Source organism: Mya arenaria, chromosome 9 (genome assembly GCF_026914265.1).
Source record: "Mya arenaria isolate MELC-2E11 chromosome 9, ASM2691426v1".
NCBI classification, from domain to species: domain Eukaryota; kingdom Metazoa; phylum Mollusca; class Bivalvia; order Myida; family Myidae; genus Mya; species Mya arenaria.
The window spans coordinates 24,650,795-24,722,883 of record NC_069130.1 but is presented as its reverse complement, the minus strand read 5'-3'; the positions used below and the strand labels follow the sequence as shown (position 1 = coordinate 24,722,883).

The 72,089-nt window shown below is 34.3% G+C and overlaps 1 protein-coding gene and 1 long non-coding RNA gene across 4 annotated transcripts; both read left to right on the top strand.

Annotated features, from left to right (window-relative positions):
• Window positions 1-18,956: 18,956 nt before the first annotated feature.
• Window positions 18,957-32,836, top strand: LOC128203752 (GTPase IMAP family member 9-like). 2 transcript variants are annotated; one of them, XM_052905291.1, is made up of 8 exons: window positions 18,957-18,988; window positions 25,594-25,642; window positions 26,605-26,621; window positions 27,718-27,772; window positions 30,266-30,288; window positions 30,722-30,748; window positions 31,333-31,475; window positions 31,950-32,836. In XM_052905291.1, the coding sequence occupies exons 1-8, from the start codon at window positions 18,970-18,972 to the stop codon at window positions 32,655-32,657; spliced, it is 1,041 nt and encodes a 346-aa protein (XP_052761251.1). In that variant the 5' UTR covers window positions 18,957-18,969; the 3' UTR covers window positions 32,658-32,836. The 2 variants fall into 2 exon arrangements, with proteins under 2 accessions (XP_052761251.1, XP_052761252.1); XM_052905292.1 differs by lacking the exon at window positions 18,957-18,988 and adding an exon at window positions 23,354-23,442.
• Window positions 32,837-52,360: 19,524 nt separating this feature from the next.
• On the top strand, window positions 52,361-70,134 carry LOC128245655 (uncharacterized). 2 transcript variants are annotated; one of them, XR_008263206.1, is made up of 10 exons: window positions 52,361-52,518; window positions 53,052-53,127; window positions 54,370-54,430; window positions 54,967-55,060; window positions 59,919-60,005; window positions 60,761-60,904; window positions 64,820-64,930; window positions 65,946-66,023; window positions 67,024-67,126; window positions 68,015-70,134. It is a non-coding gene; the product is annotated as an uncharacterized LOC128245655 (long non-coding RNA). The 2 variants fall into 2 exon arrangements; XR_008263207.1 differs by lacking the exon at window positions 52,361-52,518 and adding an exon at window positions 52,680-52,795.
• Window positions 70,135-72,089: the final 1,955 nt, after the last annotated feature.

The following is a 72,089-nucleotide window of genomic DNA, read 5'->3' as shown; positions in this document are numbered from 1 at the left end:
AATCCAAATTAAACGTGCATTTTTAAAGGTTGTAAGAATGTACTTGCAAAATAAATGGTTTTATACGACACAGTTGCATAAGCATTGGTTTGTGTGATAAAATACACAAAATCTTAAATTTTTAATAGTTTTCATTTGATTTTTGATTTTTATAGGTCAACCATTGTAAATATGTATGGGTTTCCTGATTTGATAATAAAAAACTGTTGATTAAGCGATGTATTGGAAAACGTGCGGTAAACGGCCTTCTCACTGGACAAAATAAAATGCTGACCACAAACATCGAAAAGCCGACAGTCTAAATAAATAATCGGTAACCTTAAATTAAAATAGTTTGAAATTTACTTTATATGCTTCTAAAATATAGACCCAGCAATACAGATTTTTATTTCAGTCATTAAACTCATGAACCTCAGATTAATATGTTATCAACTGTAAGAGAAAAAAAACAACATATATCATTAAAATACGAAAATGACATTTAATAGATCATGAATGTGATATAATCATACTCTATATAGTTTCATTTTCCCTTATTTCTGTATTAATGTAATTGAATCAGCACTATACGGACACTTTATTAACCTGTCGTATAAATAAACATTGAAAGTTTGTCTCTATATGTGAAACTTCCTTTTTGTATGAAAAATATCAGACTTTTACGAGTATAGTAAATCGAAAAAAGTCACGTGTTCCAAGCTGATGTTGACGATACCATTCATGTGTTTATATTTAATACATTGTACTTGGGTGGCCATATACAATGTTTGCGGAGGATGTTTCACACTGTGGAGGGGGCAGTTATATTAGATATATGAAGTATAGGATATCAAAATGGGAGCGGATTCGGAGTACGTACATCGGAGTGCAGAAAGGAGAATTAACAACTCGATTATTTGGAGTATAAACGCTTGATCGTTTGGATTCTTAAACCTATGTCATTAAAAACATTAGCGTTTAAAGTTAATAACTGTTATGATTGTTTTTCAATAGCTAATTGGCTACAAATTACTCAGTTCAAAAAGCGCCAAAATAACGCTAATACATTTTCATCTGTACATGCGTATTTATGCGCCTTAAATTGAAATTATTTTTATTTTATCTTACATCCTGAATATTTATATTTTCCGATAGATTAATATCTTTAATTGATTTATATCTATATTTAAGATGACCATTTTCAATTTAACAAGAACTATTTTAACTGCATGATTTTCCTTTGCAAAAACCTTGTATTTTACTTTTTATGAATATCAGGACTAGAAGTTTATAAGTAATCTCATATCGTTTAATGACAATTTATGAGTAGGCGTTGTTAGTTTTGAAGTAATATATATATATATATATATATATATATGGTTAGCATGAGTGGTTAAACAGAATTCCAAACACGTGGATAAAGCGTATGCCATTCCTACTACAAATACTATATTTATTTTAGTTCCCAGAACAGTCGATATCTGCGGTTAAACAGCGTGAAATTTGATCACAAGAAGTCTAGAATTAATGTTTTTGTACTGGTTAATTCTTCGATACTAAAAACAGTAATAAATTAGTTGCATTGTTTTTTTTATCAACCGCTCCAGAAAAGTGATTGAAATATGAGAGATATTGTCAATCTCATCTGTTAACTACGATAAGGACCAAACTGTTTGCCTTTACGACAAAAATACAAACAAAACACTGAGTGCGATTTATATATTTGGTACTTAAAAAACCATCTTATTATCGGATCTCTTTGTTAATTTTATTACTGGCGAAGGATCAATTCGCACAAATGTGTATGTATACCAATTTAAAAACGTATGACACTAAGATAATTTCAATTTGCAGCTAAGATCGTCTAAAATTTTGATTGAAGCGGCCGACAGGTTCTAGGTTTGTAACCAAGATTCATCCCTTAAATGCAGGGGAATATCCAAGAATCGACGTTAAAGAGACGTAGCTTAGGGTCACAACCATTTGGCATAGGCCCCTTACTCTGAACGAAATTTTGATTTACCAGTGTTTGTAAAAGAATAGGGATTAAGCATAATGGAACGGTATTCATAGAGCAGATACGGTTATAACTGACTTTGGTAATTTTAGTTTAGTATCGCAGTGGTCACATGAAATATTTAATTATTTAAAAATTACTTTATATTTTGCAAAAAAATGCGATATGCATACTTTATATATATAATTTAAAACACCTGTGTCGTTAATTCAATTGTCCTATTATTGAGTATATAGGAAATCGACTTGGGTTAAGACATAACTTTAATATTGTGTATGGATACCGGCCTAGCTCATACCCATTTTTAAATACAGAGAAGTAAGAAAGACCCTTAAGCAATATTCACTACTTGTCTATATAAGTTTGGCTATTGATATCAATCGCATAGAATCACTGAAATAACTTCCTGACTGTGTTGACTAATTGCACAAACAGTTTCTATTTTAACTTTGATGTCACTGCTGTATAATTATGTATATAACTGTGTATAAAACATTCCTATGATTCTCAATGTTGTCAAGGTGAAATATATGGCTGTATTTTGTGGCTAAGATTTTCATTTAATTTATCTATGTCTATTATATATGCAAATTAAGCTGACTATGATGTACCGCATCAACCTTGTAGACATTCCTGCTGCACCATACTTACACACAGCTACTACTTCATATAGAGGTCATGAGGTCCGTTACATCGTCCCCATGTAACAAATGGACTACCTACAGGACGCCTTCCTCTCGTCTTCAATATGTCAATGGCACCAGCTATTAGACCAAATGAAAACAGCAGACTCCCTGGAATCTTTAAAAACTGGGGCTGTGCAGACTTTTCCATAAATACCTGTCAATTTCTAAATAATGTTTGCACTGGTCACGCCTCACTTAAACCTTGTCCAGTCACTTTGAACGACAATGCTAACGTGTGGGCCCTGTACAATGATGGAAGAGAAAGAGAATACAACATACCGCGACAAATGCACCTTTATGCATTTTGACATATTAAAATCAGTGTATTAATCGAAACAAGTGCATTGAATTAAGAACAGAGTGTTTGTTTCTTATTTCATTTTTGACAGTTTGCATATTACTGTGCTTTCCATTAGCTTCCGTATTGTTTTCGAAAAGGACCATGAATAACGGAGTTGGCGCAGTTGGGAAGAAAAGGTGGGCGTGATATTGTTTACTTAAGGTGTTGTTACAAACACCAGCCCTGCAGGACCATTATTGTCATACTTAAAATGAGTTTTGGGAGACCATTTTGCGACATAATGGCAATACGGTGAATGTGATCTGAATTAGAATGGAAAAAGAGTGTACAATTTCAACAGTATGGTAGCAGTGTTCTGAGCTAGTTATTATCATTTCATGCCTAATCGCCCGGGATTTTGACCGGAAGTAAATTTCCGCTGCAGCTTTCTCATAGGGACATTTTAGAGGAAAGTGATTTGCAAATGTCACTCGGCAGAAAATCCCCTGTCTTTCATTTATCCCGGTTTCACTCCTTTTTTGACAAACAAATTGTTTTCCAGTCTAACTCTGCCCTAGAATTTTCCAGAAAACGAGCCGCACAAAAGACATAAACAATATTACTTTAGAATGATATGCAAAGTATTTGAGCTGCTGTTATTCTGTAGTGTTTAGTTTAAATAATAAACTTTTCAATTTGAAATACAGTCAGTTATTGATATACTTCGTTTTTGATCCGCATACATTTTTAGTTTTATTTACTTGTATTATTTCATTTTTTAATGATATCTTAACAAATATTCATTTACCTGACTAAAGAAGCGAAACAAATAACAAACACTAACGAGTAACATATAACAAAAACGTTCTCCTTCCTCATGTAACCAAAATGCACGAGAAACAAAAGACAAGTTTTTTTCAATCCGAATCATCTGACACACGTTCACCAACAAACATCTGGCCAACAACAAACACTTTTGACATCATGTGTGTACCTCTAATCTTCTTCTGAAAGAGTGATACAAGACTAGACATATATACGTACATAGATACAAACACTGTTCTCCATCGCTGAAAGTTGCCTGCGTCTCGCATACATCATTCAAGTATGTAGGTATAAGGTCGAAAGAATGCCTTTACTTTTTTTAAATTTATGTATATCAAAGAGCTTCCTGTCCATTCGAAAACTTAAGGTGATCCATATGATATATACATTTCTTGCTTCGGTAAAATTTTAGTTTAAAATTACAAACTGTATTTTATTACAAAATGCAATTGAACATTTTTATATTCTTTGAACGGATGGCTTACCATAACTTACGGTGACTAATTAACAGTTTTGTTAAAATGTTTTAAGGCATTCGATGTACAATTATGTGTGTTTTTGATGTTTGGTGACCTCATATCATTTTTGCAACATTTGAAAGGTTTCCATGTGTATAGAAATATATTATACATGATTTCCAGGAAATAATATTTAAATCAAGCTAATCTTGCCTACGGTCGAACGATTTTAAACTTGGTAATTCCTGGACCGGCTATATAAGCTGAATGAAAGAACTTAACTATTAACTGAAATAGTTGTGTCATGTTAGATCAGTGATTGATTTTAAATCTTATAAAGCAGCCAGCAATATCCTTTGAAATGTTTCGAAATTGTATATGGCTCAAAATTACTGTTGCCAACGGCTCGATACATTTAATTGATTAATTGTGACCTGTTATATAATGATATTAACATCACGTTCAATTTTTATACATTTAGTCGTCCGAGAGTTGATTACTTGTTTATCAATTTTCTTACCTGCTCGATGTTATATCAGTTTCTGAAGGAACATTTGTTTTGTTTCCGTGGGTAACAGTATGTATAACTAGTTAAATCGTGCAGATAATACCTATCGTATAATTATTATCAGGCATGCCATAACTCAGCTTCTGCCGTCATAAAATGTCGTACATATGATTTGAATCTAGCCGGTTGTATTTCATTCTCGCCCGATCGCGTGCACAAATTTATAATTACAGTGACATAAGTATTTTGTGCTGTAAGTGCGGGAGAAAAATGACGCGTTTATGTTGTTTTTATATCAGCAGAAGATATCATAAAGAAGAAGATATTGAACTGCATTCTGTTAATTACCAGTTGTTGCTTTTGTCGTTGTTGTCTTTTTGAAATACAACATTAATATCATAGAAGTCGACGTCGCATTCAATCAAAATAGATAACAAACAATACATTAATATATTCATTGTCCACGGATAACAGGTGTTACTTTTACAACACCGATGCGAATTGACACCTACATTTGGATCGGAAAGTTCATGATATATATATATATATATATATATATTCAGTAAAGTAAAATATTTGGCGTTACATAAGTAGTATCGTAAATAAAAATGACAAAAAGTACGACTTCGTTAATGTCAGCTGTCCTCCTATGATTTCATAATAACTTAACATTACCCTACTTAAATTTATAATGCTCAGTTCTAAAAAGTGAGCTTGCCTTAAAGGGCTTCTATATAAAGTTCATTAATACTTCCATACGTTTAACTTTTTTGCATATGTCACTCAACCTTTGTATAAAGCATAATGATCAGGCAAGCAAAGACAACAAAGCAATTACCTCAACATTTTTACACTGCTTAACAGTAGGTGTTTGGGTTACCGCCTTGGAGCAGTCATGAGCGTCAGAACTTCTCTGCGGAGGGGGAAGAAAGGTTGGCAAGTCATGGACATCATACTTTTCCCAGCATTGATAATTATTTTGAAAACACAGTCTGCAAAAATCAAACCAAGTTTAATTGAGTAATTAAATCTACTTAACTGATGCTCAGTCATTGATCATGTTATACCATAAGGTAAAATATGTGATCGATTGTTGTCAGTCAAAACGTACCATCAACTTTGTAACTGATCGAGTCAACTATAGTTCCTCGCTAAGACCATTATATTTCCGAAAGAAGATATAATACTGTAGTTTGTTGTTAAAGACACAACCAAACTACTACACGGTTAACTTTCTACAAAATCGAGCTAAAATAAAATGGTATAAACTAAATCATCTGTCTTACACTTAGACAATTGTAAAAGTATACAAGAAACGCCATTTGTTACCCTTTTATGAACAGTGTTCTATTTGTTTTCCTCGCTCGAAACATCCAAATGTCAGGTGACATTTCACATTTACACACACAAACTAAAACAACATTTTTTTTATTGATTTTCATGTTTTCAATCTATTTTCTCACCAATGGAACCTTCTGTATTTACTTATTAAATCAGGTCAATTGTTATAAAAGCTGGCAGCTAATGAAATAACGCTCGATTCCGTTTCCTATTTCGTATCCAGTAAAGGTGTACATTTAAACGAGGACATAAGAATGTACCCTAGGTATAGATCAAACCAACAGCCTATTGGGTAATGGGTTGGGTAAACGTAACTCGGATGACGTTTGTAAATGTTGTTTAAGTTGTTTTCTGAAATAAAAAGCAGTTTTCGTACAGTTGAAAGTTTATTTTATATTTACACAAAAATGTAAACTAATATTATATACATTATAACATACACATACATATAATGCTCAAATTGTGCTCCAAAACGATGCCAGTACAATTTTATACTACTCATGTAGAATAATGAGTTCATCGGTAAAATGATATAGACATCATAAGTAATGCACTATATAAGTGGGTGTATATTGAAAACTACATGTATAACAATCATGATCAAAAATCTAATTATTCTTCTCATTTCAAAAGAATATTTTGGAAGAAAATGTTCCAAATAGAAAAGGAAAAAATATCAAATAACTATAATATTTGCAAAGAAAAATGTTACGTAGAAGATAATTGTATTGTTACTATTCTTGTACTAGAATTTAGCGGACCAATGTCATTTAGATATGAAGGAAAATCATGGCCAAACATTTACCCGTCTACTTATGAAAATAAAACAAAAAGATTTTTAACCCCAAAAACTGAAGTGATTATTGATTGTACATGCTTAATTAAATATTCGTTCTCAAGCAACTCTGACATTTCACCTGCAAAATTACATGCCAGTGAGAATATGTTCATTCTAAGACGTTTGATACAAATATCAAATTATAAATAGTTGCTTAGGAATTTATAAGTCCATAAGAAATTTATAGTTTGCCATGGATGCGTGAAAGAGATAAGGAAGCTTATGGTATATAAGTAAGTAAGAGGTCGCACGGGCAGTTGGCTGGAACTCAACTGGAGTCTACTTTGGGCTTGAACTAGATTATATGTGCATAACCCCTTACAAATTACAACATTACAGATCAATACAAGATTACTGATAAAGGCCTGATCATCGCGGGCATTCACTTGAAAAAATTAAAAATAAATATCAAGTAAAAAATCGCCATATGGACTGAACTTTACTTCAGCTGCCTCTTTTATACTGCCCCAGGAATTAAGAATAATTTAGTTGCAGAATGTGCTTCATCTTGGAATCAAAGTCAAGTTTCTATGACAAAAATCGTTTTCATTTTAGAAAAACATGTAGAGAAATTTAATTACGAAATTGAATTTTAAACCATTTATAATTATGATGAACCTTTTATTTTATTACTGTCTCATTTTTTTCTGTTATTTTATAACTAAATCATCATCCTTTGGAGGAGTTTATACCCCATTTAAAAACACAATACAAACATATTAACTTGATATATGAACTTCTTACTCATCTACCTATGGCATTTAAGAGTATAATAAAACGAAAACAAAGTCACGCGTTCCAAACTGATGTTGATATTTATATCCAATACACCTAACTTTAATAAGGATATTTTGGTCTTCAGATTGAGAATCATTTTTTATACTTAATAAGTTGTTTTTTTTTGAGTAGCGTTATACAATTCAGGCGGATGTTATTAAAAACTATATAGGGAGAAGAGTTTGTGTAGTTATTATTGAAATAGTATTCGCGTGTATGTGGTATATTTCTAGACATATATGCAGTTACATAGAAATAATTTGTTCTATTTGAAAATATGTACTAATCTTACCATTTATATTCAAACATAATATTTTTTCAAATTCATTAAGGATTTTTTTAACTGCCTGGTATTTATTCGTCAAAAACAATCGTTTCTATTGCATGTGTCCGTTCATTTCGATATCAGAACTTTTGATGTGATAAAAAACCTGTGTGTGAGGACATTTCGTTTTAAAGAGCATTTACCATCAGTCTGTATATGAATGTAATGCTTGTTTTGAAAGACTTTATGATTTCCATTTAAAGATTAACCACATTCTAGACACGTGTACAAAGCGTACGTTATTCCCACGTCAAATACTATCATGTTTATATTAAGTTCTCTGAACAATCCTCATCTGCGGTTAAACACTTTAATATGGACAAGCAATAATCTGGAATTAATAATCATAAAATTCGTTTGGTCTTTACAGAAATAGAACATTAACTCATAGACAAACTGCACAGTTATATTGATAACCGCTTCGGAAATGTGGGTTGAAATCTGAGAGATAATATCAAAGATATTTGGTTTAAACAACTTAAGCTAGGTTGCAAATATATGGTTTACGTATAAAAAAGTACAAGGCAAAACCATACGGTACCTGTTTCAATAAAGGATTTTTGTCGTTTTACTTTTTTTAATTCAATCTTTATGAACGACACACATGTCTAAGAGTTAAAAATTGTAATTCCAAAGGAATATAACTACTTGGAGTTCATTTTTTACAAATATGTATAAAAATAGCGACAATATGAAACTAAGATTATTTTAATTTATAGCTAATACTGACATAGCAGGCCTACTTTTTTTTTAGTTTGTAGCCATTTTCCAACATGATGTTCCCTTATGTATCATGAAATTCATCTCTACATAAGAAGACAATTATTGATGCCAACCTTTAAATCGAACCCCGACCAAGACGAAAGTGAATAACAACCGCCTCTATAATTACTTGCTAATTTCATTATTGGCTTGTTGGCTAGTTACCGTAGATTCCGTTGGCTTCGTAAAATCTTGAGACCTTGAATGCTGAGGTTAGAGTGGTGGGCGTTGATAGTGTTCACTTAAAATTTATTATGAATACTGGCCCCTCAGGACTGTTATTTTAATACTTAAAATTTGTTGTGTGGTATCCTTTTGTCGGAAATTACTTCCACCGCAAAACGGTGTATCTAATTAAAATTAGAAATACAGGCAACTGTAATAAATTCAACAATTTTCAGTGCTGGAAATTATCTGACCATGCTATAGGGAGATCGACGGAAGTAAATTTCCTCTGTAGCTTTTTCCTTATAGTAATTTAGGAAGAAAGTGATATTAAAATGTCACTCAACATTAAACCTCCCTGTCTCTCATCCATCCCTGTATGACTCCTGTTTGACAATCAAATTGTTTTCTAGGCTTAGTCTGACCTACATTTTAACAGAAAACAAGCCGCAAAAAGGACGCATACAATATTAAAACGCTTTAAAAACGATAGCAAAGTACTTGAATTATTGTCTTTAGACAAAGTGAAACACCCAGTTGACATATATAATATTGGAACGGTTAAGCAACGGAGTATTTTGCTTTTGTCCAAAACGTTTTGATCGTTAAACAAGAGTGCCACGGAGTGTATACCGACGCTCGTCTGTTTTACATATACAAAATTGAAACGGTTAAGGAACGGAGCGGCAAGTATTTTGCTTTTGTCCCAAACGTTGTGATCGTTAAGCAAGAGTGCCACGGAGCGAATACCAACGCTCATGCTGTTTTACAAGTCAAACAACTCGACAATTATATGAGCCAGAGTTATTGTTCTTTATCAAGAACAGCATGCTGTCTCTCACAACATATAACGCGAACTCTGCTTCGACTGTTGTCTTTAAAGTGTTTGCGTTTATGATAGGGTGATTTAAGTAGTTTTTGACTGTGCAGTTGAGTCATTTAATTTCGTATTAAAGATGTATTGACACCTGGCAACGTGAACCAGACCTATATTATATACCTATATCACATTAAAAAGTAATTGCTGTCTCATTATGGAAATTAAATCCTTCATAAGTGCGTTATTGACTGTAAATTTGTCTCTTCCTTTCAATTACTTATTTTTTAAAGACAATACAAACCTGTTGTAGTAACTTAAAGATAAGTTTATTGAACATTTATTTACAACGATTGTGAAACAAGATTTTACAACATTATATTTATCATTCCCGTTGCCACGATGTTATGTGAGAGTGTGGTCTTCTGTCGTGTTGGAATCCTGATACCCTGGTTGTCCGTTTTTGTGACCACTCATAAAAGATAAGTTAACGTCATGATACAGACTGATCGTCATCATCATAACCATCATCACAACCATAATCATGATCATCATCATCAGCAGCAGCATCTTCATCATCATCATTCTCACTACCACCACCACCACCACCACCACCACCATCATCATCATCATCATCATAATCATCATAATCATCATCATCCTCCTCCTCCTCCTCCTCCTCCTCCTCCTCCTCCTCCTCATCATCATCATCATCATCATCATCATCATCATCATCATCATCACCATCAACATCATCATGATGTTTATGCCAAACATGATCAGCAAAACCTTGTGAATTTCTAAACTCTGAAAGACTATATATACAATGATTAAACGCCCCTGTATTTTGTCGGCCCTTTATCGATAAACAGCATTTAAATTCTTTATTTTGACATTAATGCCATATAACATATCTCTTTTGGGTAGTCTTTTTGGCGATGGTCTTTGATTCGTATGCAATAAAAGAGGATAACATGCCGGTTTGGGTGCTTGGCCTGTCCCTGTAGTATGTATTGCATGATTAATGTTTGAACAATTATGGACAATGTCTAATAAAAGATCATCTGACTGACGGTTTTTTGGAAATAAATCGTATAATATTGGCAACATCAAAGCTGTTTTCCTATGCACGTGTTATGTATGACAATGTTGCGGATCTGTTATTAGAAATGAGCATGCTAGTAAAAAACAACAATGAACCGTAAAGTTTTCCCTTGAAGCGTAACCTTTAATTGGACAAAAGGATATAAAAGTTCATAAATAACAACATTTGAAACATATAAACGGACCTTCAATTATAAACGAATCAACATAATGATAAACACAAACAAATACCTATTCAAATGCAATATCCAATTAAATTGTGTATGCAATTTGTGTTCCAGCTATGAGTGAACAATAAACCACATGTTCGTGGTTATGTTATATCGTACAAGACTTTTGGAATAACTTAAAGTGCTTTCTCCAGTCAAAGAGTATATTAACACAATGTCTTGTCCATTCGCATATTTAGATAATGATTAGTAAATTCATTGAAATTAATTAAGCCCTTTTTTTCCAAGGCATCCAATGAATAATGATTTTGGTGTTGACGCTTTGTGACCCATTAACGTCGAAAACGTTTAAAAAGTTTCTTTTTGTAAAAAATATGTTTAAGATATTTAGAAAAAAATACCACAATCAAGCTGTTTTGTCTTGATCGATGTTAGACTTAATCATTCCATGTCCGACGATATTAGTTGATTTAAGAAACAAAACTTCACTTCTCTTAAAGCAGGATGCAATACCGTTTCGAATGTTTCCATATTTATAGGGTCACATAGGCTCAAAATTGGGATTCCCAACAATAACTCTATATAATAAATTGACTATCATGCTTACTTTTAAATTGGAAACTTGTATTTGCACTGTTTATTTATGACATAAGGAACACGTTCATTTGTTATTCATTTCTTCGTTCTTGAACTGAACACTTCTTCATCAATGTTCTACCAAGCCTCAAGGAAGTATCAATTAGTTGTAGGAAGGCTTGTTTTGTTTCCTTAAGCTACCAATCGTACATTTCAAAGATATCATGACTTGTTTTTTTTAAACAAACAAAACAAAAAACAACAACATTTTTTTCTTATTTTAATATTATGTTTGATAATTAGATAAATCGTGCAGGAAATATGTATTTGTTATAATTATCATAAGACATGCCATAACACTGCTTAAGTCGTCGTAAAAAAAGCCGTACAAATGATTTGAAATTTGACGCTTAGTTTTCTTTCTCGCCAGTTGCGTGCACAATGTAATTCTTACAACGTCAGTAGTTTTATTTCTCTGTAAATGCAGCAGAAACATGACGCATTTATGTTGTTGTGTCTATACAAACACGAGGCATCATAAAGTCACAGATTACGCACTTCCTTTGGATAATTACCAGTTGTTCTCTTCTTTAAATACAACATAAATTATATGTCATTCGGCCTAAATGAATACCAAACAATGATTGATATCCTTCATTGTTTACGGATGGCATGCAATCTCGATTAACTAAGACAACAACTGCCAACGAACACGAATTTGTCCCATGCAGATGTTTTCAAATTATTAACTTTGTATGATAAGTGCATTGTTTCTTTCATTATTCATTCATGGACAGAACAAATGTATATGATGGTTGGGCATGCTAAATAGTGTATGCCTTGCAATTCATTGTCTTGTGTTCATGGAACTATGTTGTCAACGACGCTTTTGATTTCCACAACTAGTGCCTTTGGTAATACAACATCATATACTTCAAGGTGTTGTTAAACAAGACAACGAAAGAATTAGCATTTATGTGTGTTGGTTTGAACAAGAAGTTCATTCAGCAAAAACATACATTACACATCTCGCTTTTCTTTCTTGAACCGTATCCATCAAACTTTTCGAAATCTTTAAGGACAAACGACAAATAGGTGGCACGTTTACAACTCCTATGTGAATTGACACTTACTTTTATATTGGAAAATTTATTTCGTAATATGATCAATATATATTAAGTAAGGTTCATATTTGGCGTAACTTAAGGACTATTGTAAATAAATAATGAAAACAGTACGGCATATTATGAAAACGATATATTATAGTCACTGATTTTCATGATGCCTGAAATTTTCTTGTTTGAGCTTAACAATCCTTTCACGCATTTAGCTCAGAAATGTTAACTTTCTTTTAAGTGGTTCTTAACAAAAGTCCTTTCGCATTTACAAACGTTTAACACTTAAACTGATTTTGAACTAGGTTACATACATCCCAACGACGACAGCGACACCAGGGCTACGACAATATTTTATGTTTTTTTATCGATCAACAGTCGAGTAGAATCTCATATAAATGGGAGTCAAGCAGAGTCGATATATGAAGCATAACCATGATTTGGTACACAGACAAGATAGTAAATGGTTATTTCCCTTTCTTCTTGATTATTTAAGTTATTTGAGTTATTCACAATACAATAGGAAGCGCTAAAATACAGTTCTGTTCTAAAAGCTGTTTATATTCGTATTTCACTCCGAAGGCATAACTTCAGACGAATGTGAAAGCGAAGAATATTCAAACAAAATATTGACCATAATACTGTACTGTACCTAAATTCGGGCTGCAATATATGCATATGCTATATGTTTACGTATACTCACATATAAACACATATGTTCCAAAAGAAGTACAAGAGTTGGGATCTCTAATCATAGAAGTACTTGGGGTTTACCTATAAGTTTACTATTATTTGTTTTATTGTTAAGTTTCCTCAATTTAATGCATACTTAATGATAAGATTTAATTTTTGCGTCTAATCTTTATTTAGGATTGTTGGGATAAGAGTGAGGTTTGTGCACTTAAACTGTTTTAAAGTCCCCCAGTAAATTAACATTTTTACTAACCGTTCCAAGGCGGTTCCTAACAATCCTTGATAAACATACCTAGTTTTTTATATATAGTATTAATGCACTGTGCTGCTTGAGGAGTTTTGTGCTGTTCTTCCATGTTTCTTGTTTGTGATTTTATGTTCCATGTCTTTGGCGTTTACCCAGTGCCATTAATCCGGGGTTATGTTTAAACTTTTGAAACCGAGTTTGTTTCGGTAGCTTTTCGCATAAATATTAAAAATACACACACAAATGTTTTAAACGTTCAATCAACATTACATACATATATCAATATTTCCATGACCGTTTTTGGTTGTTATCTTCAATTGTTTAATTTAGCGTTTCGAAACAACTAATATGGCGTAGGCCGGTTTCAAATGGACTTCCAATTCAATAGTTAAGTATGCAGCCTAAATTATAAAATAATTCGTGTTAAAAAGAATATGGCTAAGTGGTCCTGTGTACATGTGCGAATCTTATTTACCTCATTTTATAAAACAATGGGAATTTAGTTGTTGTTTTCGTCGATCCTATTGGCGAAGGAATAAATGTGAAATAAAGCGTACAGACGCCGGCTGATTGACGCAAATTAAATGCCAGTTTTTTCAAGTATACAACAACTACATGAGCATTGTTAAGAAAATAAATTATACTTGAAAGTCTATAGAGATTATAGTTTGAACATCGCAGAATCGGAATTTATACAGGATAAATCTTGTTCCATATGGTATATAGTTTATGCAATTTTTACCAAATCATCACTTATATAATAACTTATTTCTGATTGTGTAGCGATTTCATAGATTTCACATGTGTTTAATTGAGGATAGTATCGATTAAAACCTAATAGAAACCTCAGATTATGCGAAATGATTGTTCAATGTTCAAAACATCAGGACTGACATATTCGGACAGTTATCACGACAGGTTTTAAACAGAGGTGACCGGTAAGGTTCAGTAAAATACAGTCTTGATTGTGTTATCGATGATCAACTTAAATAAGTTATTTCCTTCTAAAATTTAATTGTAAGTATTAACTTTAAGTGAATGCAGTTTAGCAAAGTTGTATGTATTAGAAGTAATGTTTATAACAAACACGCCAAACAACATGCAAACATATCACTATATGTAAATACGAGGTGTTAAACACGTTTATGGTTGGTCTTGCTTGCTATTATGCGAGTGTGGACAAATTCGGGAGTTTATCGCATTACACCGAACAGCAAACAATAAATAAACTCTTAAAACAAATCAGTTCATAGCTTTACAATTACAACGAGTGAAAACAGTAATTTGATAGTTTCACTATATGGAAAACATGGCAAATTATGTTTTCGAAATCAAATGTCTCCGTACGTGGTTGCAAAAAGTAATGACTTTACCTGCAATTACTTAGAGGCTATGGATGAACACGGTTTTCCAAAGAATACGACATGTCTAATTGACATTTAAATGTATTCAAATGCATAAAGGTATTTTGCTTTGTTATAGTGGAAGATCCCAACGATCACACATTTCAATGCATGAGTAGTTTCCCTTACGCAATTGTTACCTTCCCTTACAGCTTTCGACATCTCAAAGTGGGGCATTTGAGGTGTTTACAAGTATATTACAGTTTCGCATTAGATGCATTCACTTGGCGCAAGCATTAGTCACAGTCGAGTGTTCGAACAGTTGCAGTAACAAACCAACCAGAGACACATTAACTTGAAGCTTACTGTTCATTTACTGTGATATTTTAGCTGCGTTTGATCCTATTCATTCTTGTGTTTTGGGCATTCGCTTACCTAACAGCAAATCTCTAGTGTTACTCGATGTCTTCGGTTGCCTTTCAGTGGCGCGTTAGTGGCCGTCGGTTCTCTTACAATAAATGCGGTGGATCAAGGTAGTCTTAGATTTGAAGAAAAAAAACGTTTTACAATAAAGTTTTAAAATGTATACTTTATTGCGCCGAAATTTATATAAGTACTTGGATCTTATTTGATCTTAACTCAATTTTGAAATCCTCATTGCACATGTTTGAAACAAAACAAATGCATTTGATATCCCTTTCTGAATTTATGCCAGATATAAAAACTCATAAGAAGATACCGAAACTTTATCGATGAATACATGCCTAAACAAAAATGAAATTAAACTAAATAATTAGTTTCCCATATACCCCAAATTCCTTATAAAGAAATAAAACAAAAATGTCACTTAATCTAGTCAGCATATGAACAGATATAATTTGATTAAAACTCATTTAAACAACCAATAAAAATATTCATCGATAATTTAAACAAATTTCGATAATATCGAATTTATTTTTTAAAAAAGACCATATAAAAAAGTGAAACAATGTTTCACAGATTTTATTTTCATCTCATATCATTTACAACTATTACGGTTAATTTTCTGAGTGACAGCCTGTCAAGTTTTAGTTTTCATCATGTTAAGGAAAGGGTTTGGCACTATAGAAGATGCGATATCTTCCCAGTTGTCGATTTTGAACATTGCCTCTAAAACATGTCCGAAATCTTAGTTGAAACTTTGAAAGATTGCACGAGAATTTTTGCTTACGATATATGTTTTTATTTTCCCCACAGTCCAAAACGCAAGTATTGTAGAAAAAACATCCATGTATATTGTTATTAATTCATAGCTTACCCGAGCTATTATGTGTGTCGCCTTGGACAGCTTTTCTTAGTGTTTTTCAGCAAGGGTACCATAGAGAATGGTTAGTTTATATTGAACGTACATCATCGTTTTGGTATTTTAAGTATTGATTCAATTCATCGTGCGTAAATGCAGTATGAACGTTCGGTGGCGATATTTCATATCTTTGAACAGCACTTGAATTTCTTTCATACTGCATAACCTCAGGATAAATTGAATCAATACAGGAATTCGAACACTCGAACACTGTAGAAAAACAAAGAAAATAAATGTTTTACTTTTTTTCAACGGCCAAACATACACAACACTTAAGGTATGTGCGGCTTCCTCAAGGTACTCCAGATCAAACTATTGGAACTATTACGTTTTTCATTTTGATATATCCGCACCAAAATTCAACAAACCTTATTGCTAATACACATACCCTTTATATCTGTATTCATGCCTTGTGAGACATGCCTTTCTTTATGTTTTTATATGCATTTTAATGAATGAAGAAAACATAGTTGTTTGTGACATTCAATGCTGCCTTGAAATTTGCCTCGAAGCAAATTCAGTTTTTGACTGATTTTTATTGACAATATACGCTGTTATATTAATTTATTAATGAAAATGTTGTTCTGATTAAATTGTCTATAAGAAAAGCATGCACATCCGGTACGAGAAAAACCAACAATGTGACGTCGTCATCAAAACAATGTCAAAAGTGATACTTTCATTATACATTTGAAGTATCTACAAGTATGACACTCCACATAAATCATGGTAGGCATGGGGTATTGTAAGTTATACAATTGGCATTTTGTTTAACATTTTACTTCATTGAAAAAAATAAATATTGGTCACAGATGTCTGAACAATCACAATATCATAATGTTGGTAAGATTAAATATGCATTAGGTCATGTTGCAACAACGACATGTAACGGTTAAACGTCTAGCGGTATCCATCAAGCACGTGATAGGTTCAGTTTCTACTTGCAACGATTCGATTACTATCAAAGACAATGTCCACTATATATTGAACATTAAATGACCGATAATTTATCATCGATACATATTGTGTTAGTATAGTTTATATCATAGTTTTCCTATCAATGCAACCAGCTCCATTTTAAAGTCCATAAAACAACGCTTTAGGTTCTGTTACCATTAAGCTGTTTTTGAATAAACCGATGTAAAAAAAAGATGAGATCAGCTGAACTATATGTATTTTTGAAGTCAAACGGAGCTTTAAGGAGATCAGCATACCCCTTAGCTTATTAGGTATGTTTTCCGGTTATAAATAATATCAATGTAATACAATTGTTCAAACAATTAAACCAAATAATGTCTCTATACTCTTTGTTTTGACGGATATTCCTTCTGACATATAAAAATAGTGTGCCGACCCCAAACCAAAACATTAAAATAAAAATAATAAAATAAGATAAAATTCCCATAACACAAATGGTTTTGACATAAACGACTACGCGAGTTGAGAAAGACTTGTAACACTTGCTAGGAAATACTTGTATAATCATTATATATGGAGCAACTATTTCACAGTTTACTATTCGCCTTTAATTTGTATTAACATAATGTATCAATATAGTAAAGCATTTGGAAGTAGGTGAAGACAATGTCAGAATTTATATCAAAGTTTTCTTCAAACTACATGCTATCATTCTCAAGCACCTCTGACATCAGCCCTTCGAAATGAACTTGAAACCCCGTCACAAGGGAAAAAAATCAGCTTTAAATTTAAGTATTTTGCAAACATTCCCCCTTTGTATGCCTACGCATTCAATCGTCTGTTTACTATGCTGAGGGTAGATAAGCAGTTTAAACTGGTATTTATCAAATGCATTAGGCCACAACAAGTCGATCATTTGTTTGTCTGATTTGCCGCACCTTAAAATCGAAAAAAGGAATTCACACCTTCACATACTTTTTTTGCTAAACCCAATTTATTTGGTTAACTTCCTAATTTCCACTTTTCTTTTACCTGGAATTTAAACCTGCGAAATTGACCTGCAGAAAGTTATCTGTGTTATTAACAATTTCAATATTCTGTCATGTCCAAGTCTCAACAATTTTATCATGTGCTTTAAGTGGTTCAAATTTAGATCTGCTAAATAATTTAAAGGGCTTAAATGTTGAATAACTTGCTTATTTAGTTAGATTAGAATGGTATGAACACAATAGTTGTTCTTTTGATCTTCGAATAAGTAGCTGCACGTCACTGTTAGGAACGCTATCTTTACAATATAATCATGTTTTAATTGCAGTAGCAATGAACCTAAAAGGCGAAGCAGTGGATTATATTGCCATTCGTTTGATATTGAGACATATTTTCATGTTATACAATCAAAACCTTTTCAATTATAACTGAGAACCTTTTTGTTAATAAAAAGCTTTGCACTTTCACTCGCCAGAGATTTGAAAAAAATTAAAAAATAAAACATTAAAATATCCCTCGATTCTACTTTTTTCTTGCAAAATCCGTAAAACAAAATATCAAAATATTGTGGCCTTGTCTTTTAAAGTAGGTTATCTTGGCAATTGACAAGTTATAAAATTGATAAAGAAAGTTAAATTTACTGCCATTGCATGAGAAGCACAGTAAGGATTTCATTTTGTGAATCCTAATGTCGGAATGTCACTCCAATTGACAGGTATGTGTTTCTTTAAGTCAGAAGTAGTGAACTATTAGTATTAGTATTTTTTCCTGACAATGTATATTATAACTCAAACCTCTACGATATTCACGCTATTTAAACACTATAAATGTTATCAAAACATTAAGTTAAATAACTCGTTACCGAAATTAAGGACTCGTGCATTATCCAAATACCTGGGATTTTGGGTGGTGGAACTGTAACTTATATTTTATCCTGAATTATTAAGTAATTAGTGTTGTCATAATAGTGTATAATTGTAAGTCTTTATGAGCCGTATAATTCAAAAATACATTAAAGTAACTTGAATTGAAATCGTAGAGCTATTGATAAATAAATGACTTCTTCAATACTTTTGACTCATCCTTTCTTGTTATCCCTTAAGGTGTGTTCATAAGTGTTTTCATATGTATGTAAGCGACATTGCTTTATGTAGATTACTGGTAAGAGACGATATGATCTAGAGTGTTAAACCTTTAACCTTACATGATTAAAATCTACACTTGACATACTTCTATTTACAAAAATATTTCTATTATTTAATAGATATTCGTGTCTTTGAATCTAAATCATGTACTGCACTTCTGTTATAAATGTATTTGCTTGTATTATTTCAATGTAATCATACTACATTGCATATATTATTGGAATTGGTAATTCAATCTGAAATTTGTTGAAATGCCTGGATCGTTACAACCATCGTTATCTTCTTATGAGTTTTGCTATTTGACATAAACAAGGATAAGACTGTCAAAGGCGTTGTTTGATTAAACAAACATGTGCATTTATGATTTCAAAATTAAAGTATAAAATTAAATTCATCCATACGAATTGTATAATAATACAAGATCAGGCGCTGCCTCCGCGAACTGAAACAGATAAACGTTCACTCATTTATACATTAAATCACCCAAACACACGAGCATTAATATTAAATCGTAAGTTTCTGGTAAAAGGTTTCAAAACCATCTAAGAATATACATTTAGACTCCTCGTGTTGTAGTCTAGATTGAGTAAGAGACAGTTTAAATATATATCATTGCGAGGGGAGTACTAGGATACTAGAAACAAAGGCTTCTTAACCACAACCATAAGGAACATATGGCAACTCACGCGCCACTGAACAGGAGAGGGCATAAAATGCACCCATGTTACTCCAAAATTCGAAAACAGAACCGATGACAGCTAACGCGCAACTGTAACCTAGACGACGGCAACAAACACAACAGTGTAAGATATAAACCACCTCTGCAAGGATTCATCAACGAGAAATTACTGCCAATAACGAATAACTGTAAAGAACCGATAGCAATTAACCCGCCAACATGAGGGAACCGACGGCCACTCTTTCGCCAGTGTACGCGGACCGACGGCATTGAACGCGCCACTGTAATTGTACTATCGGCCACTATCGCACCACTGTCGGTGAGCCGATGACCACTCACGAGCCACTGTGACAGTAAAGACGGCGACGTAGGCGCCACTGTAAGAACATCTTCGTTTACTTACGCGCCAATGCAATGTTACTGACGGTCTTTAACAAGCCTATGGAGTTTTGTGCTGTTCTTCCATGTTTCTTGTTTGTGATTATATGTTCTATGTCTTTGGCGTTTACCAAGGGCCAATAAACCGGGTTTATGTTTAAACGTTTTGCTACTGAACTTGTTTCTGTATTTTCGCATAAATATTCACTGTATTACTTAAAGAATAAAACACCAAGTTTATGAGTATATCATCATTCATAACCAAGATTTTATTAAGTAAGTAATACATTTTCAAGTTCTTGGTTTAGTTTTAACTGTAGGATTCGATTTAGTCAGATTTAATATTTATTAAATTTATAAAAATTCACCAATTACTCTTTGTTTAAACAAAGGAATAAAAACATCAACATCAACATTGACAACATTTTCATAGACTTCTAAAAATCCATACCTTGATAACATTTGCTTTACGTAAGCAAACAAGTTTGGTTTATTAGTTTCAACACTCAAATGGTCATTTGATAACATAGCCTTTAAAATAATGTTGTCCGTTTGATACAACTTTAACCAAAACTTAATTATTTTAATATATCCATATAGATACAGTGGAAAACGCCCTAGCCTAGTATACAGGAACGTTGCTAATGGATTGTCTTACACCAAGTAATGTTTTACAAAATTTAAGATGAATATTTTCCAACAGTTTAGACTTACTAAAGCCCCAAACTTTACACCCATATGACACAATTGGGGAAACAAACGCATCGAATAACTGTAACGCTACCTTTGGCATAGTCTCGTATTGCTTACGCTTGCTTAACAACGTATTCATTGCTTTCAATGCCTTTCCACGCAAAGCCTGTATATAAAGATTAAAATTACCAGTATAATGTAACGTGACCCCTAGATAATTAAAATCGTTTACGACGTCGACGGTTTCAGTACCATATGTCCATAACTCTTTTTAAGGCACCTCTTTTTCTAAATACTACTATTTTCGTCTTAGCAACGTTTACTTCTTAGCCCCAGTTTGTACAATATTCAAAAAGTCTATCTAACGAGGTTTGTTGATCTTGTGGTGTCGCGCCTAGTATACACATATCGTCTGCAAACAATAACAGTATAAGGCATAAATCATTAATATCTATGCCACAATTTATCCTATTGTGTATATAAAGCTCTAGGTCTTTGATGTTCAAGACATCGGAGAAATTATCCCCCCTGCCTTAAGCCAAAGTATTCTGAGTATTTATCACATCTTTTGACATATGATTTGACATATTGATACATATTGCGTATGATTGTCATTATTTTATCATTAAGGTCAAAGTTATTTAGCTTAAGCCACAAAGCATTTCTATTTATCGAGTCAAAACAGCGTTTCAAATTAATAAAACAACAACACAAACGTTTATTTGCATTTAAATAGTTTTTGATAAGTGAATGGAGAATAAAAACAGCCTCGACAGTGGACCTTCCTTTCCTAAATCCCAACTGCGCATCGGATATGGTATTATTCTCCTCGCACAAGGCAGTTATCCTCCGGTTTAGAACACAAGTAAATATGTTCCCAAAGTTACTCAACAAAGTAATCCTTCTATAATTAGCTATATAATTTTTATCTTCTTTTTTGTGTATAACGATTAGCGACGGCCACGCAGCTGTAAGGAAACCGACAAGAACAATGGCCAATAACGCGCCAATGTAAGAAATCCACCGGCTACTTACTGGCCACTATTCGAAAACCGACGGCCAATAATGCGACACTTTAATGGAACCGACGGACAGCCACTAGAGCGTCAATGTATGCAACCCAAGGACAATAAGCCAAGACCTAACGCGTTACTGAATAAGAACAAAGTAATGCCTCTCTTAAAGGGAGCGGCGACCTTTAATGCATATTGCAAGAGATCTGACGATCATTAAGGACAGCCATAACAACACCAACTTGGCAACTTTCAGCCACTAACGAACATCTGTAAGAGAACCGATCACCAGAAACACACCTCTGTAAGAGAACCGCCAGCCACCTACTGGCCACTGAAATGATTCTGTTTTAGACCAGACGTTATCGTATGCGGCACGAGAAGAGAACAGACGGCAACTCACGCGCCACTGCATTAAAAAAAAACAGTTTCTCAAGGATCCGCTGTGTACCACAACCATGATTTAGGAGCATTCCATCAAAAGCCTAGAAATATTGATGAAGAAACATTATATCTTTAATTATCTATTTATACATACGAAAGGTATTTTATAAATATAACTGGTATATGTCATGGAGATATCAAATGAAGTATGACGTTTGCAACAAGTTTAAATGCAACGTGGAAATGGCGGGCTTTAACAGCATCATTCCGTATACCTAGTCTAATTTAATGTAGTGTACTCTATTTCCTAACAAAAAACATATTTTTAGCATGTGATGCGAATGTAACTTCTGGCAAGAATCTCTTGAATTTTAACTATATCTTGTTTTACACTCCAATATCTACTGTACATTCAAGACAGACGTTGTAAAAACGAGCTTCTGTGGGTACAAAATAATCCAAATGATTAAAAGTCCAAATGTTAAGGCTTCTTAAAAAGAGCATTAAAAATATTACTGCACGTTTAATTTTGATATGCATACCCTGCCTTATATTTATAGAATATATTAATGCCTTAGAAATGTTCACCAACATTGTCATTCTTGCTGAGGAAAGATGTTTCTCTCAGGCCAAAAATGCTGCCTTGCTTTTTTCAAATGTTAAACGTTTTGTTTGTCCCAGGATTACTGATTATTTGATCAAGGGACTGAATTGAGGGTGCCTAGTTCGGCACGCATCATGGCGATTACTTCCCTCGCCTAACGAGGTCATGTAATCCAATATATCACTGAAGTTTAAAGTTGGCTGTAAACAAGTTAAGATAACTAAGTGATCATTTTTAGTCTTAAATATTCATTGCGTTGGAAATGGCTTGAAGGTTTGCGACACATTTTATTTAAATTATTTATTCCAAGCAATATACGTGCACTTTTGAAAACATGTAACTAAAAAAAAACAGTTTAAATTCATGGTTATTTTGAGAAATATATCAGTTTCGTTTTAGAATAGTAAGAACAATTCATGAAGATGAATAATTACTATTTGGTTTAATATATTTTACATTTAAAATATGCTGGTATAAAACCAGCTGGATTTGAATGTGCCAAACTGTTTCTTACTATGTAACACAACAAGTTTTATTTTGACTTTTTACGTCATGATCTGATATAAAAAGATTCGCAAATACACGTATTTTACTTAAATATGGTATTTTATTTATTACTAATTTATGGTATATTTCATTAGTTATGTATCTTCTCGTACGTCATAGTTAAGAAAGAGTTATAAATCATATTTATTTATATTTCTACAATATCTCGATCGATAAGTTTTTAAAGGTTTAGTTTATGGAATTAAGGAACATTGAAATTGGCTGAGCCGAGGCGTTTAAGGCTGTGCATATGAATACAATAAGTTTAAAGCATATCTCGATGCGATATCTCAAACTATGCACACTTTAAAATTCCTTTCTGGTCTTTAATATAGTAATTCATATGGTTCATAATCTGAATAGTCAGCAGCTACGCATTGAAAACAGCAGTTTGCGTGATGATTTTTTATTCTGTTTTTGTTTTCTGTTGGTTAAAATGAAAAGTTTTGAAACGCAAAATTCTCAGGAGAACAAAATAAGCCATTTGTATATATATATATACAAATGGCTTATTTTGTTCTCCTGAGAATTTTGCGTTTCAAAACTTTTCATTTTAACCAACAGAAAACATATATATATATATATATATGGTTATGCTAAAACAGAACTAGTCATCCGCTCGTATAATGCAAAAATAAATATAATCAGCAACTAAACTGAATCTCAGTAAATATCTGATTGTAACGAAATTGCTATCTAGCTAATTACATATTTTAAAATATATTCATAATTTGATTATATCAGAACATTTACAACATTCACAACCTAGGCATTCATTAACGGAATAATTGTAAATATTTCCCTTTAATTCAAGTATGCTTCAATATATTTCGTTGATAAGGCTTTGTTTATTCTTATATTACAATTAAGTATCAGAATATTCAATACCTGCGATACGAAAGAGCACATGTAGTTATTGTTTGTAGTTTTTATTCCTTTACTATAGGTTTGGCTTTCAAGCTTTAAAGGGACTGTACACCAGATTTGCACCAACAAAGTTTTTTCAGTAACGAATCTCAGGACAATTATTTAATAGAATGTGTTTCGCTTTGATATCATAACTGTAAAAAAGGACCAAAATGTAAAAAAACAAAACAATTATGTCGGAGACCGGGTTCGAATCCGTGTCGCCAAAATTGCAGTCCAGCGTCGTATCCACTGAGCTACGACGGCCTACTCTAAACGGGTGACATAATTAAGCTATACACCTAACTCGTTAATATCACGTGATAACACCGACTAGCAAATCACGCATAAGGAATGAATTCTACTAGGAAGACATACCAAGTAATCTTTTTCAATAGAAAAATACGAAATAACTGCTAAATTTTCTTAAATTGTAAACTATGCTGTACTTAAGATAGTAAGTATCAATGCATTGTACACATAAATACCAAGTTTATGACAGTTTTCGACAATTTTCTTTTTTTCTTGCAAATTGATCATCTGGTGCAGAGTTGCTTTAACGCTCATCTAACAACCGGTATTGATTTCAAAATCAAATCTCAGCAGTTACGTCTCTACATGGGGGGGGGAGTCGTTTATATGCAGTAGCATTTGCATATTCTGTTGTTTAACAATAATTAATAAAAAAAGGTGGTTGCAAGATGATTATATGTCTGCCTGCAATCGAAACACTGTCCAAAATATTAACAAAACGTTTTCAAAAGAATTCTAAATCGGATAATTATATCCTCTGTTATGGGCACCGTTGAAAAAGGCAACCCGGGTTTTGTTATGCAGCGAAGAAATATCAGTTTTTACGATGTTCATGTACTATTACTCTACTTACATTTACATATTTCTAGCATTTCATTATTTTTGCTTTTATTTGCGTTTCAAAATGAGCTAAACAAAGTATCTGGTTTTTGGATTCAGATGACGAGTACTTTACTGCAAGTGAAGATGAAACGTTTGAGGTGCCTGGGTAGGTATTTCTATGTTAATATTCTCTGCATGAATCCTCTATGTCTCGCACAACCCATCTTAATGTCCGTACATTATTGATCAAAGTCACAGATCTTCTTTCCTTAATCATTATATGGTATTACTTTTTGTTTTCCTGATCGAGCTGGTATTCAATAACGTTTAAAGTCAACTTGAGACATTGTTTTCAGTATTTTCCTTACACTCAGAATATCAATCGTTATTCTGGTACGCTATGCAATCTTTGTTTACATTGGACATGTTGATTCATTTGACACAGACCATTTCTAAAATGCATGTTTTTCAGCTTACATTGCTGTTTATTATTATCTAATGTTCTTTAAATATCATGACCAGGTTTAATAAATAACAATATGTTCCTTTAAATTTAACCAGGTTTTTTTTTCGCCTATCGTTCTATCAATAATTTATCTAATTGATAATTCTAAAAAAAATTGTAATGTAAAATATCTAAAAAACAATATTTCATTTTCCATCATTTTACGCTATTTATAATTCTTGATAATTTTCAACATGGTTTAGCCCAACATATTAAGTTAAGGATCTCCTTCAAAACTAGTAAGAAATTTATTATTGAAATAAATTGATATTTCACTGTTTTAAACAGTGAAATAATTAAGCTAATATTTTTCACTTTTTTCAAATTTTCACCCGCCCTCCATTTAAAATCGAACGAGGCGTTACGCTCGCATACAATTCGGCGCACTTTTCTGAAACACTAAAATAAATATCATGCAAACTGATGTGTTTGTCATTTCACATAGATTCAAGGCATATCATAAAAAGAAAAAAAAAATATTGGTTTAAGTCAAAGATCACAATATAAATATCATCTAGTGATCACCAAAATTAAATTGCCAGGCTTTGACTTAAACGACGAAACCCTGTTTGTGAAGAAGAATGTAAAAGAAGTCATGTTTGATGTATTTTATTATATTTTAGGCGCAGACTTCAACAAGGTAAATTGCTTAGTGTTTGTATTTTTCAAACGTTTAGAAAGCATGTACTAAAATTTATCTTATCTAAGCACAATGTTATTCATGTAAATTCTTTCAGTATACCGACGGCCGTCTTCGAGGTTAAGTCGTCGTAAACAATGCTTAATATGACGAAACATCCTTATCCATTTGGTAAATCATTCAAGCGCATCTTTTATTTTAGTGTTTAGGATCATTCGGTATCACAATGCGTGGCTTCTGATGTCGTTCCAGTTCCTTATTTACTTTTTAAATACCTAATCTTACTTATTAAGTACTGTGTATATAATTGGTGCAAATGAAATCAAAAACGAAAATATAATATAGCTTATTTCAATATATATATTTCATGTTTCTATCTAGGTGATCTTAAAGGACATTATTTAACCAGAGTGATTATAAGAATGTTTAACTTTTAAACGGAAACCTGCACATCCAATTGCAGGAACTGTTCTTGCACTACTTATCTTTTTGGACCATAAACAATGAAATTCTAATCAGTTGTTTTCTTACAAATATTTAAAAACGCAGAAAGTTCTTGAATGTGAATTGCGTACTAACTTACTTTTTACTAACTTAGTTAATAACAAGAAGGTCAAGAGTGAGGTTTGTGCACATAAACTGGTTCACAACCCCAGTAAATTTACATTTAACTGACCGTTCCAAGGCGGTACCTAACAATTCTTGATAAACATACCAATTATATTTATGTATATATACTATGTATGCACTGTGCTGTTTGTAGAGATTTGTGCTGTTCTGTGTTTCTTGTTTGTGATTTTGTGTTCTATGTCTTTGGCGTTTGTCCAGTGCCACTATACCGGGTTTATGTTTAAACTTTTTGCTACTTAGCTTGTTTTAAGCAAAGACTCAGACCAGTGAATCCAATAAATTTAAGATAAATCGTGTTATCGTATTTTTATTTTATAAACAATTGTAACAAGTGAGAATGATAAAAGTCGAGCCATTTGCTTATGACTGTACTTGTGAATGTACTCGATAGTTATTAGTATCAATATATTGCTGTTATTTCAATCAGGCTTTAATAAATATGTATAATCTTAAATTTGTTTTCCAGCTTCTGATGAAAAATACATTTATCAAAGAGAAGACGAGAAAATGGAAGTGTCTGGGTAGGTAGCTGAATTAAAAATATATTCTCATGCCATTAACAACGGGAATATCCGTGCATTAATGCTCAAAAATACAAAAACGTAGTATTTGCCATCAATTTAACATCATATTTCTTTCGTGTGTTTGTTGTGAAAATTGTTCAGAGGAGAGAAGCGTTTGATTTATTAATTTGTTTACCACAGAACGACATTTCGGTGCATACAGCGCCTAGAAGATAATAAAGTCTTATAAATAATCTTATTTTTGCACAGTGAGCATTTTCCTGTCTGCTTCAATTGTAATTTAAAAAACACCATATAATAGATAAGCAATGTGTCATGATATGTCTAAGACATGTTAAGTGTAGTATATTGTGATCGGTAACGTTGTCACTCGGTCGAATTTAAGACATGAGCTGCGCAATCGTCTGTTGTTGGTGGTGTTTCCGTATTTGAATCGTCTGACAGGTTTACATATTTTCGCTTGCGATATGTGTACCCAATATTTATGTGAATAATCTATTGTGCAATGACATAATCTTATGCTCGACAACTATCAACATATGTCTGCGTCAAAAACAGAGAAGCTAAAATCTATAGAAAACAGTCTCTAAGTTTGTCTCATCTAAAGGTGCTTTATTAATTCCGATGCGAATGCAGAATTTGTTGGTGTTAAAATCGGTTCAATGTGATCTATTCAATTCGAAGATATTTGGCAATGTTGTGGTAAGAAACGCGGTACCAAGGTCAACAAGAGCTGTCGTCTATAGACAGCGCGATCGACTACGCCACTTTGACTTAAAGGTGAATACAATAACGATGTAATACGTGCCTGTCAAAAGCAATATAATAATCAAATTAAAAGGTGAACAAGAATCACGATGTGACAAAACCAGGTTTTTAATGATTGGCAGAAGAGATTTAGTTTCAGCTGCTTTCTTCAACAGTGGCCTTTGTCCTAAGGGCCCGACACACAATTCCATGTAAATCCTCCATAAACTCTTCCTACATATCACGTTTGGTCACAGTATGTCAACCATAACTGAAACAGTAATCTATTTTTAGAAACAGTTACCTAGGGGTGCAAAAGGCAATTTATGAAAGCTCTGCATAAACTTGTCCAATAATCCAAGTTCGGTCACACTATGCCATCCCATACTTGAGTTATTCAGTACTAATCATATTATATTTTAGCAACAGTGACCTTGACCTAGACCATAACTCTCGGGGTCCGAAACACAATCTCAGGAATGGTCTCTATAAACTCTTCTTATATACCAAGTTTGGTCTCAATATGTAGACTCTTACTTATTATAGAAGTTATTCAATACCATCCCTTCTTCTATTAATAGTTACATTGATCTTAGGGGTCTCAAACGCATTCCATAAAAGGTCTCCATAAACTCTTCGTATATACCAAGTTTGGTCTCTTAAGGTCAAATCTAGCTAAAGTTATTTGAGACATAAGGTGACTTTGACGCTGCCCTCCCACCAGCCCACCCATACAATGACGCAAGCCATTCAAATAAATTGTTTTCCCTTTTAAAAAAATGCGGTTACGAATATAAAAATGTGTCTTTCAAAAGAAATAAAAGAAAAATTAAACAAAAATCATTCAAGGGTCAATATTTGTATGTAGGGTGAAAATGGAGTTATGTTCCTAATTGTAAGATGGTCGTGAATTATTATGTTTAGTATTAAGTGCATTGAATGAATCATATATATTTTTTTTAAGGAAATCCCAACTTGCCCTTGACTTTTACTTGACCTAAAATTTTAACCTGAGTCAAACAGGGGTCATAACTTGTATTAAGGATAATATGGAGTTATTTAACCTCATCTAAAGGTGCTTTATTAATGTGTGATGGTCCTGAACAACTGTGTGAAATATCAAGTCAGTCGAACGAGGGGTATAAAAGTTATTAATACATATTCCAAACTGCGCTAAAACTTCCTAAGTTCCATAGTTAATCAAGGGCCATAATTTGTATAGAGGATGATATGGAGTTATCTATCTTCATTATGAGATGGTCTTGAACAACTGTGTTATTTAGTAAGGGTATTGGACTTATAAGTAAAACTCCCAACTTGCCATAACTTTAATCGGACGCCGACGCCGACGCCGACACCGACGCCGACGCCGACGCTAGGGAGAGTAGTATAGCCCTCCTTATTCTTCGAATAGTCGAGCTAAAACTGCTTGAACTTATTAGAAAATAGTACTTCAAAGGTCACCGAACGATTTATTGTAAGTGACACAAAGTTGTTCTTACATTAATACATACTTTGCGGATCCTTAAGTGATTGATTAATCTAATATACACCTGCTGTATCCAATAGCTTTTGATTATTATTTGACTGAATTTTCAGAAATTAACTGTGTTCATGTAGGCAAAATAAAACGTTTTTTTCAACAACTGTTAATACAACAAATTTGTATATACCTTCATATGCCTTTTTGTCTGTTTCGATGCGCATCGTAAAACATCTTGTAATTAGGTATTTATATTTCAGGTGTAAGCTTTATGAAACAGAAGGTAGATATAAAAGATTTTGTATTTTTCGAAGTAAATTAAATTATTTTATTTTGATATTAAGACAATTTAGGGAGCCAGTAATACTTAATCTGTTTTGTTTTTAAAAAAGGTTGTGAATACGTCGATGTATTCGCTATTCTCTTCGTATTTTGCTTAAATACATATGCTTTATCTTTTAACAAACATCTCATAAAAAATACATTGTAAAAATGGCAATAATTGCATAAACAAAGCATCCGAAATGCTACTGAATAAAAATAAGATCAGTTGGGGACAGGATTATATAATTTTGAGAAATAAAATTTCTCCATAACGATCTTTCGAAACCGCCATTGGCTACAATTATTATTTTGTATAAACAATTGATTGTGCTATTAATCATGTTATTTAACACATATGCTGCAACATAATGTACAAGGTTTATATTTAACAGTGGCGCCCGGCAGTGTTTCTTTCGAAGGTAACTATCGTAACAATTATGTTCTTTTAAGGTATATGCTATCTCAGGAATAATCTTATTAGTGATTGTTTAGTTAATTGTCGTGTCTAACAGTAATGTTTTTACAGTGTACCTAACATTATCACTAAATTCGACCGTAAAATATGCAGTAATGGTACACTGAATTGAATGAAAATTATATGCAGTCTGAAATATTGAACATGCTAAATTAAGCCGACTTAAACATACATTTTAATATTTTCTTAAAAATGCAGTTTTTATTCTGTTGATAACAACTAAATTAACGGATAAATTACTTATCGGTAATCACATATTATTTTTAAATGCTAAATTAACAGAAAGTTTAATGAAAATAATATAAATATCTATATATGAGACAAAAGTTTAAAAATACATCGGGCTGAGAGGGTTTTTTATTCAAAATAATAATGTGTGACTAAACTTTTTGTTGAAATTATTTGCATTGAACTAAAACTGTTTCGTACGAAAACCTAATTGTGTCTTCATAATTAGTAAATCATTTGACGAATTCATTTTTCATGATTTATCTTTATTTTGACAATATTCTCATTAACATATAACAGATATACGCTTGTTGCTTGTCGGTAAAACTGGGCATGGAAAGAGTGCAACTGCCAACTCCATTCTAGGACTGCAAAATGGACAAAATGGAAGCTTCGTAGAGGAAATGAGTTCCATGTCAGTAACGGAAGTTGTTACACGAAAGGTTAGTTATTTTTTACACATTTCAAAAGACCATCCTGGTGGTTACACTTGTATTTGTGTGGTTGAGCAAGTTAACCTATTACAGCAGCTCGTTCGTTGGCTTGCAGATTAGTTAACGTTTTACATATAAGACCAAGATAAATGTTCATATACCAGCCATGATAGTCATCGAAATCGGAGTGACCTATAGGTGTGAGTAATTCCGGTTATCTAATTTTTGAGATACTTTCCATCAGCAATTTTTATTACAAACATTAAAGAAGGTTTTTAGAAGGTTAAACATGTAACTACCGCCATGGTAAAATTATGGCAACCCTACAGAGGGCATCGCTTGCAAGAAAAATATAAAGCGTTACTTTACCATGTTTATTGCGACCGTAAGAATTAGTTGAGTATATATTTTGTTTAATTATGTCGTTCTCTTTGCACATTATTTAAATAGTGCTGCTATATAAAGCTTGTTTCACTGTTTCAGAAAGGGTTACGTTCTGGAAGAGAAATTGAAGTTGTAGATAGTCCCGGCTTTTGTGACACAAAACTTACAGAAAATCAAATCAGAGAAGCAGTCCTTAAAGCTATAATTTTAACATTGCCTGGATTCTCAGCTGTTGGTTTTGTGTTGAAGCCAGAACGTTTTTCTGATGAACTAGTTAAGGCCGTTGAACTTTTTATCGAATTATTTGGACCCAATGTCAAGAATTTTCTTTTTATCATTCTTACACACACGCAGGACGAAGAAACTGCAGAAAAGTACTTAACTGATTGTCATGAATCACTCGAAAAATTGAAAACTCTTTGCACTGGAGGGAAAGTTGTTATTATTGACAATGACTGTAAAGAAAAGGAAAAGAAAGATCAACAGGTACAAAGCATTATAGATGCGATCGATAGCATCAAACGGAAGAATGGAGATACTTTCTTTTCAAACAAATCAATTGAGGAAGCAACAAGTTATGCATTGCAATGCATCCCGATACAGGCGGTAGAGAAAACTGATGCAACATCCGATGACCAACTTGTAACAAAACGGCTGGAAAAGTTCAAAGAAAAGATCGAAAATGATACAGACGGAGTCTTTTTCGATTTCCTAAATTACATTCGTATTAATAAAACATCGCTGCTCGCAATTGCACTTGCCGTTTATGTTGGCTTAATGGAAGTTACTCAATGCAGCCTTATGTAACCTTCTCAAACATTCGCAAGGGCAAAGTTTCAACCCAATATATAACATTTGTGACATGTAGAACTTGGATAAAATGTATGCTAGGCCAGCTACTTTATGTGAAATGAATTTGTGTGTGGGTCAGTCAAATATTTGCTATGTCAAACTAACCATAGTTTATCGACATCTTGGGCCTTAGAACCCGATGCGGTTAAGCAGTGAAAACTGTTTTTATGACACTAAAAATGAACAGAACATTTCAAAAGTTTTTAAATAGTTAATATAAACAAGGACGACGATTGTCTTCATTTTGTTATGTTATCATTTAATTTAACATTTCAAGTCAATGGTTTTTATTTTCGAATTGCTTTGAGTTGAAAGTTTTTAATTGGGGTTTTCAATATTATTTTCTCAATGATATCAGCACTGTTATTTATTACTATGTTTTTTGGATCACTTTACGTCGGATATAATATTCCTACTCGGACGTAAGCAATACATTTTCACAAGAACGCTGAGCGTTTTACCCGTTTTTTCAAAATTACCTTTTATAAGTTCACTGAACATTTCGATAAGTGTGAATAATTTAGAACTAAACTATGTTTAAAACATATATTGACCAAATTTGTTAACAAACTTTACGTTTAAATTAACGTTCATGCAAAAGAAGGAAACTAGGGCATGAAAATATGTAATTTCTTTTACAGCACATTTCTACTTTGAAGTGCACGAGGTTGATATCTACAATGATTGTAAAACAATGGGGTTATAGCAATATTCATTTAAAAAAAAAATATATATATATATATTTGTAAATGATAAAGGGTTCCCTTAAGAATGATTTCATGTGAAAAATAGTTTGAATATCAGACAAATGGTTTCTGAAGAGTATATTTTCAACATTTTCCAAATATACATATAGTGAAAAGTAGCCCCGACCCCCCTGGCAACCATGCTTTGTCAGAATCAGCTTGGAGAATAGATATTTATTGCAGGTTCACCATAGGAATATTTATGTGATATGACATTGAAATCGGGCTAATAGTCTCCATAATAGACATATATTGAAATAAGCCCCTACCCTCCACCCCTCATAACGGCCCAATTGTTTTTATTTAATTACTGGCGTTTCTCTTGCAGGATAGAATATCCAGAACATTTCTATTATGCACATTCCATTACAACGTTTTATTCTGGGTTGACATTACATAATCTTTCATAATACGTGACTTATGAAAACAATAACAGGACGGAAACCAGATTGTGGTTCTTCCAATGAAAACGAGATGAAACCAATGTATATGTCGTTAAAGTAACTGTTCGGCAATATTTCAAGTAGCCTTTAACAACATTTCAAATAGGAGAATCTACATTATTTTCCGGATGACAGTTACTATTTTAATGAAGACAGCCATATTAACTGCATATATCACCAAGTGTGTTTTTTTAACACAAGACCATGTGTATTGAGGCAAGCATGGTATATTTTTACAGCAAATAACAAATAATCTAATAAACACTTTCATTTGGTATCATAATGTATCAATCAGTCATTTCCCCACGGTAAAGGGGATAGGGTCGCATAGACGTTACGTTAAATCATTCGTGTCTGCAAATAAAATAATGCTCAATTAGAAAATAATAATCGTCTGAATCCATTCCGTATCCCAATCTGCATTTGTAACAAACCACATAGTAAGCAATCTTTAAGAAATATCGCCAGTAGCGGACATTGTATTGACAAGATACCAAAACAAAAGTTCGATTTAACAAAGGTATGCAAAAAGCTAATCAAACTAGTGCAGAAACACCTTGCTGTTTATGATGCTGTTGGTGAGGGGACATATTGTCATTTCAATGTCAAATAAGTACAGATTGTGAGTTTGCGCAAACAAACTTATGGAAAAGCTTGTGTGGATATGTGGACGTCCGTGTATGGATGTGCATTTACCAATAGGTAATTTAACGTGACACTCTTAACAGTTTTTTCATTCATCAAATTTAGAACAAGAAAACATAGCATGCCTATTGAAATAGGCAATTGGCGTAGAATACCACTAAATGAACGACTATATACTCACAGCAATAACAAACTAGGAGACGAATTTCATTATTTGTTTGAATGCCAATACTTAGACGATGAAAAAAACAGTTTCTGAAACCTTACTTTTATAGACACCCCAATACATTTAAATTAGAAAAAAACAATGAATACAGGCAGTAAGCAAACACGGATAATCTATATAAATTTGTTAATATTATTGTTTCAAAAATTAAGTAGCTATATGCAATATAGTGAATTGATAGTTATATATAGTGAAGTGCTTGTAAATTTCCATTCATTATTTTGAGTTTTTTAATGTATGTATTACATATATAAATATAATTATGTACTGCAGTTGTATGTTAATCATTGTCGATTTGCAGAGTTTTCACAAACATATATGTATGGCATGAGCTGTAGTTTAAATGATTATAATTATGTAAAACATTAATATTGTCATTTTGTCGTAATATGATGTTAGTTAGAAACAAGCTGTGATGTATTATTAACATGTCTCATGTCAGAAAAACAAAATTGAATTAAAAACCCTTTGACTTCCTATCATTTTGTTTCGGATAGGTTTTCTCATATATTAAGGGGTTTTCTCTTCTTTTACAGTATTTCGATCGCCAAATTTGATTACATATATCATTTTTCAAAACGCATGTTCAAATAAGGCACACGATTGTTAAATAATCTTTTTCTTATGTACAAGTGATTCAAAGGTAATATTTCTACTATTGATAAACCTTATTCATTGTGAATTGTCTATAATGTTTTCTAACTTCATGTGAATGACTCTCCGATACTCGTATTGGGTACCATATGAATTGAAGTTAGAAATTTACAATGTATCTGCCGCCATGTATATATGTTTTGTATATGACCTCATTTGCCATGTTTATGGTATGAGTGAATAAACGGTGTTTGACTTGACTTATTCAAAATCAATACATGCACATGTAAAACAAACATTAATTTTGAGGGATACAAGTTTAACTACTTCCCAAATAATGCATTTAAGGAAAATATTAATTACGGATAACAAGATTGCAACCGTGTATTTTATAGCTGGAAACGCCCAAATATTTAATGATTGGTGAATGCTTAAAGATTTACTGTGATCTACTATCGTCTCATTAGGTAGAAATATCGTATTTTTCGCACCTTTATTTCAAATTAAACTCGGTATCTTTCATAATAACCTTTGTTTTCGACACTCATCCATTTTTTGTTTATGAAAACATTTGTAGTAATTGTGGTAAATCTCATCTGGGAGTAAGAGTGCATCTTTAAGGAAAAGCAGCCTGAATCTACAATGGAAAAAAATGTCAGGTTGCAGTCTTGGATAACGCACTATAATTGATTAAAAAGCTGAAACAAGTATCACACATGTAATCAATAAATTGTTTATTAAGCCAAAATACAAAATTATATATACACTTTTTCTTTGGTTGTGTTTTTGAGAATGAAATTGTGATCACTTATGCGATTGTCGTTGGACATTTTTTTTCTTTCCGCAAAAGGGAATACTGATCTGGACTAAATTGTTTTCAAAATAAGTAAAATCCCATTATTGTGTTTGTTACTTTCCTTCTCGCGAATGCCTACAAATATTTTTATACATACAATTGACGAAATATGCATAGTGTTTGTTTATCAGTATAATTAAATATATAAAAGATACAATCACTTTTTGGATAAGTTGTGTTGAAGATATAAAGTTCGTTGGAATTTCAGACAGCATGATTAGAAACTCTGCCTATTAATTTGGTCAACTGCACCAAAGTGAGAGCGTGGGGTTATATTGGGCAAAGTACACTCGTTTTGAAGTGTTTGAAGTGCCTATAGTGAGAGCGTGAAGTTATATTTGGCAAAGTACACTCGCTTGGAAGTGCCTATAGTGAGAGCGTGATGTACAACAATGTACAACCATCCATTTGGAAGTACCTATAGTGAGTGCTTGAGGTTGTATTGGGCAATGTACACCCATTTCGAAGTACCTATAGTGAGTGCGGGAGGTTGTATTGGGCAATGTACACCATTTCGAAGTACCTATAGTGAGTGCGTGAGGTTGTATTTGACCATGTACACCCATTTGGAAGTACGTGTAGTACATGCGTGAGGTTGTATTTGGCAATGTACACGGATTTGGAATTACGTGTAGTGAGTGCGTGAGGTTGTATAAGGCAATGCACACCATTTGGAAGTACCTATAGTGTGTGCGTGAGGTTGTATTGGGCAATGTACACCCATTTGGAAGTACCTATAGTGAGTGCGTGAGGTTGTATTGGGCAATGTACACCCATTTCGAAGTACGTGTAGTGAGTACGTGAGGTTGTATTGGGAAATGTACACCCATTTGGAAGTACGTGTAGTGAGTGAGTGAGGTTGTATTGGGCAATGTACACCCATTTGGAAATACGTGTACTGAGTGCGTGAGGTTGTATTGTGAAATGTACACCTATTTGGAAGAACCTATAGTGAGTGCGTGAGGTTGTATTGGGCAAAGTACACCCATTTGGAAGTACGTGTAGTGAGTGCGTGAGGTTGTATTGAGCAATGTACACCCATTTGGAAGTACGTGTAGCGAGTGCGTGGGGTTGTATTGCGCAAAGTATACCCATTTGGAAGTACCTATAGTGAGTGCGTGAGGTTGTATTGGGCAAAGTACACCCATTTGGAAGTACGTGTAGTGAGTGCGTGAGGTTGTATTGGGCAATGTACACCCATTTAAAAGTACGTGTAGTGAGTGGGTGAGGTCGTATTGCGCAAAGTACACGCATTTGGAAGTACCTGCAGTGAGTGCGTGAGGTTGTGTTGGTTATAGTACACCCATTTGGAAGTACGTGTAGTGAGTGCGTGAGGTTGTATTGGGCAATGTATACCCATTTTGAAGTACGTGTAGTGAGTGCGTGAGGTTGTAATGGGCAATGTACATCCATTTGGAAGAACCTATAGTGTGTGAGTGAGGTTGTATTGGGCAAAGTACACCTATTTTGGAAGTACGTCTAGTGAGTGCGTTGGGTTGTATTGCGCAAAGTACACTCGTTTGGAAGTACGTGTAGTGAGTGCGTGAGGTTGTGTTGGGCAATGTACAACCATTTCGAAGTAAGTGCAGTGAGTACGTGAGGTTGTATTGGGCTATGTACACCCATTTGGAAGTACGTGTAGTGAGTGCGTGAGGTTGTATTGTGCAATGTAAACCCATTTGGAATTACGTGTAGAGAGTGCGTGAGGTAAAAATGTTGTAACCAGTCTATCAAACGTGAACCAAGCAAGGCTATATCTTGATAAGGAGCATATTTTCACAGATCAACTTAAGCACATGAAAGACTTTAAGAAAAACTTTAATTACTTTTTAAGAAACACGAAACTAAAGCAATGGACTCATTAGTTTGAAGTGTGTACTACAAAAAAGTTGTTCATCGATATGGACATATATCAGCGTCATTTTAAATAGTGTCTACCTGATGTTTTAGAAACCATCAATGCGCAAACAGTCTTTTGTTCTAGACCTTCGTGATCAATGAATGTTTTCAATGACATTTGGAAATATAGTATTTATGTATCTCTTGCATTTTGTGACCAAAATTGGTATTTCAAAATTACCAGAAAAGGTACTTTTGGTGTCCCGAAATGTCGTTAGCAATTGACTGTTTGTCTATGCGATATGGCGAGTTTCTTTTATCAAATTTAATCATAACAACTGCTAGTGTCGGATATTTTTTTAAATTAAAATCTAAAAAAGATAATGGTTGAAATGCACTAAAATACTTTTGTGCCACCCATGATGGTACATAATCGTTAATTGCTTGTTTTTTTGTTGCTTGCGCGTTTCTAGTGTTACGAAAAACAGAAAATTGTTTGGTACTAAATAACTTTAATCATATTGCAATCAAGATTTGTATATAGAAAGAGACTAAAGTAACCTTTCATGTCATTGTTTTTGTGGCCCCGAGAGTCATTTCCACGCCAAGGTCACTGTGACTAAAAGTAAAATGGTAAGTACACAGTGCAACTAAACTTGGTAAATAGGCAATGTTATTTCAGACCGTTCATAGGATTGCCTTCCGGGCCCATAGGGTCCAGGTCACGGTCACTGTTACTTAAAATAGATAACCGTATGTTATTGCATAACTTATTTTAGGCTTGCCATATTGTTACTAAACTTGGTATATTTTTAGAGTTAATGGACTAGTTCAATTGGACATCATTTGGGGCCACTAGGGTCAACGTTATGGCCACTGTTGCTAAAAATGGAAATACAACCAGATGAAACTGGATAAAACAACTGAGGCAGAAGATAAACAACCATTGAAAACCAGTTTTCGTCGCAATGCGTCTCTCGTTCACGTTTGAATTTGACTTTTGATTGTTTTTGACAGGCACATAGTATATCAATATTATATTTCTTTATAAGACAAAGCGGTATATAGTCGAGTCCTATAACAGCTGTTGTTTAAACTGAATTGGTTTACATAATCATCAGCTATAAAATCATTTTTTTAAAATTCATAATATGTCAATTTATTTTGCTTAATAATAAATTTTATTATTTTCGAGAGATTGAATTTAAGGGTTGTCGTTCCGTTGCCAAGCAATCGGAACACTCGGTCTCTATCGGTCAAGTCAACACGGACTGGTTCTCGATATTTGACAATTAGTTAAAAGTACACTTTTGAATTAAATTAAACCGGTCTATGAACCGGGAATCTTTCTTTGCTAGCGAAATCTCGTGCGGAGAGGGTCGAAATTTAAAAGCTCTTAGAAAAGAAATAACAAACTAAAGCAGTTTAGCTATTTAATAAATTAAACTCGCGGTTTAATACGCCTGCTACAACAATGCCGGGTAGAGGACGCCCTAAAGGAAGGAAAAGGAATGTGGCGGAAGCAGTAAATGTGAGGGAAGAGGCACTGCCACGTGCACGGCGGCAAAGGCAACCACCTCGTGTCACCTTGGAACCACAACTCCCCCAGGCGCCGCAGTTACCCTTGCCGGACACAAAGCCGGGAAACAAAAATGAGGGTAATGTAATTGATTCAGGATATCATTGCTAGGTCTCATATTTTGCCCCCTTTTACTACGGAAAAATCTATGTGGTTTCTACAGAAAATAGGCAAAGTCCTATATATACTGGGAGTGGCTTGACGGGATCTGGCCAAGGTGGAGATTTCCCCATGGGTGAATATGAAAATTTGGCTATTCTGTTAAAAGGGGCAATTGAATTGAACGATATGTGCAAAAGTTCCATTCTGTCAATATCACTGGATGGTTCCCTTGAGGCCAAACCAAAAGAGTGTAAGGACAAGGTACAATCCATCGAAATGTGGACTGATGCATTTTTAATTTACATGTCCATCTGTCTGGCTATGCAACCTCATAAAACAAATGAAATGCTCCAATAAAATAACAATTTATGTACAATGTTAGAGAGAGTGCTTCACGCCACGTCTGCTTTGCATGACGCTCATATGACGAGCAGTTCAGGCTACAACAGGCCATAACTCCGTCATCATGGTCCAAAATTAATTATCTGTGGTGGTGTTATGATTGTTCGTGACACGTCCCAGGGAATTCGAACGGTCCCGGTTAACCATAGCCAAACAAGATCGTCTACACGTTTTGCGTGCATTGATTTTAAAAAAGGGAAATGCTCATGGGCCATGTGTTAATTTAACTTTGTCTGTTCACGTTGTGGTGCAAGGCATGCTGAGATTCATTGCAGTCATTCCCCGCCAAACCCGAATGCAAATGTAACCCCTGCAAATACATTTTTTTTCCGCCCGGATGGCGTAAACCTCGGCTTCCTGTTGATTGATTATATAGAGACGCTTTAGTGATTTGATAACGCATTACGTATAATTTCATAAACATTATTTTTTGGGGGAAATTGTTTAACAATTTTGTGGCGGGGAAAAATTTCGCAAGCCGAGAGCTGGCTAGGCTGTGATCCATTTCAATTTAAGAATGCATACATGTGAAATTGATGATATAGATGTGTTTGGGCTTGTTGAGACCTTTTACCTTGGTCGAGCACCTCGGTGCTAGTTTATCACTCGGTATGGGAGTGAACAAGAGGGCTATACATATTAAATTGGGAATTATACACTACAATCAATTAATTAGGATGTTAACAAGTTCTTAAGGAGTCTGCTGCATGTCTATTTCTCAAGACCGGGAACGCGCTAGTAATTGGCATCCCAGTGGCTGCGTTGTTGCGTTGCATTGTGTTGCGTTGCCATGAGATTGCGGATGTTCCATTTGCTGTTGGCAATCGGTGGTTGCATTGTTGTGTTGCGTTGAGTTGCGTTGCGTTGCTAGAAGATTGCGGATATATTGCGGGTTTTGCAGTTGCTTTTGGCATAAGGAGCATTTCCACGTGGACCGTAGTTGCTGGGTTGTCTCATTTAGCCAAACAGTCTATTCCAGCACGGGCATATCATAGGACACTATAGTATTAATATAATATACACTGTATTTTATAGCTATTAATGCAAAACTATTAAATGATTGGTGAATGCTAAAAGATTTACTGTGAGCTACGATCGTCTCATTGTGTAGACATATCGTATTTTATGCGTCTTTCTTTCAAATAAAACTCGGTATCCTGCATAATAACCATTATTTTCGACACTTACTCATCCATTTTGGTATATGACATTATTTGTATTAATTGTGGTTAATCTGTTTTGGGAGTAAGAGTGCGTCTTTAAAAAAAGCAATCTGAATATTCAATGGAAAAAATACCTGGTTGCAGTCTTGGATAAAGCGCTAAAATTGTTCAAGAAAGGTAAAACAAGTATTTTACATGTAATTGATAAATTGTTTAAAGCCGAAATATAAACTTACATATACACTTTTACTTTGTTTGTATTTTTGCAATTGAAATTGTGATCACTGCTTCGATTGTCGTTGAACAGTTTATTTTTTTCCGCAAATAGGAATACTGATCTTGACTAAACTGTTTTCCAAATAAAAATCCCATTAATATTATTGTCTTTAGTACTTGCCTTCAAAATATTTGTATACATAAAATTGACGTAATATGCATAGTTTTTGTTTATCAGTATAATTAAATATATAAAAAAATACAATCAGTTTTTGGATAAGTTTTGCTGCTGAAATATAGTCTTGGAATTTCGAACAGCATGATTAGAAACTCTGCCTAGTAATTTGATCAACAGCACCAAATTTTACTTAACTGTAAACCATCTAGCTGCATAAATTCCAATAGTGAGTGTGTGAATTTATATTTCGTAAAGTACACTCATTTGGAAGTACCTATAGTGAGTGCGTGAGGTTGTATTAGGCAAATTACACTCATTTGGAAGTACCTATAGTGAGTGCGTGAGTTTGTATTCGGCGAAGTACACTCATTTGGAATAACCTATAGTGAGCGCGTGAGGCTGTATTCGGCAAAGTACACTCATTCGGAAGTACATATAGTGAGCGCGTGAGGCTGTAGTGAGTGTATGGAGTTTTATTGGGCAAAGTACACTCGATTGGAAGGACCTATAGTGAGTGTGTTAGGTTATATTTCGCAAAGTACACTAATTTGGAAGTGCCTATAGTGAGTGCGTGGGGTTTTATTGGGCAAAATACACTCATTCGGAAGTACATATGGTGAGCGCGTGAGGCTGTGTTCGGCAAAGTATACTCATTCGGAAGTACATATAGTGAGCGCGTGAGGCTGTATTCGGCAAAGTACACTCATTCGGAAGTACATATAGTGAGCGCGTGAGGCTGAATTCGGCAATGTACACTCATTCGGAAGTACATATAGTGAGTGCGTTAGGTTGTATTGGGCAAAGTACACTCATTCGGAAGTACATATATTAAAGGTTATGAAGCTGGATGTGCTTTAAAAATGTGGACAAAAAATGGATTTACTTAATCTACTTTTAAATGTTTATATTTTTACCACACTGTTTGTCCTCGTTCACCGGATAGGGTCATTTTAACGAAAGTACAGTGGTTACGTACATACTAATTATTTTTCTTATGAGGAACGTAATATGTTTTCTAACGTTGTTTTATGTTTAGTACCTAAGTATGTATTATTGTCAATATCCAACTCTTGAAAAGTGTTATGCTTTGATGTCAAACGACAATGTGAATCTGATTAGAATAGTTGCCATGTTTCTTTTCTACTCTCTTAAAGAGAGGGACAAATACCTAGAAATATTCAGGTATATATTCCTTAGTTATGCACTGTTAAAACGTCAATATTGTTTAAATTGACTGTGCAGTTCGTCTGTTTATGTCATAACGTCATGCATTATGTTTAATTCATGTTGTATATTGTGTATTTTGGCCGGAGGCCATATAATGATAATAAATTGAATTGAATTGAATTGAGTACACAAGTCAAGCTTTTTACCTATATACATTGTTGAGGGACGTAAAGCACTAGAATACAGTGTTGTCTTATAATGTGTAGCTCATTAATTTAGTGGTCTCTGACATTTATATTAAATTTTCGAGCCATACCTTTTACGTTTGGTCTTCTGCAGTCATGTGCAATTTGCATATAAGTGAACTTACTCCTTTTGAAGGTAAAACTTCACTGAGTTCCGTGTATTGAGTTGAATTGCTGTCATACTTAGTTTGGATTTTCCAAATATTTTGAATAAACAATGAGCGAAAGCCGATTTCTTTACAACTAATAAAATAAAGTAACAAAAACACTAGTAAATTCAACTTTTTGATGAATGCATATCAAGTAACATTCTCACAGACATATAAACATCTATGTCGGTAGTATTGTGTAGATTTAAGTTGCAGTTTTCAGGTTTCTCAAAAAATGAATGTTGTGTTTTTTTCCAATTTAGTTCGAATGTTACAAAGAACTTAAAACATACATACAAGCAGATAAAATATACAAACACATAATGAATCACACAAATTAATTTTCAGGTTCTCAGAAAAAAAAAGAATATACAAATGAGGGAGTGCGATCACCTTTTTCATTTGTTGATTTTTTGTTCGTTCAATCTCTTATTACTATTACTTGAAGTTTATTTTCGTAATAAATTTACATCTGTAATCTTTCTTGCTGCAAAATATCACAAATTCATCTCGTGTTAACTACCTTAAATGTTTCGCAATAATAGTAACGTATACAGTTTTAACAAAAAGCACATGCACCTAAGGCCAATGCCAATTATGCCAACCATACAGTGCAGAACTAAACTGAAGTGAGATTTTGTGATTCATGGTATGCGCGTGATTGATTGTGAGAGCCCTGTATTGGGATGGTTTTCTGTGTGGTCGTAGGTTATTTTTCTTAGACTTGGATGTATAGAGAGACTCAGCGAGTAATATACCCTGTTTTATAAGTCAGTTAAACTTCAGAGATCATAATATAGCTAGTTATTATCGTACCCGACCGAATATATTAAAATGTGTTACTCTTCTTATTTCGTGTTATAACTTGTTAATATACGTATCTATGATGTATCAATTTATTGATTCATTCTTTGAATGATGCATTCTTTGAATGATGCATTCTTTGATTGATTGATTGATTGATTGATTGATTGATTGATTGATTCGTTCGTTCGTTCGTTCGTTCGTTCGTTCGTGCGTTCGTTCGTTCGTTCGTTCGTTCGTTCGTTCGTTCGTTCGTTCGTTCGTTCGTTCGTTCATTCATTTATTCATTTATTTAATCATTCATTTATTCATTTATTCATTCATTCACTCATTCATTTATTCATTTATTCATGGTTGTTGTAATAGTCATTAGCTGTATTTGCTTGTTTCTTAATAAATGTGTATTTAAGTTCCGTTGTGAAGGAATCATATTGCAATTGGAACGTCTACATCCAAAGTATAAGATGAGTATGTTACGTTTGTATTAATTCGATGAAATTGATTAACCTGAGCCCTCTATATAAAAATTCATTTTAAGGGGCTTTACTTATTCTTGGAAAACAGTGTTGAACATATCTTTTTATATCATCCATTTATGACTCTCTCCCTTTCGCTGGATATACCCCTCAGACAGCATGAACTGTTGGGCCCGGAGTTGGAATCTGATACCCCATGTATACGGATGATTGCGTGCAGATTGGCGATTGAGTAGGAGTAAAAATATAACGATGTTGATGTTGTTAAAGAGTATTACAATATTCAGATGCGTGCCTGGTTTTGACAGGGATTGTATTAGGGCTCATATTTGCCTTAGTTTCCATCGTGCTCTTGATATGTTCATTTGCATAAGACATATCAATGGCAATGTCAGGGTTTAACCAATTGCAGCACTTAATATTCACGCGATCGCTATCTGGGTCAGAAGATTGTCTTGATAGTTTATAAGTTCAGTACCAGGGGTGGTATTTTTTCTCTTTTTAGATCTGTTTCTCCTTTCGAATCTGTCCAGGCTTTTAAAGACGGTAATGTGCGTTGATTTCGGGAAATATTTTACGCCTTGACCCATTTCATATTTGCTGCTTTAGATCTGCATCGGGAAAAAGCTGTTAGATAGTGCTTTTACACATTTTGAGATATAGTAGAAAAGCAGGTTTATTTAAACCGAAAGTACCACTGGAATGGTGAATTGAATTCACCACTTAGTCTGTTGTCTTGGCAAAGTAGGTACACATGTACGTTTAAATTTGAAAGGATGTTTACACTTCATGATACACTCATTTGATACACATTAAAAAGAAAAACAAAAGCAGATAAGTGGTATATACTTCCAATGTGTGCTTTGACCTTTACTCTGATGACGTAAGTGATTATGTTATATGCTTTATGTAAACATTGATATACATCCTAGACAAAGCAGTTATTGTATTATATATATATAACAAAATATGAACGAAAAGCAAACAAACAGGCACACGAAAATGCAATGCATTATATGTACGAGTATCTGTTTTAAGTGGGACAGCTGTACAACGCGGGGTTATGTGGCCCATGTAGATCAAGTATGGACTGACAAAGTCAGTCGATAGGGCGTTATATCCCAACAAAACATATTTGCGTTCATTTTGGATACACTACTTGATACTTAAACAATTCAAATATTACGCGATACGTTGATGGACGTTTACCTTTTATTTACCTCTATTTCTTGATTTTTAACTATCTTTGAATGTTTTAATGCTTCTACATCACTACTTATAACTACTAAGAACAGTGTTCAACAAAACACTATCTTCTATTTTCTGTACACAAAAATGTTGTAACCAGTCTATCAAACGTGAACCAAGCAAGGCTATATCTTGATAAGGAGCATATTTTCACAGACCAACTTAAGCATATGAAAGACGTTAAGAAAAACTTTAAATACTTTTTAAGAAGTACGAAACTAAAGCAATGGACTCATTAGCTTGAAGTGGGTACTACAAAAAAGATGTTCATCGATATGGACATATATCAGCGTCATTTTAAATAGTGTCTACCTGATGTTTTAGAAACCATCAATGCGCAAACAGTCTTTTGTTCTAGACCTTCTTGATCAATGAATATTTTCAATGACATTTGGAAATATAGTATGTATGTATCTCTTGCATTTTGTGACCAAAATTGGTATTTCAAAATTACCAGAAAAGGTACTTTTGGTATCCCGAAATGTCGTAAGCAACTGACTGTTTGTCTACGCGATATGGCGAGTTTCTTTTATCAAATTTAATCATAACATCTGCTAGTCTCGGATATTTTTTTTTAAATTAAAATCTAAAAAAGATAATGGTTGAAATGCACTAAAATACTTTTGTGCCACCCATGATGGTACATAATCGTTAATTGCTTGTTTTTGTTGCTTGCGCGTTTCTAGTGTTACGAAAAACAGAAAAATGTTTGGTACTAAATAACTTTAATCATATTGCAATCAAGATTTGTATATAGAAAGAGACTAAAGTAACCTTTCATGTCATTGTTTTTGGGGCCCCGAGAGTCATTTCCAGGCCAAGGTCACTGTGACTAATAGTAAAATGGTTAGTACACAGTGCAACTAAACTTGGTAAATAGGAAATGTTATTTCAGACCGTTCATAGGATTGCCTTCCGGGCCCCTAGGGTCAAGGTCACGGTCACTGTTACTTAAAATAGATAACCGTATGTTATTGCATAACTTATTTTAGGCTTGCCATATTGTTACTAAACTTGGTTTATATTTAGAGTTAATGGACTAGTTCAATTGGACATCATTTTGGGCCACTAGGGTCAACGTTATGGCCACTGTTTCTAAAAATGGAAATACAACCAGATGAAACTGGATAAAACAACTGAGGCAGAAGTTTAACAACCATTGAAAACCAGTTTTCGTCGCAATGCGTCTCTCGTTCACGTTTGAATTTGACTTTTGATTGTTTTTGACAGGCACATAGTATATTAATATTATATTTCTTTATAAGACAAAGCGGTATATAGTCGAGTCCTATAACAGCTGTTGTTTAAACTGAATTGGTTTACCTAATCATCAGCTATAAAATCATTTTTTAAAATTCATAATATGTCAATTTATTTTGCTTAATAATAAATTTTATTATTTTCGAGAGATTGACTTTAAGGGTTGTCGTTCCGCTGCCAAGCAATCGGAACACTCGGTCTCTATCGGTAAAGTCAACACGGACTGGTTCTCGATATTTGACAATTAGTTAAAAGTACACTTTTGAATTAAATTAAACCGGTCTATGAACCGGGAATCGTTCTATGCTAGCGAAATCTCGTGCGGAGAGGGTCCAAATTTAAAAGCTCTTAGAAAAGAAATAAGAAACTAAAGCAGTTTAGCTATTTAATAAATTAAACTCGCGGTTCAATACGCCTGCTACAACAATGCCGGGTAGAGGACGCCCTAAAGGAAGGAAAAGGAATGTGGCGGAAGCAGTAAATGTGAGGGAAGAGGCACTGCCACGTGCACGGCGGCAAAGGCAACAACCTCGTGTCACCTTGGAACCACAACTCCCCCAGGCGCCGCAGTTACCCTTGCCGGACGCGAAGCCGGGAAACAAAAATGAGGGTAATGTAATTGATTCAGGATATCATTGCTAGGTCTCATATTTTGCCCCCTTTTACTACGGGAAAATCTATGTGGTTTCTACAGAAAATAGGCAAAGTCCTATTTATACTGGGAGTGGCTTGACGGGATCTGGCCAAGGTGGAGATTTCCCCATGGGTGAATATAAAAATTTGGCTATTCTGTTAAAAGGGGCAATTGAATTGAACGATATGTGCAAAAGTTCCATTCTGTCAATATCACTGGATGGTTCCCTTGAGGCCAAACCAAAAGAGTGTAAGGACAAGGTACAATCCATCGAAATGTGGACTGATGCATTTTTAATTTACATGTCCATCTATCTGGCTATGCAACCTCATAAAACAAATGAAATGCTCCAATAAAATAACAATTTATGTACAATGTTAGAGAGAGTGCTTCACGCCAAGTCTGCTTTGCATGACGCTCATATGACGAGCAGTTCAGGCTACAACAGGCCATAACTCCGTCATCATGGTCCAAAATTAATTATCTGTGGTGGCGTTGTATGATTGTTCGTGACACGTCCCAGGGAATTCAAACGGTCCCAGTTAACCATAGCCAAACAAGATCGTCTACACGTTTTGCGTGCATTGATTTTAAAAAAGGGAAATGCTCATGGGCCATGTGTTAATTTAACTTTGTCTGTTCACGTTGTGGTGCAAGGCATGCTGAGATTCATTGCAGTCATTCCCCGCCAAACCCGAATGCAAATGTAACCCCTGCAAATGCAAATTTCTCTCGAAACAACCATGCCGCACAGGGGCTAATGGGTTTACTCAAAATAGATAGTTCACACGAGGACCGGGTTTTTTTCCGCCCGGATGGCGTAAACCTCGGCTTCCTGTTGATTGATTATATAGAGACGCTTTAATGATTTGATTACGCATTCCGTATAATTTCATAAACATTATTTTTTGGGGGAAATTGTTTAACAATTTTGTGGCGGGGAAAAATTCGCAAGCCGAGAGCTGGCTAGGCTGTGATCCATTTCAATTTAAAAATGCATACATGTAAAATTGATGATTTAGATGTGTTTGGGCTTGTTGAGACCTTTTACCTTGGTCGAGCACCTCGGTGCTAGTTATCACTCGGTATGGGAGTGAACAAGAGGGCTATACATATTAAATTGGGAATTATACACTACAATCAATTAATTAGGATGTTAACAAGTTCTTAAGGAGTCTGCTGCATGTCTATTTCTCAAGGCAGGGAACGCGCTAGTATTTGGCATCCCAGTGGCTGCGTTGTTGCGTTGCATTGCGTTGCGTTGCCATGAGATTGAGGATATATTGCTGGTTTTGCAGTTGCTTTTGGCATAAGGAGCATTTCCACGTGGACCGTACTTGCTGGGTTGTCTCATTTAGCCAAACAGTCTATTCCAGCACGGGCCTATCATAGGACACTATAGTATTAATAGAATATACACTTAATATAACTGCTTCAGGCCCGGTCACACCGCCCGAACTTAGCCTAGCCTCTCTCGGCTTGCGTAGTTCTTTCCCACTCGGAACTCGTGTGTCACTAGGACCTATCATGGTGTCCGTTCGTTTTCACGGCCATATTTTGCCAATCTTTTTACTTTTTGTTAGGTTGTTGTACTTATTGCAGTTATTATGTAGCAAGGTTATTATGCGATTATAATGTTTGTTATGCAGAAGTTAAACTCAGGAACTGTCAGTGTTGTTTATTTGATTTCTATGCAACGAAGTAGTCAAATAATGGTTTATTGTGAAAAAATATGTTCATCCAAAATTTGGTTTACAAAACATCAACAAAAATGGCCAGCTTTTAAACACGCCTGACCTCATTTTAGAACACCATACTTGGTGATTAGTGGTTGAACATTGAGCCAAATCTAGAGTGCAAAAACTGTAAATACAGTTGTTGTTTTCCAATTCAGGTGTCATAACTCTTGAGTGAATGAGTTGACATAGCTGGCTATCAAACCTGACTAAGATGTTCTGTCTAATAATTAATAAGAAAAAAGGCTTGTAAAGGAATTGATCGAACAAGACCGGTTTTAAGTAATTTTATATAATTAAAGGGTAATGGCTCTTGAGTGAATCAAGTGATATGGCTGTTAGACGAACTTTCCCTAGACATTATTTTTTAATACACATCTGAGGGTTTTTTTATAGTCCAATCAAATAAAAAATCTACAGAAAATTGGAAAACACCAAAATTGCCATTCATGTGAAGAAAGAATTTGGAAACAATTTAAGATGTTTTATTATAGTGCAGTCAAATAAAAAACTAAAGAAAATAGGAGATACCAAAATTGGCATACCTGTGAAGAAAGGAAATAATTTAAGCCCAAGACCCATATTGGAGCACATAAAATGTCAAGGAACATTTCGATTTATTTCAAGTATTTCAATTTTAACTTTGCTTAAAAAATATATTGAACCAATTTGTTTTATATATTTCACGGTTTCTGACACATTCTGCAGACGAAAGGAAACAAGATGGCATAAAAATATGTATCTGTTTAAAAGTTTCCAAGGGCTATTACTCATACAGCACATTCTTACTGTGCTGTTCACTAAATTGATATATTCAACGGTTTTCCATATAGACATATAATGAAATGAAGCCCCGCACCCTTGCGGGCATGTTGTTTTATGAGGTGAATAAAGTTGATATGTAGTCACCTAAGGAACATTTTGTTGAAATTATTTTCAAATTTGGCTCAGGGTTTTAAGTTCTTCAGTTTTCAAATTAACATATACTGAAAAGTAACCCCGCCACTGGCGGCCATATTGTTTTTGACAAACCAACATGAGGTTAAGGAATTTGAAAGAAGGTTACCTAAGGAACTTTTCTGTGATATTTTTGTTAATCGGGCCAGGAGAAGATTTTCAAATTTTTGCAGAAAGACATCAAGTAAATGGACAGCCATATTTTAATGAGTCAATATTGAGTCAAAGAAATTTGATAGAGGGTAGGAAAAGAAGCATTTCTGTGAAATTATTATTTTAAATCTGGCCAGTTGATTGTGAGGAAGATTTTCAAATTTAAATCTGTTAAAGTTATAAATGTTTCCAGTTATGGTCGGGTCGTACTATTTACAAAATGGATGAGAAAGAATTACTGTAAGTTTTCTTAAACGAAACGAAGTATTTTTTTTTTCAATTATTGAACTGCAAATTCACTTCATTAATGCCATTTGCGCGATTAATTGTATAAGCAATTGCCAAATACATTACTATTAAACATAATTGTTATTTATAGCTGCAGGCAACACTGTTCTATGGCCTTAATTGAGCAAGGAACTGGCCGCAGTCAACAGCTCCACGATTTACTTTACGGTCAACTTTCTTGCTGCCCAGATTTCCATAGTCATTTTTCGACTGTTTGTAAACGTTTAAGTTGGCTTATCACAAACATTATTGAAAATATTCTCGTTTAAAAAATGATCCTTTACATAGATCTACTTTTTTAATTATCCAAAATACAAGTATGTCTTCTTACTCTTACAAACATAAATACAAAAAATGTAACGTTCTTGATTTATACCTTCGCTATATTGTGACGGTGTGTATCTCTAGTTAAGTGACAGAAGAGCCTTTAACATTTGCTTCTATACATGAATATTGTTATTTCTATTTTATTATTGATGTTTCAATAACATAAAGAAAACAGATGTAGGATAATTATTTTGAATGGGAAATAACTCCGTCAAGTAGAAGATAAATAAGTTGCTATGCATTGCCCTTTCATCATATATTCCGGAATGTAAACAGTGCATATTAGCATATAAATTCGTTGGAACTAACAAAGGATATGTTTTATTCAGGACAAGTTTGCCTGAAGTGATAGGAAGAAACGATTCATTTAAACAAAAGTTATTTGTTCCTCCGCTATGCGGTTCTATTTATAATATTTTTCTAGTAAGCTGAAATAAATACAACACTTTTACCCACTACTCATCACTTTTCCATGCTGTAATCCCATAAACATACTGTTACTTTCCTTTTTGCTGTTTAAAATGTATACGTGTATCCTTAATATTTACTCTTGAAAGAACTAACCATTTGACAGTGATATGTAACCGTGTGCGTGTAGAATGGACCTACAGCCGGGAAACTAGTTGATTTAATTACTGTATAAAGTGCCCTAATCCATCTTACTTTTTCTTATTTGATGTATGAATATATTAAGAAACATAGCTTTTTGCATATATATTGTGATTACTTGTGTCGATATTGTACCTATTCAAAACTTTAAACTTTTATTTCCAGGTCATTAACTCTTTGTTATGTTTTAATACGGGCTCTAAACCGAGCGAAGCTCGGCATAGCCCTATTACGGTCACACATACTTTCGTTTAAAAGTTGCACATACTATCAGCCTGAAAAAAGGCGTAAAGGTGATGGAACCAGTATTTTTTTCTGTTTATAAACTATATTGAGCGCGTGCATGCCGGACACCAACGTCATCAGAGCGTGACGACACGGATAAAAAAAAATTAAACTATGCGATGCGGCGAAATAGCGCCCCACTAGTTATTAAAATAATTCAAAATATGCTTATAAACAATTACTATGAATACTTTTGGTAAACTCAAAAATACAAATAAAACATATTTCTATAGATTGTCTGAGATATATATACTTTGTTTTCACTTGTTAATTAAAGATATTCATACGCATTGTTTACCATTATATACGAAGGTCACACTTGACAGTTAGTAGTTGTCATTTTAGGCTTTACAATATCGATACAATTTAGATGTTTGACAGTTGTTGATCTGATAGAAATTGCGAAGAATTAATTCCTGTTGGATTATCGATTTAATTACGACCATGGATTATACCGGTACACATAGCAGAGCTTGTCACGTCAGCCAGGTACAGTATGACTATTTTGTAAAAACACTTTTCAGTAAATCATACAATGAATATATCAATTTCATAAACTTATGACATGTGGTTGACCAGTTCAGAAATCGCTATGGCTGAGTGTGATATTGTCACTGAAAAGATGGATGGGTTGTACCGTCTGTGAACCTCAACAATGGATGAGTGAGATGTTTTGACTGAGATCAATGGATGGGAACACATTTCAATTACCAACACCCTGGTTGAGAGATTGAAACTAAAAAGATATACAGGAATTGTGTGACAGGTGAACTCTTGTGCCATGCAACACCAATTTTGTGTAAATTAAGAAGTTGGGCGGGAGGGGTATCCCCTCCTGCCAATGAAACCATGGCGGAGCCATGAAAAGATCAATGGACGGTTGCGGTCCGACACCATGTGAATGATAAAGATTGTATGTAATATTAAAATATTTAATATGTAAAAATATACGACCAAAAGTGGATTATTTGTTTATTATATGTATCATAGAGTACACAAGCACATTTTTTTATAATTCTCAGACCAAGATATCACCCAAGGGACCGAATCGCCCCAATCAGATAGCTCGACTGGTAACAACTGCAGTCCAACTATCAGGTAACTGAAATGCAACACCGCTTTTTTGTGACAGATGTTATTAAATAGAAGTTGGAAGGGGAGGGTGCGGGAAAAAAACATGGCGGAGTGCAAGATTATGAATGAAAAGATAAATGGACGGTCCAACACCATGGCTTTGTGAGCTATTGTGACTGTAAAGATGAATGGTTTTGCTTTGATCCACAGATTGTGTGAAAGATTGTAAATAAATAGTGCCGAGTGACCCACAGGTACTTGACACAAACTTTTTTTAATGTTCTATATGGGCTATATACTGTAATAAGATATCTTAATAAACATATATATAGGCCGATTTTCAACTGCACCTCTATTTAAGATGTAGGTGCACATCTTTAATATACAACTGCACCTGTATATTTAGACCGTCATGCCTTTTCTTAGACCTGCACCTTAAAAAATTAGGTGCAACTCCATTATTTCAATTTACATCGCCGTTTAGTAAGTTTTCACCCAAATGGTAAGTCAAACTGTACTGGTTTGCTGACACTCAATCTCATGGTCAAGTTTATTATAAAATTGCCATTGTGTCAAAATTTCTGCTTGTTAATTAGTAAAAAAGTCTAAATGAGATGCCTAAAGAAGTTTGTGTTGTTGACAGTAAATACTGTAAACACCCTCTGCGATTCACTCAAATCTGCATGCGATAATGCACCAGTCAATTGTAACCACGCCCCCCCCCCCAGGTCCGGGGAATAGTGGGGACTTTGACATCTGGTCCAGCCAAACCCGGCTAAAATCCCCACCCTGTAGGGACGAACAGATGGTTAAATCCCCGCCAAATGCCCCTGCACCCCAGGGACCCTAGGTAAGGCCCATTCCCCGCTATATTTAAAGCGAAGACAAAACCACCGCATTCACCCGGCACTGCGGGCCACCTGAAAAGTAAACACACGGCCCATTTCCCCGTCTATCCCCTGTATACCCCCAGTCCTGGGGGGAGCCGTGGTTACAATTGACTGGTGCATAAGACCCCAGCTTCTCGATAAATCTCAAGCGTAACAGACTTAAAAAGCTTGAACCTGTAAAAAAATATTTCCATAAATTGGGGCAAAGAAACATGACATACAAAATAAAAAGTCATGTACATCCAGTGTACTAATGCTCAAAAGCAATATGTTTGGTCATAAAGAAGTTTTGTTACTATAGTATAGGACAATTAGATTTCAGTGTAAATGGGATATGTCAGATTAGCACAAATTACAAACTTTTTTTGTATTTCAGAATGCATCCATGCCACCAGGTTTTTGACATAACAGCTGTGGACTGATTTTCAGCAATGCAGGTATTGCCATGTTAGTATTGCCATGTTATGTATTACCGGAGGCAATAAGTTTGAAAATAAACCGGACTTTTGAAAATAAACCGGACTTTTGTCAAGGTTTCCCTGAAATAAATTTATTGCCAGTATGTTACTTTCTCTAAGGTCTTTGATATTAACATTTGCTTGTTATGACATCATGATCAGTGTTTATTTCAATATTGTGCTCCGATTGGATTAGCGCTACACCATTAACTATTGATATGGAGGTACCAAATATCAGCTATTCTTGATCGTATACGCTCATTGATATACTGTTTGTTTCTTTCCTAATTGAATTTCTTTCATACCATTTTTGGTGCTGCTTTGAGATAATTTCATTTTCTAATGAAACTGCTGACTTGTATTGGTCTTTGGTCTGTATTGTGCATCTATTCGCACATTTTGTTTGCTGTTTTAAGCAAACATACATAATTGCAAACAAGTATCAAAACTTACTACACATACATGTATGATGCAGAATGATGTTTCATTTTAAATAGTGTGCATATGATTTTCAGCTAACGAACAAGAAACACATCCACTTAAACAATTACAGCAACACAATGAGATCCCTATGGCGTTCATCTCTTACGGAAAGAGAATGGTAACTTGGTAAGTGTTTAAAATACATATTCAACGTTTTTTTCGTTTATTTTTATGACTTTTGTACAGTAGTATAAATCGACCACCCTTTGGATGAAAAGCAAATGATTTATCCGGATTTTGTTCATCCGAAACTTAATCACTAGTATCAACATCCGGTGTTATTTTTGCTTGTATTTTGGAGAAACTCGATTGATTTCTAGCAAACTTGGTTTACCACTACATCGTCGCTTATTATTATTTGGTATGTTCCAATCTAAAAAGGGATTTGCTCCCTTAACATCTCAGATTTTAATAAATAAAAGACGAAATGATACAAATGCTTTACATTTTGTTTGTCAATGTCATGTCATTAGTCATTCTCATCACCTTTGAATAGCAGAACAGAACGAACACTATCACCAATTCGTATTGTGGCTTTTTGCATGTGTTTTAAATTCTCATATTTGATAATAAATGCAACAATAAAATATTTCCCTTATTCTGCCACAGTTATGCACCAGTCAATTGTAACCATGGCCCCCAGGCAGGTCTTGTTTATACCAGGGATAGCAGGGGAAATGGGCCCTGTTTTTACGTTCCAGGTGGACCGGCAGTGCTGAGTGAATGCGGTGTTATTGTTTTTGCGCTGAAAACAGGGAATGGGCCTAACCTAGGATGTCCCCAGGGGCATTTGACGGGGATCTGGTCATTTCGTAACCTTCATTACCATTTCGTAACTGCTGAATCTTGGTTATTTCGTAACCATTTTGTTAGTCAATTCGTAACCGTCTAGAAATCAATTGCTCATATGGTAACCACCATTTAACAAGGTGATAAATAGTACACTTAGCACCTCGTTAAGTGTATTGTTCGAACCTGGATGTATATGGCACAGCAACCAAGACACCAATTGGGAGACATTACTCAAATTCTCACTAGTAACAAGCCAATAATTTATGTTACTCAATAGTTATTAGATATATATATATATATCATGCTAAATTAGAAATGATTTGTTATACTACCAAAATATTTTAATTATTTTCTTACATTTTGCTTACTTATAAACAATAATTTAAGACTGATCGCGATGTATTTTTGAGTAAAATTACGTTTACATAAATGATCATTCTTGACCTATTTCATTGACTATATTTGTTTGAATTGTTTAAAACGAACACAATTTTGTTCTGTTCTTTTCTCAATTGATCCATATTCTGCATACTTCATATCCGAAACCGACAAAAAACAGCCTAAAATTATTAGTTATGGTACAGTGGAAACTCACTAAACCGGATCTCCACAAAACCGGAATCCTCCGGATACTGGAATTTTATCACGAGTCCCGGTTTTCCCCTTCTATTTTCAATGTAAAAAAATCCCTACAAAACCGGAAATTCCGGATACCGGACAAAAAATCGAGAAAATTTGTTAGTTGTCAACGTAATTTTACCTCACAAAACCGGACGTTTAGTTCAAATATGTCAAAATAATTCTGTGTATTAGGAATTCGCGAATCACGTGTCACTTTGTTTTGACAGCCGGTACGTCGTTAAATATTACACCTGTGATGTTGTGTTAACACGATAATCGATAATGATGATTGCGCTGTGGATTGACTGTCGCGTGATAATCAAACGATAATCAAACTTGTGAAAAGAAAATTGATTAAAACATTTATTTGTTTGTTGCAGAAAATAAAGAACTAGAAACGGTTTTTTAGTGATCATTTTGAAGGGTTGTTTTATCTAAAGACTTCTATGATTGAATCAAATTAGAGCGGTGCTTTAATTAAACTATCAAACATACTAAACAGCATTAAATTACGCGAGTTGTTTTATTTCAAGACTTGGAAAAAAGATGGTTTTAAAAACGCAGAAATGTTTAATTATGCTTATCACTTTTGCAAGTGCTTTAATCATGTCTCAACCTCCATCTAAATGTCGGAGAATTGAACTGTCCCTAGAGGACAAAAGCCTTTAAAGGTTAACTCAGTTAATATATTGAGTAAACTTACTCCGTACATCAAATCCGCACTAAACCGGAATCCTCACTAAACCGGAAATTTTGCCCAGTCCGGACCTTGTCCGGTTTAGTGAGTTTCCAATGTATTAATTTCCAATAACAAGATACAAAATTAAACATATCGGCACATTTTTAATAATGTACCATAAGCATATAAAAAGCGCATACTCTCATTCGGCAAACTCACTACATTTTACAATACTTCTATTCAATTTAAAAAAAATGAAATTCTAAAGTTATATGGTCTATATATTTAAAAAAATATTGGCTTAAGGTCACAATTCCTCTCAATGGCTAAGAACATCTATGAATTAAAAAATTATTACATTTAATATTCAGCCTACTTATAATATTTCCTTCGCAACATAAAAAAATAGCTAGTGTGAATGTTTCTATTTGTCATAGTTTCAGAGTTTATTGGCAAATCGCACTACACTATTAGAAATAAAGAAGGAATACAACTACTAGATTTAACTTTGTTTATGTTGTTATTTTTATGTTTTATACTTACAGTAAACTTATGTTGTAAATTCAAATGGTATTAAATTAATTCCTCATAATTATAGGAGTCAACGGTTAAGATATGACCATTCGATTTCTTAACGGTTATGAATTGACTAACACAATGGTTACGAAATGACCAACAATGAGCGGTTACGAAATGACCATAATTCATTTGACAGGGCTTTTACCAGCTGTTTGTCTGTGCAGAGCGGGAATTTTACCTGGGATTGGCTGGACCGAAAGTCAAAGTCCCCGCTATTAGCAGGACCTTGGGGGCCCATGCTGCAATTGACTGTTGCATTATTTGGATTTTTTCTTAACTTTACGACACGCCCCCCTACAGTATTTTATAGTCAAGTTTAGTAACATTTATTTACAGAAATTGGATAACTTAACAAGTAAAGTAAACTGTACTGAGATTTTGAACAAACCTACATACTTATAAATCAAAATTGATATTTTAGGGTCTACACTGAATAAACCCAAAATGTTAGTTTTGATTTGCTAAATTCGAACAGTATTTAGTCTATCCACACAAAATTTACAGGATCATCAGATAACAAATTTTCTAAAAATTCTCTGTTTGCCAAATAGGGAAGACAGGTTTAAGTGGGGTTAAAAGGTTGCTATCTGTGACCAAAAAAATACTGTTCAAAATTGTGAGTATTCATTTATCTTTCGTTCAGTAAAGAGCATGCAATGGCATAGTGGTTGGATTAGATAATCTGACAGCGGTGCTGGACGTCAGGAGTTCAAATATTGTTGTGAGTTCAATGTACCAAAAGAATACCTTTGGAATACACAATTATCTATAAAAATGGCAGAGCAAATTGCCCATATTGTAGTAATGTCTTAGATCCAGCTTGGATAACTTGGACACAGTAAGCGGTTCACACCAAGGGAAATTCTCAGATAAAACAGCGCTTATGAACTTGAACATTACATTTTTCATTGAGACAAAGAAAAAACATTATTGCTGATCTTCTGAAAACAAATCTTGGATTTAAACTAATCACCAACAAAAATATATGCATTTAAATCACACAATGTAAACAACTGCGCCACAGATCTTATCTGTATGTTTAGGGTTTTTAAAATTTAGCAGTTAAATATAGATTAGCATACTGGTAGGTCTGGTTGGTCTGTTGCTTTAGATGCTAAATAAACATAATGTCAGTGATTTCATCACTATTTCTATTAAAATATCATTTTTCTTCTTCAGAGCTTCTCACATTTGCACCATTTTTTTACCATTTGAATCATAAAAAGATAAACAATCATGGATGGAACATTTGAAAATTCAATTCAGTTGGTTTCTATTTTCTTGATCATTTTTGCTTGAAATTATTCTGCTTGAATGTGATTTTTGTTGCTTAAATTTGAACTTAACTCTTTGTGAATATTTAAGGAATGTAAGGGGTCAGATTTCAGATTGCTCATTATTTCTGGAACACTAAATACTTTATTTGATTGTGTACACTGCACTTTCTTGTTAAGCATTCCAAATCATTTGGGTAAATATTGGCAGAAAAACTGCTTTTAGATTTATACTGGTCATCAAAACCGGCACTGACAAAACATAAGATGTGTTTAATTAATGTGCGGAAAAGAGGTTTAAAGGTGTCCGCCCACAACGAAATGCTTGCGGGTCACAGTACCCCTTCAAGTAGTTCTTGAAAAAAAATGATTCTCTCAGGTAGCGTTTGATTATGTGTACATTGTATCCTTGTATGTATTTTCAAGTGTACACATGATTTATATAAGGTTTGTACAATTTTAGTTTTATTTAAATTTTAAAATTTTGACATTTTTTTTAAGATTTGCCTGCCCCTGTCTAAACACTTAAATTCTTGGTCTTTGGACTATTGTCTGCAACTTCAAAACACACTTTTTGGAACAGGACACATTTTTCTGATATTTTATCCAGTTTGACTGCAATACAGTTTGACTGCAATATAAGTTGTATTTATCAATCAAGTAAAAAATGACATTTATATTTCCATAATTACCTGGTAGTTATTTGTTAATTTGTTTTAATTTATGGATAGGTTTATTGCGAGTGTCATAGAAAGCTGGAACTTTTCAGTACACAACATGCAAACTGAGAATGAACTGTGTGTGCCGGCTTTGTGAACAAAAACTCAAGGGGGCTATGGTAAGTTGCGTCAAGATATCCTTGGGACCCACCCCCCCTGGACACGCAATACAATTCGTGTTTCGCTGATCTGCTAGCTGGGATCAGATCATCCATTTGGGGATTTAGATATGTTACCCCAGCCAACAGGCTGCATGTTTAATTTTACTCAATACTAAGCTTTGTTTTAGTGCGAACATCAACATGTTTATCTAATTGCAGTTGCTGCTTGGGACAATAAAGTTAAGTCAGCAACCGTCTACCAGACTGCAATATTCATCTCTTCCAAAGGATGTCGTACCTTTCCAGGTGGGTGTGCATTGATTGATTGATTGATTGATTGATTGATTGATTGATTGATTGATTGTGAGTTTGTGTTAATGAATAACTGTGAAACCATAACCAAATGTTGGGCTGTAAAGGTGTGTATGTGCATGCTTCACATATTCTCCGTCCTGGTTGGCATACTGGACCGTCATCAGACACTCTGCCATGAATGTTAGAGAGTTTAAAGCTATTTCTTATTTTCCTGTGTAACTATATTGATGTTAGATTAAATTTACGCCGCCGTGTTACTGAGTAACAATTCGAAATTGGGCAAAAATCATCAAGCTAGAGCTTTACATAATCTTTTTCAAACTTTTGCGAGATTTCTGCCCTTGACAATATTTGTTCGCAGCCCCCCTCAAAGTTGCACATCGTTCAGTCTTTGAAAGCTTACGGATACACTTTTTTGTTAATTTGAGATCTTAATGTGGCTACTTCTAAGTAAATAGATGCTCAAAGTAACTAGATGCTCTGGGTGTTCACTGGGTGACAAAGGCTACCCAGTATTGGTTGTTTCTTTTTTCTGAAAAGATGTTTCTAGTGAATTGCCCAGTTGCAGTGGTTTTGACAGAACCAGCATAGCTTCATGACAGATATATATGTTTTCGTCATTGATGTCAGTACTGCTGTATTGGAGGCCTCACAATTTCTTTGTGGAAATGTCATCTGATACACTCATAACGGCGTATTTCTAGCATAGCTTTCATAAGTGCATGGCCATTCTCTGTCATTTTCAGATACACTGTGTTTTGTGTGGATAAGAAATGCAGAGTGGTACCACCTATCACCTAAGCCACCATTCCCCTAATAGACAATAGGCTCATGGGGACAGTTCCTGCAATTTACAGAAAAGCTCTCAATTGTAGCCCTACGAACTTCAGGTAAGCGATAAATCTGGACTTCAAGATATCTCTGTACTCACTGTAAGTTTATACTTCATTTGAACAAAACATAGGGCCGAATTCAGAACAATCACTCACACTCAATGAGTTAATCCTCTGTAATCACATAACGGTCGAGATATTTTCGAGTGAAAAGGTATATCCGTATTCACAGGTGTGAGTGAGACTCAAGTGTTTTGCGTGAGTGGGACATTTGTGAGTGCTCGGCTAGGCCACTTGAACCGCCCTCGAGGATTGGTTGTGAATAGGAATTGAATGAGTGTATGTGAAAAAAGTACATGGCAAGTAAAAAAGATGAAATATATCAAATATTTGGAACAAATAAGGGACATGCTCGTTCCCAGACAATATTTAAGAGACCGGGATAATCCATTGAAGTACATGTTCATTCAATAACGTGGCCATCTATAAACAAAACAAATTCAAAAGGATGCGCCTATCATATATTTGTTTTGTTTCGCAATGATCTTGAACCCCCAGCAATGTTGATGTTTGCAATTCATCAATGGCTGCAAAGTCAGGCAGCTAAAGGTACGTGAAATTAGCATCCTAGCGGCATGGAGTTAGCGGCCTAGCGGCGTGAGGTTGGCGGACTAGCGGCCTAAATTTGTTATCTATTTCAAGGTTCAATGGTTTAAATGGGAAATATGATAAATCAATGTTTTTAGTCGTACATTAGCGGCCTTAAATTGTTTTCTACTTCAGAGCATTTTTATATGAGTTTTCTTCTAAAACAATGCTAAAATAATTGTTTTCCTATGCAAAATACATCACGCTTGAGCGGTCTTGCGGCGTGAACTTGGTGGCCTGGTGGCCTAGTGGCCTAAAAATCCCCAAAACTCAATCCAGCAGCCCAGGAAAAGGGGGAAATGCTGATATTTGATAAAGGATGTTGATTTATGAAAAGGACATTTAATTTATCATTGTTTTAGAAAAGAACGCATATAAAATGCTTTGGAATAGGAAACAATTTTAGGCCGCTAGTCACATGAAGCGGCTAGGCCGCCAGGCCGCTAACTTGACGCCGCTAGGCCATTTCATAACGTGGTAAGGGAATTGATATGTATTTTCCAGCCTACATTCAGCTGGATTATTATTACTACTATTATTATTATTATTATTATTATTATTATTATTATCATTTTCATCATCATCATCATCATCATCAGCAGCAGCACCACCACCAGCAGCAGCAGCACCACCACCAACACCAACACCACCATCACCATATCATCATCAACATCATCATTATTATGCCCCCCTTCAAAGAAGAGGGGTATATTGCTTTGCACAGGCATGTCGGTATGTCGGTCCGTCGGTAGACCAAAGCTTGTCCGAGTGATAACTCAACAATTCTTGGACGTATGGTCATCAAACTTGACATGAAGGTTGGTCAGAGTGACCTTTAATGGTAAAATAAGTTTAAAGCTTGTCCGAGTGATAACTCAACAATGCCTAGACCTATGGTCATCAAACTTGATATGGAATTTGGGCCTGACCATTAGATGACCCCTATTGTTTTGGGGGGTCATCGGGCCAAAGGTCAAGGTCAAAGTGACCTTGAATGGTAAAAGGATGTCCGAGTGATAACTCGACAATGCCTGCACCCTTGGCCCTCATTCTTGACTTGGTGGTTGGGCCTGACCAGTAGCTGACCCCTATTGTTTTTGGGGCTCATCGGGTCAAAGATCAAGGTCATAGTGACATTGAATGGTAAAAGGTTTTCCGAGTGATAACTCAACAATGCCTGCACCCATGGCCCTCATAATTGACTTGGAGGTTGGGCCCGACCAGTAGATGACCTCTATTGTTTTTGGGGGTCATCGGGCCAAAGGTCAAGGTCACAGTGACCTTAAATGGTAAAAGGTTGTCCGTGTCATTACTCGAAAATGCCTGCACCTATGGCCCTCAAACTTGACTTGCCGGTTGGGCCTGTCCAGTAGATGACCCCTATTGTTTTGGGGGGTCATCGGGCCAAAGGTCAAGGTCACAGTGACCTTGAATGGTAAAAGGTTGTCTGAGTGATAACTCAACAATGCCTGCACCCACGGCCATCAAACTTGAATTGGAGGTTGGGCCTGACCAGTAGATGGCCCCTATAGATTTTAGGGGTCATTGGGCCAAAAGTCAAGGTAACAGTGACTTTGAACGATAAAAGGTTACCCGAGTGATAACTCAACAATGCCTGCGCCCATGGCCTTCAAACTTGACTTGGAGGTTGGGCCTGACCAGAAGATGACCCCTATTGATTTAAGGGGTCAGAGGTCAAGGTCAAAGTGACCTTGAAAGCAAACTCGACAATTCCTGGACCTATAGTCATCAAACTTGACATGAAGGTTGGGCCTGACCAGTAGATGACCCCTCTTGACTTTGGGGGTCATTAGGCCAAGGTCAAGGTCACAGTAACCTCTAACGCAAAAAAGTTAACAAATCTTCTCCCAGTGATATCTCAACAATGCCTGAATCTATGATCATCAAACTTGACATGTAAGTTGGGCCTGACCAGGAGATGACCCTTATTGATTTTAGGAGTCATTTGGTCAAAGGTCAGGTTCACAGTGACCTTGAATGCGAAAATGTTTCAAATGATAATTGGACAATGCCTGCACCCATGGCCCTCAAACTTGACTTGGAGTTGTGTCTGACCTGTAGATGACCCCTTATGATTTAAGGGGTCATTGGATCAAAGGTCAAGGTTACAGTGATATTGAATGAAAAATGCTTGTCTGTGTGATAACTTGTCAATGCCTGCACCCATGGCCCTCAAACTTAACATTTAGATTTTTGGTGACCAGCTGATGACTACTATGGATTTTGAGGTCATAGAGTCAAAGGTCATGGTCATAACACACTCTATCCTCAAACTTTGAATGGTCATAATCTTAAAACTGCCTCAACGGCATACAATGTTAGCGACAAATCAGCTGTCATTTCGGTCCATGCATATTTCATTCAATTGTCCATATAATCCTGACAACATGGCGCTCAGGGGGGGCATAGTGTTTGACAAACATCTCTTGTTATTATTATTATTATATTATTATTATTATTATTATTATTATCGTCATCTTCATCCATTTTCCCCTACATTTCTTGAGTTGTTTTTCACTCCGAGGTGTTATTTCCCCATAAGAAGTAGATTCATTCGCTAATTCTATCCATCTGCTATTTTTTCAACTTCCATTTTTTCAACTTCCATATATTATTTTCAAACGCCCAAGACCGCTTTATGTAGAATACAAAAGCAAGATTATATATGAATACATATTTAAATTACGTGATACAATGGAAAACGGCTACATATTTAAAACAGCAACAACAACGACAACAAAAAAACATGCATTTAAACGTATTTTGCAACAGTTATTTACAACCCAAAACATTTATTTTTATTAACCAATTGTTTTAAAATGTAAATTTCAGTTTCAGAATAACACTTGTAGCATTTGTTTGTTGCCATAACTAACAATAAGGTACTCAAATCTCAAATAAACATATGTTTACAATGTATAATGTAAACATCACCATAGTCAAACAGATAATCCGATATGATCATGTAAACATACGTGTATAATTATATACTGTATTGCTCACTTGATGAAGTGGAGTGTTAGCGAGGCATGTGAATACGAACAGATCACTTGAGTGTCACTCCCCATATTCCACTCAAGTGATCATTTGAGTGTCCCTTACGGGAATGTGGTTGGAGTGTGAGTGAGAGTGGATGTTCTGAATTCGGCCCTTACAATTTAAGCATCAAAATCCAGGTTTAGATCCCAGACCGAACTTTGTCTCCTTCATTAAACTTAATATCAGATGTTCTATAAGCCACATACATGTTCACTACTTATGACGGATAATGCGTTTTCCCAGATTTACACCCTCCTCTTGCAGATACTGCCGATGGTGAAGCTTGGGTGCACCGGGCCGGTTTTCCAGCCGTGTGGAATCAACATCTCCAGCTGAACTGGGGCCGGGAATTATATAAGACTCCTTAGCAGCATGGTGAGCTTTTGCGTATTTATTTCCAGGCTCATATACCCGGCCAGACTTCTGCGTTTAAGCTTTCCTTTCGTCATTTTTTTAAATAACGTATCTCAAGTCTTTCAATGAAATCACAACTGTGACACCTTTGGAGACTAGATTTAAATTAAGAAACCATTATGTGTAGAAAGCCTTTTGGATGATTTAAAATCAAATTAGTAAACAGGATTCTCATGGTTCATGGTTTATAATTGGCCTTGTGGACCTTTCATTCTTTACTTTGGTAACAGCCGCTTAAGTATGTTAGAAGGGGGGGGTACAGATGTGATAGTAAACAGTGTTTAATATGGTATATTTGTTTTTATTTTATCACCATTTTGAATGTAATGATTGTGTTAAATCAGGGATAAGTAACAAGTTTACCACAAACACTGTAACATGTTTTTTATTTCAAATAAATCTATAAATTATCTCTGGAGAATTTAGTCTGATCTCCATTTCTCAGAAAATGTAGCTGTCTAAGTGCCTATTCCATCAATGAGTATCACTGTCTTTAAATTGCTGTTGCGGTACAGTTTAAATAGCAAAAGTTTTATGGCCCTGCTTGTTTGCAACTCCTCATTCATTTTTGTACAGCGAGAAAAGTAAGGGAATTCTAGAGATTTACTAGAATTATGGATTGTTTTTCTTGAGTTACACAGTACATAAGGAGGAATAAGTGTGTACACAACTCCTCATTTTATTCCTGTTTATTATTTATATATGTAACATAGATGTGTACAAGACTTAGAAACATGACATAAAAGAGCTCACTTTGATAAATTTTCTCAGAAAAAGATATCTTTACTGTTAAAGTAAGAACTTTTACTGCATAGTAAGTAATGTCTTCTGCTCATCTTTATGACATCATTACATGGAATGGAAACTTCCCAAGATACATTTCCACATGGCGCAGCTCATTTATATATATTGCTGATGGATTGTTTAGAAAGGGACAGTTTTAATTGGACAAAATGTTTTAATCGCCATTTTACAGAGTGCCAGCCAGTCATTGCTGTTCTTTGCATTGCTGAGGAGGACAGTCCTGCCAACATAACAGTTTGTTCAATAACAGGTAAAAAACTGGTCTCACTTTACATTTTCAACCACTGCCAGATAATATAATCTTATATAATGATAACTCCTTCTTCACAACTGGTGTTAAATATATAATGATTAAACTAACAATAAAATGGAAATTATGCTCTTTAAACTCAGAACCATTATTGACTGTCTGATGCTACTGGTAAATGAACTGGTCTTGATGTCCTTTTCTTGAGATAATAACTTTTTGCATATTACCCCGGTACTACTATTGTACATTCAATAGAAAATCGTCTTGTTTGTATCGTTAAATGGCTTTATAATGTTCCCCACTTCCTGATTCTTGAAAATTACGTGAACAAATGACAATCCTACTACCATTTAAAGTTTGATTAAATTTCGGACAAATGTGTTTGTTTTAATTTGCCTTCTGCTTAAAGTAAGGGTATATATACTGGGCAAGAAGTGCTGAATTTCATCGTGAATGACAGTGATTATCCATAGTTTGAATTTGGTTCGGACATGTTTGACGGGAATTTAAAGACATTTTTTTGTCATCATTTTCGCATACATTGGTTCATTCCAAGATAAAAAATATAACCTTTTTCAAAATGTTCAATCTGTGAGAGTGCAGCTTTAATAGACCTGTAAAGACTTGTCGATGTGAAACTAAACTCTCAATCAAACTTTGGTAAAAGATCAAATGCGGGGGTCCGTGTGCGGCATAGACTGTGTTAATATTTATTTAATATGATGAAGAGCTAGTTAAGTTATTTTTGTTAAAAGTCTTCATTTGAAGCAAAATATGTTGCAATACCCTGTATGAATTTTCTTCACTGGATATTGATTCATAAAAAACATTGCTCCAGGGTGCGGAGCTATTTTTTGCTATATGTCTATATGGAAAAATCTTCTCCTCAGAAGTCAACTTTGTTCCCAAATGTGCAAGGCACAATCGGTGAAAATAATTTCAATAAAAGTCACTGATTATTATTATTGTTATTATTATTAATAAACTTTTACTATTTCAGGAGACAAACAGAAACACAGAGGTGCTATACATTCTGATGGAAAAACAAAAGTATCTCCCATCATTTTGGCGTGGCTCAGATCAAGAGGAGAATTTTAAGAAAGGTAATAACTGAGCAACTAAGAACATGCAAGTTGCACTGGTTAGAGTGTAAGACCCATCTCCCTTCATAAGAATTGATAATCATCACTGTGTTAAATCAAGAAATTGAAACGTAAGTGTCTTGTCTTTTGCAGTGTTTTTGAAATATAATATAATTTAAAAAAAACTAAATTATTTAATATGATTGTGAATGTGTGATGTTTTCTTCTGATCATTCACTCTCAAAAACCAGATACTAAAAACATATTTGTAGATTTTTTTGTTTTACTTGTAAATATAGTTTTAAGGTTGTATTTTAGGCAAAGCCTTTTATTCTGCTCAATACAAACTTAAATATTGTAAGAGTTATGGCCCTTTGTAATTTTTAAACAAATACATTTTTTTCATGTTTTTGTAAGCCCATTATTAAGGGACTTTTAATATTTTCACCAGCTGCATTATAAAGTCAGACCAAAAGTGTTCAGTAAGTGTCCAAACAATAACTAAGTTAGAATCCTTTCTCAAATCAAGTGAGCGATATAGGGCCATCTCTGTGTTTGTCTGACTAAAAAACAATAATCAATCTTTGAGTTAAATTGACAAATATTGTTGTAGAATGTTTTGTGAAGACATACAATTGGATTACTTTTGTGTCAATAGGATTAAGGTTTCTGCACATAAAAATTATTTAGAATTGCATTTGGGTCAGTCGGTTCACGTTCAATATTACTTGCAGTATAAGTGGAAGCAGTGACTTAAAATGAATTACCAAACAGTTTCTGCTCAATTGCTTTGAGTTAACATACGAGTTATGAAACTTGGAATACTAGTTCTTGGTGGCATAAATGAAAGACCTTGTTTTGTCACATTGACTTGTTAGCAAGCACTAACTTCCTCTAAATTCTCTTCAGGTGATGGTTGGGCACACACAAGAAGACATAGATCACAGGTGTCTAGCCATATGAGTAGATAGGAGTGTCACACTCTGCCAAACTTACTTCATCAGACGAGCAGAAAGCTTCTCAAGATCCCGCACTGCACACTAAGACATAGTCTTTGACTTCAACAAGTTGATGAAAGTACAGAGAGGTCCAATTGAAATCAATTCTGTGCTGCGTCATTTCTTCATTCTGGAAGTCGATGGACGTGATTTATCATGGCATAAAGTGTGCAGTTTGCCGACTATCAGCAGTCTTGTTCACCAGCTGTGCAACTTGAGCTGGTAGCTTTATTGCTTGAAGCCACTGCATAAGAGGGGTAAGGTGCAGGCTCATCAAAAAGTCTCAAAAGTTGAAACTAGGAAAAGAAGTTTATCAAGAGTGTGAATCTATTTTGAAAACAATCGTTACAATGATTTGGTTTCCTTTGAAACTTGTTACATACTATGAATTGAGATGCTTAAATAAAAAAACCGTTATTTAAATATCAGGAAACTGCCTTTTTCATACTAAAGGGTAATTGATGTCGCCATTTCCTGTATGTATTTAAATAAGATATGTCTCCACAATTAATATTTTTAGGGAATTTTTCTCAACCTAATGACTGAGATTAAATTGTACAGCGTCATATGAGCTTAATATGTGTTTTCTCATTCTTTAAAATTGGTGAAAAATTGTCAGAAGATAATTAGACCAGTATCCATTACTGCAATCATACAATCAAATATACAGGGACAAGCCCACTGGGCATATAATATAATTAAACCCTGTTCAGGGGCACGAGGCAAACAGAGTTACTTTCAAACGTTAAAGCTGCACTCTCACACTTTAGATGTTTTGACAACCTTTTTCATTTTATGTCTTGGATTGGAACCATCCAATTTTTGCGAAAAATTAAATCCCAGATTTTTCTATATAAGTTAAAACATTGATGTTTTTTATGCACTTTTCTTAAACCGTTAGTAACATTAATTTTCGAACGGAAATATGAAATCTGCGATCTGATCTTTTGTCAGCAATCTTTTATCATTGGTTTGCAGATAATTACGCAAAAACTTAATCATTCCAAGACAAAAAAAGTTGTGGAAACAGTATATCTGTGAGAGTGCAGCTCTAAATGTTTAATTGCTTGATTTTACTACTGTATTAGAAATTACAGGGATTGGGGTATATTTTTAGTGTTTTTATTGCTTGTTTTTGATTCATACAGTCATACTTTATTCTTCAGGGCACAACTTACAAATAGACAAAACTGGAAAATGATCATATCAAAAGGTCAAAGATAATGCAAGTTGAACAATCATATTGTTCATGGCTTGTATTTTTGGTATATTTTGTTGCATATGCTATAGAAAAGTTGAAAGTTAAAAATAAATTCATAGTTGAAATGATGGCTTTGAATGGTATTGTCAGATGAGAAACGGCACTATTAAGAAATAGGTATAATGGTACTTTATTTATTTTAATCAATTTTAGATATTATGAAAATTATTATCTTATTTAGTACATGAGACCTTTTAAACAGTTATTGACAATATAACAATGTGTATATGAAGCTTTAGATCAACACTTAAAGCTGCACTCTTACAGATTGTCAGTTTAGACAAAAAATTGTCTCAAAATCGGCTGATTTGGTTATCATTCCTTTAATTCAGTCATATTAGATAATTCACAATAGAACCAATCAAAAATGTTTGGTAAAACTGCCGAAAAGTTTATTTACATTAAATTGTTCGTAATGCTTTTAGTCAGTTTTCGTAATGCTTTTAGTCATAAAACATCATTTTTTTAACATAAATATGATGAACTGCAATCTGATCTTTTTTCAGCAGTCTTATATCACTTAAAATTGGGTCTAGACATTTCTGCAAAAAATACTCCATTCATAGACAAACAATAAAAGAGTACCGGTCAAAACGATCAATCGGTGAGATTGCAGCTTTAAATACACCTTTTAAGACCGCTGTAAAATTCCAATGGTTTGCCTAAATCTTTAAAGCTAGCATACTGTTTAATTGACAACCATACTTATTGTTTAAAAGTGTCATGATATCTTTGTACAATGTTTTTATATAATTCATTAAAGAAGTCAAAACAAATTTGTTTACCTTGTAATTTGTTATCTGTTATTTAAATGACTCGGACAAAAATGGGAACGTCAGTGCTAGTTCTTTTACTATTAACATCCCATGAAGTTTCTATTGGTGTAGCAGCAAGGAGGTGTTACATTAAGGATGCATCATTTAAACCAAATTATACATTCATATGCACATCATACAGGTGTGTAGCCGCCTATACGTGAATACGCGGCTGAATCCACATGATTCTGACAAAAAAATCAACCAAAGTTGCAGTATGCGAACTTGACTACATGAATCTAAAATAGGTTATTTTCCAGTACTAAATAATGCACATCGGAACGCCCAGAATGCACTAGATTGCACCATGGTTTTCAAAATTTTCTGAGGGGGCACGCCCCTGAACCCCCCAGCACATTTATGAATTCACATGAATAGAGGGGTAGCTACGCCCCTGACATAATTGAAACCACAGTGTGGCTAAACAACACTATATGTTTATCATACGCAGTGATCTCCCATGGAAATGCAATCGTCAAAGAATCTGAAGGGGCTGTTTATATGGACTAGATTTGAAATGCACCAAGTGTTTAAAAAGTTGATTTCAGTCACGAAGAGAATCAACCATACCCCACACTTGTTGGAGTAAGATGAAATGTCCACTTTCCGTGAGAAAGAAAGTACATTAAAAATGTTCATTTGATTCAATTGACTTTATCTTTTTATAAATATGTTGCAATACAAAAAATACGTTATTTGTTATAATTGTTTACCCACGTTGAATTTTATTTGGCAAATTTATAAGAGATTTAAATATTAAGAAACTCAGCCGCTAAAGAGGATATGATTATGACATACTTTTTTTAAATCTTTCGAACATGAGTTTTTGAGTGAATATAAGCGAATGTTTTCAAATTGCATCTTTTACTTGGATTTTATAGATTGTTATTACGAAATAAAGTATGGCGAATCAAACGAAGTGTTAAAGCCAAGCTATTGATGGCTGAAACCCTTCAATAAATGTTGATATGTGCTAAAATATAGTCTTTGAAGTCCAAAATTTTGAAATGCGTTACTAACCCGATTCAACAAAAGGCTGTTGCACAATCAGTTGATTGACATAATCACGTGATAAATCAATAACTTCCATTAAGGTTAAAATATTCAACACCTTAGTATGAGTCCCTGTGGGCGAGTGGATAAGCGATCCGTTTTTTATTCTATGTGTTATCTGCACCCCCCATGTGCTTGCTCCCAACTTGAACAAGATTAATTTTTAATACTTTACTGTAAAATGCAATTTAAGTATAAAAGAAAATCAACCTGGTTACTATTATTTCTGCAATTTCAGTACCAAGGAGTAAAATAAATATACATGTAAGTGTTTTCAGATGCATTACGAGGAAAAATATGTTTGGTGCCAAAACATGAGAGAGTCTCTTTAAACGGAAAAGTTTTGGCAGTCAGATGGTGATAAATATAATGCATAGCATCATCGCTCTGGAGTACGAGAACGTTGTATACAGAGTATGTTTTACTGAACATGCGTCTGTTTATTTTGATGCCATAAAAGGTTTAAACTGTTTAAAGGAACTATAACATTATGAAACAACAAATCTGATTACAGATATCAGTGGCAGATCCAGGAATTGACTTAAGAAGGGGTACGTGAAACTCATGGGCTTAATCTTTCCACATCCGCCCCTCCCTCAGAACAGAAATTGAATGGCTTAAAATGTTGGACCGGGGTGGGGGTTAGACTCCCCTAATTTATAGTCCGAAATAGTGCATTTTTATCTTAATATTGTATTTTTTCCCGATATTGACTGAGAACGTATTATAAACGGACGATTCAAAGGGGTGGGGGACGGCGCGCGCGCTGGGACCGATCCCCCCCCCCCCCTGAATCTGCAATTGAGTACATGCATTAAAACCGTCTCCGTAGCCTATTGGTTAAGGCGTTCTATACC

Bases quoted from the DNA above. Each gene is read 5' to 3' on its own strand.
- LOC128203752 (XM_052905291.1), top strand. The intron at 30,289-30,721 runs GTAGATATAAAA...TATATTTAACAG, and splicing joins TAAGCTTTATGAAACAGAAG to TGGCGCCCGGCAGTGTTTCT. The intron at 31,476-31,949 runs GTTAGTTATTTT...TCACTGTTTCAG, and splicing joins CGGAAGTTGTTACACGAAAG to AAAGGGTTACGTTCTGGAAG.